Source organism: Balaenoptera borealis (assembly GCF_965194805.1).
Source record: "Balaenoptera borealis genome assembly, chromosome: 14".
Taxonomy (NCBI): Eukaryota; Metazoa; Chordata; class Mammalia; order Artiodactyla; family Balaenopteridae; genus Balaenoptera; species Balaenoptera borealis.
This window is the reverse complement of record NC_138875.1, coordinates 23,308,473-23,380,561: the sequence shown is the minus strand read 5'-3', so window position 1 is coordinate 23,380,561 and position 72,089 is coordinate 23,308,473. Positions and strand designations below refer to the sequence as shown.

The 72,089-nt window shown below is 40.3% G+C and overlaps 1 protein-coding gene and 1 pseudogene across 2 annotated transcripts; both read left to right on the top strand.

Moving 5' to 3' along the window:
• Window positions 1-32,640: 32,640 nt before the first annotated feature.
• On the top strand, window positions 32,641-47,430 carry SKA1 (spindle and kinetochore associated complex subunit 1). Its single transcript, XM_082355168.1, has 7 exons — window positions 32,641-32,870; window positions 33,507-33,605; window positions 36,290-36,414; window positions 38,575-38,672; window positions 42,434-42,571; window positions 46,091-46,260; window positions 47,108-47,430. Exons 2-7 carry the CDS (start codon window positions 33,518-33,520, stop codon window positions 47,254-47,256), a joined length of 768 nt encoding a protein of 255 aa, XP_082211294.1. The 5' UTR covers window positions 32,641-32,870; window positions 33,507-33,517; the 3' UTR covers window positions 47,257-47,430.
• Window positions 47,431-50,187: 2,757 nt separating this feature from the next.
• LOC309611275 (DNA repair protein RAD51 homolog 3 pseudogene) lies at window positions 50,188-51,295 on the top strand (annotated as a pseudogene). Its single transcript has one exon. The product of its transcript is annotated as a DNA repair protein RAD51 homolog 3 pseudogene (transcript).
• Window positions 51,296-72,089: the final 20,794 nt, after the last annotated feature.

Genomic DNA, 72,089 nt, shown 5'->3' with positions numbered 1-72,089 from the left:
AACAGTGACAAAACATAAATTACCCAAATCATGAATGAAAAAGAGCCATCAGTACAGATCCTACAGATATTGACTAGAGAATATTATTCACACATTTATACCAACTTAATGTAATATATTTGACTGCTTAGATAAAATGGACAAATTCCTTGTCTTTAGTAAGACAATTTACCAAAATAACACATGAGGAAATAGAAACTTTGAGTAGCCATATAGATATAAAATTATTTGAGTTTCTGGTTAAAAACCATCCCACAAAGAAAACTCCAAGTCCAGATTACTTCACTAGTAAATTCTGTCAAATATTTAAGGAGGAAAAAACATAGCAATCCTAAATAAAGTCTTTCAGAAAATAGAGGAGGAAGGAATACTCCCCAATTCCTTTTAGGAATCATTTCCCTAATACCAAACTAGACAAAGACATTACAAGAAAAGAAAATGATAGACCAATATACCCCATGAATATAGATGCTGCAAAATTTGAGGAACAGTCTCCAAGAGACCATCTTTACTTCTCATATCATGGCAGAGTTTAAGGGCCTCCAAGACCATGCTTACTTCTGACTCCAATTGCAAGTCTGGGGGTCCCCAACTAATTTGCTAGAAGGACTTACAGAACGCACTGAAAGTTGTTATATCCACAGTTACCACAGGAAGAAGATACAGATTAAAATCAGTCATAGGACAGAGTCCAGGAGGGTTCCAAATGCAGAACTTCCAGTTTTCCTCTCCCTGAGGAATCATGGACAGGGTTAGCTGCTCCCAGGGACGATGTATGACAATATGCATGGAGAACTGTCAACCAGGGAAGCTCACCTGAACCTTGGTGTCCAGAATCTTTATTGGGGTTCCATTACATAGGCACTGTTGACTGCCCATGTGCCTGATCTCAGTTTTTAGCCCCTCAGGAGGTCAAGCTGATACCATGTGACCCAAAGTCCTCACCCTAAATCACACTGTTAGACATATGGCCAGCCACAACCATAAATCACATTGACTGTCAAGTGACTAAAGATCCCCAGGCAAACAAAGACAGTCCTGTGAGGAATAACACTGACAGGCTTAGTTAGATATTACCACCTGAAACCAAGGAGGGCAAAGGGCAGACCGCTTTTTGGGCAAGGTTAAATTCTTTACTACATAGATGAAAAAGTCATTAACAAAATATAAGAAAATTGAATCCAGCAATTTATAAAAATGATAACACACCATGAGCAACTGTATTTATGCCATGAATGATCCCAGGAATGCAAGATTGGTTTAAGATTTGAAGTCTTTTGGGGGAATAGTTACACCACGGCACCCTGTTTACCTTATACATCTCCATACAGGCCAAGTAAGCAAAGCTTAATTGCAGTGTAAATGAGTCTTGGTAGAATGCCCTGCATTTTTCCCAAACCAAGGGAGACAAGCAGCCTTAACAGAAATAGCCAAAAGACCATTTGTCATCCACCTTCTCAGTTGCAGTTGACTTCAAGACTTCATTTCACCTCCTCTTTGGATATGGCTGCAGGTTATAGAAGCACTTGGCTGAAGTTTAGAGCTGACTCTTCAGTGAAAGAATGACCATCATTCTAATTACCCATTATATGGCTCCTCTGTTTTAGCGTTTTCCATGAGACTAGGGCTGCAGGAAATTGATATCATGATGATTGTGCTTTTGCTAACTGCAATGAACTGTCTGAATGTATTTGGGCTTGTTGTCTCCTAACCAACTGAATCTATGGAAGCATGGTAAGCAACTGAACAACTATAGTAGTGATTCATGTACCCTTATTAACCACCACACTACTGCTTAAGGAACGCGTGTCCACTTGACAGTTTGGGGCAGTGAACACTAAGACTCCCTGGGATCCAGTAACAAATGCTCTTGCCTAAGTGGTGGGTGATGGGGGATTAAGTCTCCCCCATTGTCCAACCTGTTAATGAATGTTTACAGACTGGGCAGCAAGAAGTAGAATTGAAAGAAGCCACCTGACTGGTGCTTTGGTGGTTGTTCACTCACCTCCAGTGCAAGAGAAGAAAGCAATGTCATCAGGATAGTGGGACAGCAGACCCTGCTGCCTAGGTCAAAAGGCAATGTAGGCTATGGGTAGTGAATTAGGGGATTGAAAAACTGAAGTTAATAATGTCAGCAATGAGGATATAGAGCTTTGGGTAGACTAAAAATGTTATGAGTTTGTATGCTTAGCATGAGTGGGCAGCTGCAAGAAGCTTCAAGTATATGCAAAGCCTTGCTTACTGGTGCTGAGCTACTCTCTCCCTCCCTGATCTCTGCTTTACCCTGACCTTAGCTGCTTTAAAAGAAAAAACGTCAAGTAAACTGGGGAATTCCGGGTAGAGGAAGGACTCAAATTTTTACTGAGTTGGATTTGTTGGATACAGGTGCCCAAGTCATCATCCTACCATGGTGGATGGGGGTGGGTGGTGGTTGAGGCACAGGGATAGCTGATTGTACCAGGGCCTGCAGGACTAAGCTGTCGCATGTGAGGAGGAAGAAAGAGCAAGCCTCGGAACCCAGGTGCTCTCCAGACACTGGGAGATACACAGGGGTGGAGGATGCATCCAGTGGGCAAGGGGCCAAAGGATAAAAAAGGCTCCCCAGTTGCTCCAGCCAACCTCTACCGCCTAGCCTCCACCATCCTCCAGCAATCCTCAGGCTCTCAGCCAGAATGTAACATGATCTCCTGATAGAACTTGGGCAAAACTTACAGTGGAAAAGAGAAAAAAATTAAAGTTACCATATAGGTGAGGGCTCTAGGCCAATTAATCTACTGTTGCTATAGCTTCCTCTGCCAAATATATAATAAAATTGATGTGTTATATGCTTGAACTATAAATGCTCATAAACTTCCAGGAAACATTCTCCCCTTTGGGGTAGAGCTACAGGTAGAGAAGTATTATGGGACAAATTCCCCTACCATTGGCACCAGTGCAAGGTCAGGATATAGCACAAGTGCTTCTATCCTGATTCAAAGCTTTCTCTTAATAGACGATAACCTGTTGTTTGGCAAATCAAAGTCTCAGTGTCAAGAAAGTCTCATTTTTGCATGAAAATGTGGCAACTATGCTACAGCTGCTGTTAAACCTGTCAGCTATGTAGAATCAAAAGCAGATGTCGTCACTGTGTTCCATGGGAAGAACTCAAAAGGCATTTTCATAGCTGCAACCAGTACTTCCCTTCAGGAACCCGTTTTGTTTTGCTTTGTTTACTGATTCTTGGGCTGTTTGGTCTGTCACTTAAGAGTACAGACTGGCAGAGTAAGACACTCTTCTCTGGGGCTATGAACAAACTGCAGCTGCTAATCAGACCATCTGGTACTCATGTAGATGCTCACAGTAAGGGATTATTCTCTGAGGAGACTGACTGTAATCAAGCTGCTGATCAAACTGCACTGCTCAGATCACCACCAGACATTGCAGTGCATGCACCATCTGGGATGGGCACAAAGAGAAAGACTTTGGCCTCATCTGCTCCTGATAGATTGAATACATAGAACTCTTGACCCACTTTTAGGGATACCAAGGATGACCCACCACTCCCGACACTTTTCAGCTTACAGTGAGATTCCAGTCTAATCAGCCAACTCTAGCCATACCATTTGGCCCAAGAATTAATTGGAACCCTCATACATTGGTGGGAGTGTAAAATGGTGCAGCTGCTTTGGAAAAGATTTTGGCAGTTCCTTCAAAAGTTCAGTGTAGAACTACCATTTGATTCAGCAATTCCACTCATAGATATACAGCCAAGATAATTAAAAACATATGTCCATATAAAAACTTGTAGATGAATGTTCATAGCAACAAATAACCAAAAAGTGGGAACAATCGAAATGTCCATCAACTGCTGAATAGATAAACAAAATGTATTATAGCTATACAATGTAGTATTATACCATTACATAAAAGAATGAAGTACTCATACACTATGCTATCAATACAACATGCAAGAACCTTGAAAACATTGCTAAATAAAAGAAGCAAACACAAATGGTCACATATTGTATGATTCCATTTATATGAAATGGCCAGAATAGGCAAATCTATAGAGACATAAAGTAAACATCTTTGTTTTGTTTCCAGTCTTGAGGGAAAGTATTCAGTCTTTTCCTATTAAGTATGATGTTAGCCGTGGGGTGTTTTGTAGATGCCTTTTATGAGGTTGAGGAAGTTCCCTACTATTCCTAATGTGTTGAGTGTTTTGTTTTTGAATCATGAAAGGCTGTTGAATTTTGTCAAATGCTTTTCTGTGTCTATTGAGAAGATTAATATTCTATAAATATTGATTTATAAAGATTGATTTTTTATGTTAAGCCATGCTTGCATTCCTGAGATACAACCCACTTGATCATTGTGTATGATCATTTTTATATGTTGCTGGATTTGACTTGCCAGTAATTTATTGAGGATATTGTGTTTTATATTCATAAGAAATCTTGATCTGTAGCTTTATTTTCTTGCGATATTTTTTTCTGGTTTTGGTACCAGAGTAATACTAGCCTCTTTTGATGAGTTGGAACTGTTACCTCCTCCTCTATTTTTTTTTTTGAAGAGTTTGTGAAGAATTGACATTACTTAATCCTTAAACATTTGGTAGAATTCACCAGTGGAGTCATGTGGGCTGGGCTACTCTTTTTGAGAAGTTTTAAAATTACTAAGTCTCTTTGCTTGTTATAGGTCTACTCAGATTTTCTATTTCTGTTATAGTCATTTTTGGTAGTTTGTGTCTTTCTAGGAATTTGTCCATTTCAACTAAGTTATCTAATTTATTGGCAATGATTTATACTATTTTTTAAAATAATCATTTACTTCTGTAAAGTTGCTATTTCGTTTCTGATTTTAGTAATTTGAATCACTTTTCTCCTTTTTTTTCTCTTGGTCATTCTAGTTAATTTGTCATTTAAAAAATCTTTCCATGGGAATTCCCTGGCAGTCCAGTGGTTAGGACTCTACGCTCTCACTGCCAAGGGCTTGGGTTCAATCCCTGGTTGGGGAACTAAGATCCCACAAGCCGTGTGGTGAAAAAACAAAACAAAACAAATCTTTTCAAAGACCTAGCTCTTTGTTTTTTGCATCTTTATTAACTTACACTTTAATCTTTATTATCCTTCCTTCTGATTGCTATGGGTTTAATTTGCTTTCCTTTTTCTATTTATTTTAACCTGAAAAGCTACATTGTTGATTTGAATGTAATGGACTCTAAAAAGAAAAACTAAATAAGTGGGCAATCAAAACTCAGTTTCCAGTAAAGCACACAATAAGATAGGCAGTAATGTGGAAATTCTAGGAAGCACGCCTCCAATTTGATAGAATGCTCAGCCTCATGGTTGGGTAGGGGAATAAAAGACCCAAGCTGGCTCTAAGAGACCCAAACTACATTATTAACCCTCCTCACTCTTCTTTTACTTTCCATGCTTACCTCTGGGAAACTGGGCTACTGGAATTTAACCGTGGCACATAAGAGCAAGGTGTGGGTGAGGACTCAGATCTGGTGCTTCCTTTACCAGTTGGCTATGCTGCCTGAATGTGAGCAGTTGTGGGTATTGTTGACAATGATCATGCATATGAAAGCTCTAATTTTATCATTGGCAACAAATGCCATCAACTGTTTTATTTGAAGTGATGGTCTCACTATTATAGATTGTTTATTGATTATTTGCCTCTGACAGTTTTGAAAGCAGGAAGTGTGACTCTGCCAACTTGTTATTCTTTTAAAATATTGTTTTGGCTATTCTGAGTTCCTTAAATTTCCATACAAATTTTATGATCGGCTTGTTTAATTTTTCAAAGAAGTGAGCTGGGGTTTTGATAGGGGTTGTGTTGAATCTGTAGATCAATTTGGGGCAGTACTATCATAGGAACAATATTAAGTTTTTCCATCCAGAAACATGGGATGTCATTCTTTCCTCTTAACACGAGCCCTGACTGCAGGTCCAGCTGGGCTAGTCTGGGCCCAGGAATTGGAGGCAGCTGGACAGCTTTCTAGGGTCTAGGGCCCAGGTCATTAACTCCCTTCTTTCCCCTTTCCCTTCCCATGTCCAGCTCCCTGCCCTCCAACTCCTCAATTGCCAGGGTCGCCAAGTAGGGAGTGTCAGGACTTTCACCTCCCTGTGCCCCAGAAAGCCAAAAAGTTGTCTTTACATTTTCAGAGCCCCTGGTACCGTCAGCCGCCGCCGCACTGGCAGGATGTCACGAATTGCAGCGACCAGTGAGGAGTGCGTCAAGGTTCGGCGTCCTGGTTGCCCCGGGCTACCAGCTCCAAGAGGAAGGTGTGTGGCGCTGTGTCTGCCTCTGGCCGGAAGTGGGCAGCGTGACCATGGGAACCTAGAACGCCGAGACCAGCTACTTCCTGTTGGCTCGAGGCTTCGAGATTCTCTCCTCCACCTCTCTGGATATTTTCGGGGTTCTGCCCGGAAGGCAAACCATGTTCTAGTACGTCTTTCCCCTTGGCAAAGTCGAAGGTCTAAATACAACTCCAATTTATACAACTAATTGTATCTTATAATAGGTATAAAGGTTTGGTTAGATCTCACCTGGTACCAGGAGTGCGCAGTTCGGGCTTTCTTAGCACGTCGGGAAGATTTGTGTTATTTTGTTGTTTATTGTACTGGCTTAACATGGGGGTGGGCGGGCAGGAGTGCCCCTCCCGGATCAGGCGGAGGAGAGCGAAGATCGTGGTAGCGGTCAAGGTATCCCTTCCCCGCCTCCCACAGCAGCCGCGGCTCCGTCCCCCGCCGGGTCCCCTCCGCTGCCTGCGGGTGCCTCGGCTTTGGCATCGGCGGGAGGGGCCCCAACCGGAGACCCCGGGCACTCCAATAGCCCCGCAACCCGCCAAGGAGCCCCGGAAGTCGAGTCCCGCGTGAGATCCGTCCGCCCTCTGCAGGTTTGTCCCACATCTGAAACCGCTCTTGGGAGGATGGGTCTTCACATTGGAAATCCTGCATCCCCCGGCGATCAGCGCGTACCTGGAGCTGGAGGGGCCTCGGCTCAGCGACAGGAGGCCGGGGCTGTGCCCGAGCCCGGCACTCTCCTGGGGAGACTCCTCCAGACACTACCCACCGGCAGGGTGGCTCTCAGCCGAGCCCCGGGGACGGGGTGGGGGCCCGGCGTCTTCCTGGCTGGGTCTGCAGCCGGCCGCCGGGCGCCCTTCACTCTTACGGAGAAACCCATGTCGACATACGGAGAGTTTAACTGAGCTACTACTCCTGGGTATTGCTGCCTCCTCATCCATTTTGTTTGGCCAAGTGGCTTGCAGGGACCTTAAACTGACACTAGCCCCCTCATGCAAGCGCACACCCCCCACGGCAGCCACAGAGTCACAGGCAAACAGAAGTTCCTGGTATGCCTTCCCCAACAGCTCTTTTGATCAACAGTCTCCCCAGCTTCCCAGCGCCTGTATGCCTCATGCACCCCTTAGATAGAACTCCTGCTGCTTACCAAAATTCTGCTTTGAATTGACCTACCGGGTCCTAGCCTGGGAAGCCCAAAGCACTCCACCCAGGGACCCTAGCAAGGGCATGTGGCCCCATGTCCTGCCCTCTTGCACTCTGCCTTGACCTGACAGCTGCTGTAGAGATGAAGTGTACTTTCTCCAGGACCTGTGAGTAATAAACTTCTCTATTTTAATTATTCTTGTGTTCCTGTTGTCACCAACCTGCACCCTATGCTTCACTTAACAAATGTTAATTTAACAAAGTCACAAGACAGTGGCATAAGACGGAAGCCCATGATCAAGCCACTCTCATCCCCCTCAAGGACTCACTCCTCTGCTGCTGCCTAGGGAGAGCCAGATCACAGAGCCCTGGCCCAACCAGTTCAGATCCGGGGACAGACGGCATGAAGAGCATGTGGCTTGGGAGCTGGGTTGACTTCAGTAAGCCAGGAAGTGCATCACGGGTCCCTGGGGACCGTGACACAAGGAGAAGCAGGAGTCAGAAAACCTGCATCACTGGCTGGCTGGAGTTTGCAGCCCATCAGGGATAGGTGTCACCTGGACAGGGGACTTGAGGCTGCTTCCTTGGGTATCTGACTGCATTTGTCAGCCTCCATCCTCCCTACCTTCTGTGGGCCATGAGTACTAGGATAGAAAGAGGAATCCCATCAGCAGTGGGAGAGCTGCTGGAGGCCGCTGTGTGATAATTGTTATTCTCTCCCAGGCACCACCTTTCACACCACAACTGAATTAAAAGTTACTATCACCACTTGCCAGATTGTCTTTTTTTTCTAGTATTGTGATATTACTTTGTGTCCCTCCTGTGTCCCCGACTGACCCTTTTCTTCTCTTGATGATTTAGGAAGATAAAACAAATGTTTGCAAGTTTCGGAATGTTTATGATAGGCTACCATGTTATGTCTCTGCTTTGCGCTGTTTTAAAAAGTGTGATTGTCCCAACATTCTTTTGATCTCAAGCATAACAGGGAATTGTGTGAAAACAAATCAAAGAGTCAAAAAAAAAATTCTTGTGTAATTTCTTTGAAATAGTTTGGAACAGTTTTTAGTGTTTTATCTTAATATGGATAGTGTTTTTGTTTGCATTTCAAAAAACAAATGTAGCTATAAAACATTGTATTGTTTGTTCTTAAAGGTACTATGTAATCTTTATGAATTTACAATATATGTACTTATATTTGCTCATTATATAAAGGATTTTTTGAAAAATCATTTATAATACTACAAAGAAGAATGGCAAATACAAAGGTTACTGTTTTCATTTCATAACTATTTTCCTTTGATCTGACAAAAACGGGAGAGGAGGGAAGTCACTGACTTTTTTTCTACCATTATAGTGTTTTACGATTAGTTACAACTCTTCCTTGATAAGGTAACTGTTTTTAATCTCAGCATTGTACAAGCAACTTCTTCAATCCATCAGGAAGAATCTTTGGGCCAGACCCTTCCTTTTAGGGCGTTTGGAACTCCTTTGTTGCAACATGTTAATAATTATACTATTTATAATTTCACCTTTACCAAAATGTCATATAAAAGAAAACTTTTTACATGGGCCTCTTTCACTTGGATTAATACTTTTGAAATCCATCCAAGTTGTTGCATGTATCAATATTTCCTTCTTTTTAATTGTGTTAGTATTCTTTGTATGAATGTACCATATTTTATCTATCTACTGAAAGGCATTTAGGTTGTTTTCAGGTTTTGGTGGTTATGAATAAACTTGCTATAAATATTTGCATACAATTTTTTACGTGAACATAAATTTTCATTTTTCTTGAGTAAATACCTACTTGGGATTGTAGGGTGATTTGGTAAGTTTTTTAAAACTGCCAACTTTTCCAGAGTGGCTGTACCAGTCTCATGAGCAATGTATTTTATTTATCTCATTGTTTTTTTGAAAACATCTTTATTGAGATATAATTCACATGTCATAAAATTTACCTGTTTACAGTGTACAATTCAATGTTTTTTCGTATATTCACAGTAGTACAACGATTACCAAAATCAATTTAGAACATTTTCATCACCTCAAAAAAGAAACTCTGTACCCATTAACAGACATTCCCCACTTCCCTTCAACCTCTCCATCCCTAAGCAATCACTAATTTACTTTTTGTTTCTATAGATTTGGTTAGACTGGACATTTCATATTAACGGAATCATACAATATGTAGACTTTTGTGACTGGTTTCTTACCAAAATTTCAAGGTTCATTCATGTGGTAGCATGTATTAGTACTTCATTCCTTTTTATAGCCAAATAATATTCCATTATTTGGATATACCACATTTTACCACTCATTCGTTGATGGACGTTTGGGTTGTTTCCACTTTTTTAGCAGTTATGAACTCTGCTGCTATGAACATTTGTGTACAAGTTTTTCATAGACATATGTTTTCATTACTCTGGGGTATATACCTGGGAATGGAATTGCTGGATCATATGGTATGATCTAATAAATCATCTTTATCTTTAATCATCTGATGAACTGAAAGGCTGTTTTTCAAAGTGGCTGCATCATTTTACATTCCCACCAGCAATGCATGGGATAATTGTGACCTCCTAGGTCTTCCATCATACTGTACACATTGCAGAATCAATGTGGGGCTAAATCAGTATGTCTGTAATTGCATAAATGCAAATGGAGGGGTTACTAGAGTGTTGTACTGGTTAGGCAGAAACAAAGGAATTTGGGTGCTTATACCAACAATTCTACAGTGCTATGCAGAAATTATCAATATTCTATGGCAAGCAGCATTCCCTTGGTCTCTTCCACAATCATAGTCCTTCCAGCCGCCCGTCCTTCCTCCAGTTTCCAGGTCTGCAGGGTCAGTTCTGCCAAGCATCTCTCAGGGTAGAACTGGTCACATAAAGCAGTCATAGAAGGCTGAGGGACATAGGCATGAAATCCACAGCTCCATCACATACCACAGACCACACTCCAAGAGATGCAGAACTAGCTCCATATCTCAAGCTGGTTAACAGCCAGCTCAGAGCCCAGATCTCCTGCCTCTCAGCCCTGTGTGTCTCTTGGGACATAACCTATCACAAGTGGACAGCATCCCCGACCCCCCTCCCCGATGTATCTTGGAGACTGAAGGACATTCAGGACCTCAAATGATGATTTTCCAGAGACATAATTTATATGTTGAATCTGACTAGTGGGGTATATTTCTTAGGAGTAGGGTACGTTGTGAACTCACCTGCCAAACCGCCCTAGTAAACCAGAGCACAGTCCCCTCTTAACTGGAGCCCTGACTGCGATCCAGTTGGGTGCGCTAGGTTGGGCCTAAGGATGGGGAAAGCCGGAGAAATCTAAGAGTCTCGCACACTCCCTCCAACTCCCGAGTTTTACCATGATAACCATCGGGAGTGGGGCCTTACACCTCCCGCTGCAGGACGCCTATGAGCGCCCTGCGCTCAGAGGGGATACTTTCCAAGTAAGAGACCGGAAGCGGGCTCTGTCTCCATGGGAACCAAAGACTCCAGGACTCGCGACTTCCTATGGGGGTTGAATGGCTGAGTCTGCGCAGTTCTCACCTCACCATTGGTCACGCCCATAGGCTCCGTTGCTCCCCTGCTCTCAGGTTCTGATGGAAAGGAGCAGACGCTAAGGAAATCGATTCTGGTAACTACCATAACAGTCCTTTCGCATGAGAAACTCACGATGTAGTTGGAGAGACGATATAAAATCAAACACTTTCATTAAATTGTTAAAAGCCCATCAATAATAAAGGAATGCAAATTTCAGAAAAATATGACCTAGTCTAAACGGATCAAGGAAGATTCCCTGCAGAGGTAATTATTGACCTAAATTTTGAAAGATGATTCGAATTATTCACAGAGGATAAAAAGATTTTGGGGGCCAAAGGATATTCTGGACAGGAGAACGTGATGAACAGAAACTCAGAGGTGTCAAAGAGCATGCTTGTACTGGTAGGGTGCGGTTGGAGGCACACAGAAGTGGCAACCTCCAGAAACAGCTGTTTGGGTGGGATTAACTGCTTCGCTAGAGAGGCTGGTTGCTGAGGTAGGCAGGAGCCAGGGCAACCGGTATGTCATGCCAAGGAACCTGGGCTTTCCTTTGAAGATGATTGACAGGGAGCCATGAAGGCACTTTTTTCAGGGGGGAAAAAAAAAAAGTGAGTCCTGCCACAATCACCGTACTCACCCATGACCATTGTGTATCAGACATTCCTGATCTGGTTCCCCTCCTGTCAGCTGAACTCCAATTCTGACCCTGTTTTTCTTTGTTTTTACTTTTTAAAAAAATTTATTTTATTTATTTTTGGCTGCGTTGGGTCTTCGTTGCTGCCTGAGGGCTTTCTCCAGTTGCGGCGAGCAGGGGCTACTCTTCCTTGCAGTGCGCAGGCTTCTCATTGCAGTGGCTTCTCTTGTTACGGAGCAGGGTCTCTAGGCGCACGGGCTTCAGTAGTTGTGGCTCGTGAGCGCAGGCTCAGTAGTTGTGGCGCAGGGGCTTAGTTGCTCCGCGGCATGTGAGATCTTCCTGGACAAGGGCTCGAACCCGTGTCCCCTGCATTGGCAGGCAGATTCTTAACCACTGCGCCACCAGAGAAGTCCCTGACCCTGTTTTTCTAATGAATAACAAATCTGAGTGTGATGAGGATATTGTTGTCAATTCCAAATTTGTCATGAACATCTATGCGTCAGGCCAGATGAAAGGGCAGGACCTCCAGGAGCTGGGCAAGGCCAGAACAGCACAATAGATCATGGGCCAGATAATCCAGACATTCTGTTTTGGATGATAAATAGCTTAGCAATAGCATGTACAGGGATAGTGGATCCTGTATTGCACTCCCCTGATCCCACTGAGGGACATATTCCCCCAGCTGCAGGTAGTGTTGTTAGAAAATTCACCAAGAGGCTTTATTGAGGGTCTAAAGCATGCACTGGGAAAAATGTTCATGGAAAACAATGCTAAAAGCAAAATGATTAAAGGCTGGGATATTTAGTTGTATAGAATGATTTATTGATTGGCTGATTAATTGATCTGAGCTGGGTTTTTGTTTGTTTGGTTTTTTGTTTTGCTTTGTTTTTGTTTGTTTTTCAAATTCAAGGGAGAGGAATAATGGACTTAGGTAAGTCTCCTTAGGTAAGTTTATTCCTAGGTATTTTATTCTTTTTGTTGCAGTGGTAAATGGGAGTGTTTCCTTAATTTCTCTTTAGGATTTTTCATCATTAATGTATAGGAAAGCAAAAGATTTCTGTGCATTAATTTTGTATCCTGCTACTTCACCAAATTCATTGATTAGCTCTAGTAGTTTTCTGGTAACATCTTTAGGATTCTCTATGTATAGTATCATGTCATCTGCAAACAGTGACAGCTTTACTTCTTCTTTCCGATTTGGAATCCTTTTATTTCTTTTTCTTCTCTGATTGCTGTGGCTAAAACTTCCAAAACTATGTTGAATAATAGTGGTGAGAGTGGACATCTTTGTCTTGTTCCTGATCTTAGAGGAAATGGTTTCAGTTTTTCACCATTGAGAACGATGTTGGCTGTGGGTTTGTCATATATGGCCTTTATTATGTTGAGGTAAGTTCCCTCTATGCCTACTTTCTGGAGGGTTTTTATCATAAATTGGTGTTGAATTTTCTCAATTTTTTTTTTTGCATCTATTGAGATGATCATATGGTTTTTCTCCTTCAATTTGTTAATATGGTGTATCACATTGATTGATTTGAGTATATTGAAGAATCTTTGCATTCCTGGGATAAATCCCACTTGATCATGGTGTATGATCCTTTTAATATGCTGTTGGATTCTGTTTGCTAGTATTTTGTTGAGGATTTTTGCATCTATGTTCATCAGTGATATTGGCCTGTAGTTTTCTTTCTTTGTGACATCTTTGTCTGATTTTGGTATCAGGGTGATGGTGGCCTCATACAATGAGTTTGGGAGTGTTCCTCCCTCTGCTATATTTTGGAAGAGTTTGAGAAGGATAGGTATTAGCTCTTCTCTAAATGTTTGATAGAATTCACCTGTGAAGCCATCTAGTCCTGGGCTTTTGTTTGTTGGAAGATTTTTAATCACAGTCTCGATTTCAGTGCTTGTGATTGGTTTGTTTATATTTTGTATTTCTTCCTTGTTCAGTCTTGGAAGGTTGTGCTTTTCTAAGAATTTGTCCATTTCTTCCAGGTTGTCCATTTTATTGGCATATAGTTGCTTGTAGTAATCCCTCATGATCCTTTGTATTTCTGCAGTGTCAGTTGTGACTTCTCCTTTTTCATTTCTAATTCTATTGATTTGAGTCTTCTCCCTTTTTTTTTTGAGTCTGGCTGATAGTTTATCAATTTTGTTTATCTTCTCAAAGAACCAGCTTTTAGTTTTATTGATCTTTGCTATTGTTTCCTTCATTTCTTTTTCATTTATTTCTGATCTGATCTTTATGATTTCTTTCCTTCTGCTAACTTTGGGGTTTTTTTGTTCTTCTTTCTCTAATAGCTTAAGGTGTAAAGTAAGGTTGTTTATTTGAGATGTTTCTTGTTTCTTGAGGTAAGATTGTATTGCTATAAACTTCCCTCTTAGAACTGCTTTTGCTGCATCCCATAGGTTTTGGGTAGTCGTGTTTTCATTGTCATTTGTTTCTAGGTATTTTTTTATTTCCTCTTTGATTTCTTCAGTGATCTCTTGGTTATTTAGTAGTGTATTGTTTAGCCTCCATGTGTTTGTATTTTTTACAGGTTTTTTTCCCTGTAATTGATGTCTATTCTTATAGCACTGTGGTCGGAAAAGATACTTGATACAATTTCAGTTTTCTTAAATTTACCAAGGCTTGATTTGTGACCCAAGATATGATCTATCCTGGAGAATGTTCCCTGAGCACTTGAGAAGAAAGTGTATTCTGTTGTTTTTGGATGGAATGTCCTGTAAATATCAAGTAAGTCCATCTTGTTTAATGTATCATTTAAAGCTTGTGTTTCCTTTTTTATTTTCATTTTGGATGATCCGTCCATTGGTGAAAGTGGGCTGTTAAAGTCCCCTACTATGATTGTGTTACTGTCAATTTCCCATTTTATGGCTGTTAACATTTGCCTTATGTATTGAGGTGCTCCTATGTTGGATCCATAAATATTTACAATTGTTATATCGTCTACTTGGATTGATACCTTGATCATTATGTAGTGTCCTTCTTTGTCTCTTGTAATAGTCTTTATTTTAAAGTCGATTTTGTCTGATAATGAGAATTGCTACTCCAGCTTTCTTTTGATTTCCTTTTGCATGGAATATCTTTAACCATCCCCTCACTTTCAGTCTGTATGTGTCCCTAGGTCTGAAGTGGGTCTTTTGTAGACGGCATATATACAGGTCTTGTTTTTGTATCCATTCAGCCCGTCTATGTCTTTTGGTTGGGGCATTTAATCCATTTACATTCAAGGTAATTATCGATATGTATGTTCCTATTACCATTTTCTTAATTGTTTTGGGTTTGTTATTGTAGGTCTTTTCCTTCTCTTGTGTTTTCTGCCTAGAAAAGTTCCTTTAGCATTTGTTGTAAAGCTGGTTCGGTGGTGCTGAATTCTCTTAGCTTTCGCTTGTCTGTAAATGTTTTAATTTCTCTGTCGAATCTGAATGAGATCCTGGCTGGATAGAATAATCTTGGTTGTAGGTTTTTCTCTTTCATCACTTTAAATATGTCCTGCCACTCCCTTCTGGCTTGCAGAGTGGAGATAAATGAAATATAGAATAGAAAAATAATAGAGAAAATCAACAAAAATAAAAGTTAGTTCTGAGGAAGGATGAACAAAATTAACAAAATTTAGGTAGAGTGTGTGTGTGTGAGAGAGAGAAAACACAAATAACTAAATTGGAAATGAAAGTGGGGACCTTACCTCTAATCTTGCAGAAATAAAAAGGGTTGTCAGAAAATACTATGAACAAATTTACACCAACAAATTAGATAATCTATATGAACTAGACAAATATCTACAGACACAAAAGTTACTAAAATATCTCAAGAAGAAATAGAAAATCTAAAAAGAACTATAATAATTAAAGAAATGGAATGAATAATTAAAAAATCTCCCAGGTAGTTGCCAGCAGCTGGGGAAGAGGGGAATGGTGAGTTTTTGCTTCATGGATGCAGAGTTTCAGTTTGGGAAGATGAAAAAGCTCTGGAGATGATGGTGGTAATTGTCACAGAATAATGTGAATGTACTTAATGCCACTGAACTATATATTTAAAAATGGTTAAAATGGTAAATTTTATGTTATGCATATTTTACCACACAAAGAAAATGTGAAAATTCTTTTTTTTTTAATTAATTAATTTATTTATTTATAGCTGTGTTGGGTCTTTGTTTCTGTGCGAGGGCTATCTCTAGTTGCGGCAAGCGTGGGCCACTCTTCATCGCGGTACACGGGCCTCTCACTATCGCGGCCTCTCTTGTTGAGGAGCACATGCTCCAGACGTGCAGGCTCAGTAACTGTGGCTCACGGGCCCAGCTGCTCTGCGACATGTGGGATCTTCCCAGACCAGGGTTCGAACCCGTGTCCCCTGCATTGGCAGGCAGACTCTCAACCACTGCGCCACCAGGGAAGCCAGAAAATTCTTTTTTAAAAGTCTCCCAACAAAGAAAAGTCCAGGACCACACGATTTCACTGGTGCATTTTACCAAACTTAAAAGAAGAATTAACACTAATTGTTCTCTAACTCTTCCAAAAAATAGAAGAGGGAACACTGTCTTAGTTATTTTTGCTGCTACAGCAGAATACCATAGACTAGGTGGCTTATAAACAACAGAAATTTATTTCTTACAGTTCTGGAGACTGAGAAGTCCAAGATCAAGGCACCAGGAGATTCTGTGTCTGGTGAAAGCCTGCTTCCTTGTTCATAGGTGACAGCCACCACGCCATGTCCTTACATGGTGGAAGGAGCAATGGCACTCTCTGGAGCCTAAGGGCACTAATCCCATTCGTGCGGGCACCACCTCTTGATCTAATCACCTCCCAAAGGCTTCATCTCCAAATATTGTTACATTGGGGATTAAGTTTCAGGATATGAGCATTAGGAGGGACACATTCAGTCTATAGCAACTTCATAACTCATTTTATGAGGCCAGCAGTCCTGATACCAAAGTATAACAGAAAAAGACATCACAAGAAAACTACATACCAATATCCCTTAAAAATATAGATGCAAAAAATCCTCAACAAAATACTAGCAAACTAAATTAAACAGCATATTAAAAGAATTATACACCATGATCTAGTGGGACTTACTCCAGGAATGCAAGGGTGGTTCAACAAAAGAAAACCAACAAATGTAATATGCCACATTAATAGAATGAAGGGAAAAAAATGGTCATCTCAATTGATGAAGAAAAACATTTGACAAAATCTAACACTTTTTCATGGTAAAAACACCCAGAAAACTAGGAATAGAAGGAAACTTCCTCAACATGATAAAGGGCATGGCTTTGAAAAAATCCACAGCTAGTATCATACTAAATGGTGAAAGACTGAAAGCTTTCCACCTAAGATCAAGAAGAAGACAAGAAATGGCGACTCTTACCATTGTTTTCAACATTCTACCGGAATTTCAGAGTTATTAGACAAGAAAAAAAAACATCTAGATTAGAAAGGAAGAAGTAAAACCATCTCTATTCTTTGATGACATAATGTTATATATATAAAATACCAAAGAATGCACAAAAATTAAACTATGAGATCTAATAAACAAATTAAGCAAAGTTGCAAGGTACAAGGTACAGGATCAACTTTTTAACCTGATAGAGTGCATCCATAAAAAAAAAAATCTATAGCTAACACCACACTTAAATAGTGAAAGACTGAATGCTTTTTCCTTAAGACTGGGAACAACGCAAGGATGTCTGCTGTTGGGAAACGCAGTCACGTGCAGCTTCTTGCCCCTTGCACAGTTGTATAAGAGAGGCCTTTGACCTGGAACATTTCCTAGCAAAGACATAAAGAGCCCTCACAGCCCAAGCTAGGCATATCTCTTTGCTTGGCAATATCTTTCCCTGTTCCAGGCTTAACGCGTACATCTTTGTTCTGCTTATGGGTGTGTGTCCTATAACACCTGGCCAACCCCATTGCTATATCTGTTCTTGGAGGGGAGGTAATGGGGTCCTTTACCTGTAGCACAAGAGGGGTGCATGCAGACTATTTCCTTGTGTCAGCTTCTGGGCAAGCCCTGCTGGCCATGAGGGACAGACACTTACTATTGAAGCTGATCTTGCTCTGTCTCTTCTCTACGTGAGGAAAGCATTGTTCCATCCGGCGCCTATGTGAGTCATGTCTTTCTCTGCTACCCTGACATTTGCAAACCATGAAGGGTTGACACCCTGGGATTGTTGCTGCTAGGCAACAGGTGTCACTTGCTCAACATCTGCTCTTACCATTCCTGTTACACATCATACTTACAGCCTAGTCAGTAAAATGAGAAAATAAAAAGAAGTAAAAGGCATACAGATTGGAAAGAAAGAAATAAAACTTCCCCTATTCTCAAACAACATGATTTTCTACATAGAAAATCCAAAAAAATCTTTTAAAAAAGGCTTCCATAACTTGTAAGTAGTTTAGTAACACTACAAGATAAAGGGTCAACAAACAAAATTAATTGTGTGACCATATGAACATCATACCAACTTGAAAGCAAAAAAATTTAAATAATACCATTTAAATAACTCCAAAATAATGAAACACGTAGTATAAATCTAACAAAATATGTGCTGTATCTGTATGCTGAAATCTACAAAGTGCTAATGAGAAAAATAAAAGAAGATGTAATTAAATGGAGAAACATGTCAGGTACGTGGGTTAGATAATTCAATAGATTTAATATGTCAGTCATTCCCAAGTTGAGCAACAGATTTAACACAATTCCAGTCAAGATATCAGCAGAATTTTTGGTGTATATATACACAAATTTATTTTAAAATTTTATGGAAACAAAGGAACTAGAATAGCCAAAACAATTTTTTTAAATTTATTTATTTTTGGTTGCATTGGGTCTTTGTTGCTGCGTGGTGTGCAGGCTTCCCACTGTGGTGGCCTCCCTCACTGCAGAGCATGGGCTCTAGGTGCTCGGGCTTAAGTAGTTGTGGCACGCTGGCTCAGCAGCTGTGGCGCTTGGGCCCAGCTGCTCCGCTGCATGTGGGATCCTCCTGGACTAGGGCTCGAACCAGTGTCCCCTGCATTGGCAGGCTGACTCTCAACCACTGCACCACCAGGGAAGCCCCAAAACAATTTTTAAAAGAAGAAATTTGGTGGGTTCACACGACTTCATTTTAAGACGTGACACTATAGTAATCAAGACAGGATGGTATTAGTGAAGGGATAGACATATACATCAATGCAACAGAATAGAAAGTCCAGAAATAGACTCACTCAAATACAGCCAATTGATTTTTTGCAAAGATACAAAGGCAATTCAATGGAGAAAAGATAGTATTTTTCAACAAATGATGTTGGAACAATTGGACATCCACCTGCAAAAAAAGAAGAACCTCAGCCCAAACCTCACATCTTATGCAAAAAGTTACTGTAAATGTACCATACAACTAAATGTAAAACATGAAACTAGAAAACATCTAGAAGGAAACATAGGAGAAAATCTTTATGACCTGGAGTTATGCAAAGAGTACTTAGACATGACATCAAATTAAGATCCATTAAATAAAAAAATAGATAAACTGAACTTCATCAAAACTCAAAACTTTTGCTCTGTGAATGACATTGTTCAGAGGATGAAAACATAAGAAGGGCTGGGAGAATATATTTTAAAAACACATATCCAACAAAAGACATCTAAAACGTATAGGGAACTTTCAAAACTCAAAAGTAAGAAAACCTAAACAACCCAATCTTAAAACACAGGCAATAGATTTGAACAAACATTTCACCAAAGTTGAATTTCTCTGTGACATCTCCTCAGGTGTCAGTGTTTCACCTGTATTTTAAAATGACTGTTTTAAAATTTAAAAAAATTTTTCGTTTGGTACCTACTGCTGCTGTTGTCACAAGATTTGGTATCCATGGTGAGTACTATGAATGGTGACTGTATCCTTTCACCCACAGTGCCAAAAAATTTCAAAAAATAACCATTATACATTTAAAAGGGAGATTATGGTTTAGGTAAGGTTGGATCAGAGTTGGGATTATGGTTAGGTTTGGGTAAAAGTCATAATAAGTGAGAGAAGAGGAAACCATGAGCAGAGGGTGTTTACAGAGTATGCAGGAAACGGTCCACATTTACGCATTTTATCCTAGGAGTAAGCACGTGGACCCTAAGTTTGTTTCTGACAGGTGGAATAATGAGAGTTTTCATTTTATTCTTTATACTCTTCTGTGTTGTTCAAATTTTCAATTAAAAACATGTGCTCCTTTTATAGTAGAAAAAGCGAGTGCTAAAAAGGAAGATAGTGAAGTTTAATTTCATAAACTTTTAGAGCAGGTTGACTGCCCATCTGTGGCCATGATTCCCTAAGTTTGCATTTTGTTTTGCTGGTGCCCTCAAAAGAATGGTGTGCCCTGCCATCTAGTGACCATGTGGCAAGAGAGCCTTCCAACCAGCATTCCGGTAAAGCCAAAGTCTGCTTTATCAAGTTTGAAGAAGACAACAAATATACTGTGTTCTAGGTAAAACTTTGATTTGGTTGAAGGCTTAGTGATACCAAACACAGATAAAGTGTTCTGTTTCGTGATAATATCTCATCTTTTTTGCATCATCTGGGAATACAGTTTTCCACTGAAAGCTTAACTCTACATTACTACATAAAAATTAAATGAACATTCTCACTCAATTCTTAAACTGAATATATTGGACACAACAACCTATTCTCTGGAGTTCATGGTCTTTTGAAATGATACATAGCTCCATCATCAGGAAGAACCCAGGCTTAGTTGTAGCTAATCAGTAAATCCAGGGCATGTTTGTAGCAGTTTCTTACAGTTACGCCCTGTGTTGGTTTGCTAGAACTGCCATAACAAAGTGCCAGGCTGGGTGGCTTAAACAACAGAGATCTGTTGTCTCACAGTTCTGGAGGCTGGAAGTCTAAAATCAAAGTGTTGGCAGGTTTGCTTCCTTCCGAGGTCTGTGAGGAAAGGATTCCTTCCATGCTTCTCTCCTTAGCTTGTGGCTGGCCATCTTCTTCCTGTGTCTCTTCACTTCATCTTCCCTTTAAAGGGATCTGTGTCCAGATCTCCCCCTTTTAATACAGAAATCAGTCATATTGGATTTGTGCCCACTTAATGACCTCAGTTAACTTGATTACCTCTGAAAGACCCTGTCTCCAAGTAGGTCACATTCTGAGGTAGTGGGGTTAGGACTTCAACATATGAATTTGAGGGGTGGGGTACACAATTCAACCCATAATACCTCCCAGTGTTACATTTCAGAAGGAGACCAGTTAGCCTCATGTTGGTACCTCAAATCCTCAGCTCCTTGGTTCTTCCCATCTTCCTTTTCTTCCCCCTCAATAGTGTTTAACCCTAATGCACATTAAAATTATCTGAGGAATTTTTTAAAAATTCTAATCATGAGCCCTACCGGTAGATCAATTGAATCAGAATTGCTGGAGGAAATTTGCAAGGAAACCTAACCCAAATGAAGGGATTCAGGAAGGCTTTGGATAGAAGCGGATTTATTTGCTGAATTTTGAAAAATGAATGGAAATGCTTGAGGTAGAAAATAAAGAGGGACATAGCCAAGAACATCGTGAGCAAAGACACAGAGGGGACGAATAACACGGATGGGCTGGCAGGGTCTGCGTGTGTCTTGGCAGGGCTCATGCACACAGGCACGGGTGTATTCCTACAAACAAGAGGTACTGGGAGATGAAGCTGAGGAGGCAGGCAGGGCCCAGGTCGAGGGTGGACTTGTGCATCAATTTCAGCATTTCAGAAAGGGAGCCTTGAGACCCACCATGATCACTGCGCTCACGCCTGACCATCCCGTCCTTGCCTCCCCGATTTGGCTGCCCTCCTGTCAGCTGAATCACAGTTCTGATTCTACTCTTGTAAACCATAACAAGTGTGAGTCAAAAGATAGGAAGAAGAATGCTGTTACCACATCCAAAGGTGCCATGGATGGCAGTGAGTCAGGGTAGAACGGAAGGGGCAGGACAACAGCTGGGCAAGACTCATGGAGCATAATGGATGGTGGGGAGATCTGGACCCAGACAAACAATGGGGTGGATTGTGCAGAAATGCATTGTGTGGGGGGGGGAGAAGGGAGGTGAACAGCTGGGTCCAGGCATTGAGGTTAAAGACTTGGTATAAGGACCCATGCTGGGTACAAGGGAAAAGGCAGAGGGGAAAGTCTGGGCTAGTGAAGGTCCTGGGAGCAGCTTCATTGGGATGTGGTGAAGGGGAGTAGAGCCACTCAACTGCTGAATGTGTACAACTGCCAAGCTCTGGAGGGCCGAGCTTTGCTGCTCCAGGCACTGGCATGGCGCAGGCACACGTGGGTTGGCGTGATTGTGCTGCTTGCTGTGAGTGCGGTCGGGAGCCCTCATCTGCAGTTCAGACTCCTGAGTGACCTTGTCTCTCAAACATCAATAGCAACTGGGAGGGTAAATGTGCTGTGCTTGGGTTTGTTGCCTCTCCTTCAATAGTATTACAACACATGGTGAGAGATTCCTGGTGTAATTTGACCATTTTCTAGATTATCCAGGAAGTTTATCTGGAGGTTTGGGGGATATAGTAAATCCTAAGAGTGCTCTGATGATTTCTGATAAATCTTTGAGGCAAAGATTCAAAATCTTGCAATTTATTATAAGCACCTTTGAAATGCATGAGTTATTATTAATTTAGATTTAAATAAGGCTCACACAAGATTTGTAAATGTACCTGTTATACAGAATGTACTTCAGTATGTTTGGTTGCATCCACCCAGACAGAAGTTTTCCAAAACATGGAAATTACCTCATCATACAGACTTGGACATCAAAATGACAGTTAATAAAATGAAATTCTAACTGAGTTTTCCTTTTCATTGCTAAGTTTTTCTTAAGGAGAAGAACTTTCAGAAGGTAAGCAAGAAAAACACCTTAGTTCCAGGAAATTAGAACATATTCAGCAAAATGAACACACTGATAAAAATGATAACCAAACAGTCTTTTCTGGCTTTCCTGTGCCCTGTTATTAGAGATCTGATCGGCAGCTATTTCCACAATTAATTGATTCTGGAAAATGTGGCAAGATTTACTCTTCTCTATCTCAAGAATTGGACAACTGCCCACTTTGTAAATATCAATATAATAATATCCTTTAAGTGCTTTGGGAAAAGTGTCTATCAAATAAAAGATACAGTTATGTAACTTATTATAGTACCCAATTTCAAATATTTATATATAAATATTGATGCCTGTTCTAAGAAATATTTTACCAAATTCACAAAGTATGTCAATATGTGAATGCCGTAATCTAACTGTATGTCCTGGCTGCCTTCCGCTTGCCCCTCAGTAACCACTCTCCATGGTCTTCCATCCAGCCCTGGACCCACGGGGCCTGACCTATACAGACTACTTCAAGAATTTCCTTTGCTTTCTGACTTCAGGATGGATGTAGCCAATGGGACTGGGAAGATGCACAGGTGGGAGGACAGTAGAGGCAGGTACTTACTCTCCCAGCTTCCTTCCTGCTACGTTCCTGACAGGTGTGCTCTGAACCTAACCAGAGGCCACAGCTCCTGCCTGGTGGCACCTCCATAGAACTGTCTCCCCAGGCTCACGTGACCATTAGTCTTCGTGCTTAGAGGTAATAACTGGTCCTTGAGTTTGTGAATGCCAGGGAAGCTTGCCATCACTTGTTACCTTCTGTAATCTCTGCCTACACATTGTGGGTAGCTTTTTAATTCAATTCTCCTCCAATTATCCCGTTTGAGTTTTCAGTCTGATTCTTGCCAAGGTATTGAACGATACAATGTGGTTATTCTCTTCCTCTGTGTGAACTAAGCATATGCCCAAGAAAGTGCTAAAACACAACCGCTAATTGTGAAAAACCAGAGAAATTGTGTACTACAAATGTGCTCTATTAATATTTCTCGCTTCTTCCTTTTAAGTATTGATAGAAACCAATGCTCTGATTTCCAGGCAGCTCTGAGTCTCTCTTGAGGTCAGGTCACCCACAGCCTGCCAGGATTCAAGGGATTATTCATACATTGCTAGTGTTTGCGTTGGACATTTTATACCCCTGTATGCAGCAACCATCCTCTAGAATATGTGAATGAGAAAGAGGATGGATTTTCTTATTATTGAAAAATTATTAAGTAATTTCTTTCATTTGTGTCCTTGTCCCTTCCGCTCAATAGGCAGCTGATCCTCTCATCTTATCCTATTATTACATATACACATTCTGTCACATTAAAATGCTAGAATCTAGGGATTTCCCTGGCGGTCCAGTGGTTAAGACTGCGCTTCCACTGCAGGGGGCGCGGGTTCGATCCCTGGTCTGGGAACCAAGATCCCGCATGCCGCAGGGAGTGGCCAAAAATAAGATAATAATAATAATTTTAAAAATGCTAGACTCTAGAAGCCAGAGGTGTAAAAGATTAGCCTCTCAGTCTCAGTTGGAGACTGCCAACCTTGTGTCCCCTGAAAATTCATATATTGAAGCCCTAACCCAACATTGTGACTATTTGGAGATATGACTTTTAGGAGTCAATTAAGGTTAAATGAAATCATAAGATTGGGGAGCTTAATTCGATAGGATTGGTGGCCTTTATAAGAAGAGGACAAGATGTCTCTCTCTCTCTTCCTCTCTTCCCATCCCCGCCCTACCCCAACCCAACCACTCCTGCCATGGGAGGACACAGAGAGAAGGTGGTTGTCTACAAGCCAGGAAGTGGGTTCTCATCAGGAAGCGAATCAGCTGGCACCTTGATCTTGGACTTCCCAGCCTCCAGAACTGTGAGAAGTAAATGTCTGTTGTTTAAGACACCGAGACTATGAATTTTGTTAAAGAAGCTCAAGCTAAGACCGTACGTGTTTTATTTATGTGTATTGAAAATGCAAGGACAAAAATCCTATCACAGCAGTAACAGTGGATATAACCACTGCTAGCCTGCTTGACATATTTGCTTCGAGTCCAAACCCCACCCTCACCCCGTTTAAAGAAAGCCCATGCTGGTTTACTTTTTCATTCAAATGACAGATGCTTACATATAAAGATTTAAAGAGTACATCAAAAGGCAAAAGTGAAAATTAAAATGTTACACAAAGGGCAAAATCTCTGAACCACTACTCTGGGTGCTGGGTGGGGTCTTCGCGGCTGGCCCCTCCCAGCATGGACCCTCTTCCCTGTGAATGAGCTGGAGCGAGGGCCATTGGGGCCCTAGTAGTCTCAGCCTGCCAAGCCTGGGGTGGAGCCTCTTCGTAGGGAGGGGCTGCGTAGAGGAAGGGGATCCCCCGACTTTTTGGTCGCTCTCACCAGAAATTCAGCCTTTTCAACTCAGAGTTGGAGGGAATGAGCAATACTGGTGGCTTGCCCTGCTGGTGAGATACTGTGTTCCCTGATAGAAACCCGAGGGGAGAGCGATCCCCACTGTCTTCGTGGCCACAACTGCCTGGAGTAGAGCTTCCATCAAGCTGAGCTGGAGTTGGAAAGACAGGAAGGAGGTGCTGGCTCAAGGCCCACAGACTTGCACTGGTCTTAACTAAGTTTTAGTAGCCTTTATGAATAAATATTCCTTAATTTTCTGTATGCCCTTCAGACAACTTCCAGACATTTTAAATGGCTTTTTTTCCCTTCATAGTCTACACTAGTTATGTTTGTTCTGTTGGGGAGCAGGTCCTAGGGGCTCCCCACATTGCCATCCCAGGAGTGAAACCCTCACATATTTTCTAATTTCACTTGAGACTCCTCTTTTCACCCATGTGTTGCTGAGAAGTTTTTTGTTTAATTTTGAAATATTTGAGGATTTTCCAGCTATCTTTTTATTATTGATTTCCAATTTAATTCCATTGTTGTCTGAAAACATACTATGTCTTATTTCTATTCTTTTAAATTAGATAAGGTATATTTTATGGCCATTTTATGGTGTATTTTATGGCCCAGAATGTGGTCTCTCTTGGTGAATGGTCCATTCAAGCTTGAAAAGGATGTGTATTCTGCTGTTGTTTGGAGTATTCTATAAATGCTAATTAGATCAAATTGATAGTGTTGTTCAGTTAAACTATATCCTTAATGTTTTCTGCCTGCTTGATCTATTGGTTATTTGACAGAGGGTTTTGAAGTCTCCAACTGTGAGAGTGGATTTGTCTATTTTGCCTTTCATTTCTATCAGTTTTTGCCTCATGTATTTTGATGCTCTTTTGTTAGGTGCATACATGTTTAGGAATGTATGTCTTTTTGGAAAATGACTCCTCTATTATTATGTAGTGTCTCTGTTTATCTCTGATAATTTTTCTTGTTCTGAAGTCTACTTTGTCCAAAATTAATATAGCTATTTCAGTTTTCTTTTGATTAGTGTTATCATGGTATATCTTTACCTCTCTCTACTTTTAATCTATTAGATTCTTTATATATTAAGTGGGTTTCTTATAGACAACATATAGTTGGGCCCTGTGTGTGTTTCTTTTTTTTCTGAATCCAGTCTGACAATCTCTATCTTTTAATTGGTGTAATTAGACCCATTCACATTTAAAGTGATTATTGGTATATTTGGATTAATATCAACAATGTTTGTAACTGTTTTCTATTTGTCACCAGAGGCTTATTTTCCTAACTTCTCTGCTTTTAGTTGAGCATTCTTTATTAGTAAACAATTATTCTTCTTTTAAAAAATTTTGGGGAATTCCCTGGTGGTCCAATGGTTAGGACTTGGCACTTTCGCTGCCATGGTGCAGATTCAATCCCTAGTTGGGGAACTAAGGTCCCGCAAGCTGAGCAGTCTGGCCAAATACAAGTGGTTTCCCTAGATTTTGCAATATACAATAATATTTCTGAAGTACATATATATCACAATATGGCAAAATATTAACATTTGAAGAAGTTAAGTGAAGGATATATGAGTGTTTGTTGCTCAACTGTTTTGATTTTTATGTATGTTTGTTTGAAATTTTTCAAAATAAAAAGTTAAGTGCAGTTATCTGAGGCACCCTGATATTTTCCCTTCTTGTAGCCAATTTGCTTTTTACCTTAATGCTTAAAGAACTCTTTATCTTTAAAGTTGAATAACTTAACTTGAATATTTCTAGTTGTAGAGTGTCTCTTAGTAAATTTTCCTGGAATGCAATCTAGAGGCTCAACGTTTTCCCTCCGCTAGGTAATCACCTTTATTACATCTTTTGGATTCTTCTGGCCCATTTTTGGTGTACTTTACATTGCGGACACCAGTTATCATCATGTTGGATCATTTCTATCTTCTGTTTCTGTGGGCTTCTCTCTATTTACTTTACTTTCTTTCTTTTCTTTTTCAACTGCATGTACTGTAATCATCTTAAACTTCTCTTCTAACTTGATTTTCAATGGTGTCTTTTCTATTTCTTGCTATTGGTACTTCAGTATACTAGTTCTGTAATGGTGTTGTTTGGACCCTCAATTTATATTTTTAAGTCTAATGCTCTCCTTACATCTTTTTATTTTTTATTTATTTACTTATTTATTTATGGCTGTGTTGGGTCTTAGTTTCTGTGTGAGGGCTTTCTCTAGTTGCAGCAAGCGGGGATCACTCTTCATCGCGGTGCGCGGGCCTCTCACTATCGCGGCCTCTCTTGTTGCGTAGCACAGGCTCCAGACGCGCAGGCTCAGTAATTGTGGCTCACGGGCCTAGTTGCTCCGTGGCATGTGGGATCTTCCCAGACCAGGGCTCGAACCTGTGTCCCCTGCATTGGCAGGCAGATTCTCAACCACTGCGCCACGAGGGAAGCCCACATCTTTTTCTTTTGTTTCTGTTTATTCTCTTTTCTATGAGGTCTTATTTTTAATTAATTAATATATATATAATTCATATGGATATAAAATTTCTTCCATTCCTTTAAATATGTATTCCTGTAGGTCATTTTCTTTATCAGTCTTTGCATGGTTTCTTCCTTCCTTGCCTTCCTCTCTCCCTTTTTTCTTTCATTGTTAGACACCCTAAACCAATGTTCTGCTTTTCACAATTTCAAGTAATAGTCCATTGCTTTGGGGAATAGCTCAAACTTTGGATCATTTTCCAATGGGAAATTAGACTCAGTTAGAGAGAGAGCCATGGCCGAGAAGAGGGAAAAAAGAAAGACTATCCCTCAGGTGCTAATCTTCAGATTTCCTTCAATTCTCAGATATGTAGGTTCTCCAATATGATTTCCGGGGTGGTGGTGTCGTTAGGAGCCAGGCCATGCTCTGCTTCTCCTCTCTGCCCAGAATCTTGTCTCCCTCCTTGACATCAGTTTTAAATGTTTATTACCTTACATTCTCTCTCTTTCTTTGTCGACAGTTATTAGTGGTTTTTTGGAAAGGGTGGTTTTTTTAAAAAAAAAAAACTTATTTGAGGTACATTTGTTAAGAAGTAAGGAAAGGAAAATCCATGGGACAATCTTAGTTCTCTTTTCTAACTTAAAAGTCTATTATCCTTACCTAGTCATATTTATATTTAAAAAGCAAGTTACAGGAAGAGAGAAACTTTTTTTGAAGAAAAAAATATCTGATGCTTTGAACTGGATGTGATCTCAGAAGTGGTTCATTTCTCAAGTTCACAGAGCCAGTTAATGACTGAGCTGGGACTATGAAAAGGTCTCCTGATGGTTTTGTTTTGCCTCTTCCACTGTCTTACTATTGGGTGGAATTTTTAGATGAGAGAGAGAGAGGGAAGTTTTCATGCTGGGGACTTTCCTTTCCTGCCTCTAATCATATTACATACCTCTGGGCCTTTGTTAAGAGCAGCCTGCTGGCACAGAAATTGTGGCTTGACTATAAAACTAAAAAATTATACATAAGATAAAGACTCAATAAAGTTAAGAAAGACCACTGGGGCAAAGTGTAAGCTTTTTTCTTTTTCCTCTCCTCTCTGGTTTAAAAAAACTCCCCTATAAATCATTTTAGGGTATGAAACATTGTAAAAGTGACAAGTTTTGATTTTCTGGGATGACCTCAGCTGCTGTGACAGCTAATGAGAATTGAGAAATAGTCCCTGTGGGATCTGTATTACAAGTGCATGCTTTGGATTTTAATTTTGTCATCTAGAAAATGGCTTTTAAAAACAAGCCAAAAGGGAATTCCCTGGTGGTCCAGAGGTTTGGACTTGGTGCTTTCATTGCCGTGGCCTGGGTTCAATCCTTGGTTGGGGAACTAGGATCCTGCAAGCCACGCAGGGCAGAAATAAATAAATAAATAAATAAATAAATAAATAAATTAATTAATTAATTAAACAAGCTAAAGGAGAGTATTTTAATAGGTAAATGTAAAAACATAATCTGTCTGGATGTTATAACTCCCTAAAAGGTCAGACTTATCCTGCGTGATCAGTGCGGCATCTCGGAAAGGAAGTCCCATCAGCACTAGAGAGCTATGAACCTGTCCCAAAACTTATTGGACCCACTGGTCACTAGCCATCGGTCAAAACCAGAGGAATAAATATTTCCCAAGTTGCCTAGAAATGCAGAGGCCTGTTGCTTAACGAGATCTTTGATCTTTAGTCTACAGTGACAGTTTAGGGACATACAGAGGTTAAGCTCGACATTTAGCTGCAAGAGGAAGACAAAGAGAAGTACAAAAAGTACGAATAAAGTCTGACAAAGTCAATTGGGTATCAAAAACTTCAAGTTTATAGGTAATCTAAAATTGCTCATATGGTGATATGTCATGAGGGAATTAAATGATGATGGAAGTTATAGGTTCAGAAACACAAAACATGGGAGCAAATGACCCCTTTCTCCTGGGAAGGCAGCAGAGCATCATGGTAAAGAGGACAGTTCTGAGGTCAGGGACCCACTTTGCCATTTATTGATTGGGCTTATAATTAAGTAATTAAGTTACTTAATTATAAACCTCAGTTTCCTCATCTGTTAAGTGCAGATCATAATTTAAGTATTCATAAATTACAAAGGTTAAACAGGATAATTTATGTAAAATGCCTGAATTAGAATAAGTACCCAATAAATGTTAACTGATGTTATTGTTATTACTATTTTTCTCTGAAGACTAGAGTTCACATTACTTTTGCTCATATTTCTTGCAAGAAACAGTCCAGCAATTTCTTACATCTTGCTCTTTTTGTTTTTTTTCCTCTTGTCATATGACTGTCCAGAGGTACTTCAACAGGAAAGGGAAGATAGGTGCAGGTCAGGACGTTGCTATCCTGGAAGAAATAAATTATTGAGATTCCAAACACAAATAACTTTCTCTCAACCAACCATCTCAGCTTGAAAAAGAATGAAAAAAAAATCTTCTTGACATAGTGAAAGAGATGGAGATGAGAATGGATGAATATATAAAGGATTCAGAACTTGACAATATCAGTATCATAAGTAAAATCCTTCTCAGAACACTATGGAAGTGAATAATGAATTGTAGCAATGGTTCTGGAATTTTTCCAAGGAATTATATCAGCAATACAATCATTCCAATGCAGAATAGCTCTCTTTCCTACTTGTAATTTGGGGATGACAATGGAACATAGCTTCTCTGTGGAAAGAGATGGGATACCAATAAATTTTAATTCCCTGTAACATAATTTCTGTGAGGCAAGTTGTCTCTTTCACCTTGAATGACTCATAACCCTGAAGAAGACAGGTTTTTGTTTTGTTTTTACTTCTCCCTGTCCCCATTGTCTCATAAAAGCAGCTAGATTTTCCTGAGAAACTACCTGTGTCCTACTCTCAGACTTTGTGTTTTGGGTAGGGCTGTCCTGGCTTCCAGCTCCAGGCTACCTAGCGAATCAGACCATTTCACCCCTCCAAATTAGACTGATTGATTCAGAGTGGGCAGATGACCCAAGTCAGGCTGATGAGATTCCATCCTGGGGTTTTTGCTAGATCTCTTAGGAAAGCAAGAACTGCTAACCCATTGAGGTATATATAAGTCTGGAGGTACCAGAGGTCACCATAGGGAAAAGGCCACCTGAGAATGGAACCAACAGGGAGGAACGCATAACTGAGAGATGGAGATGGCTTCCTAATAGTATGCTTGAGTACCTGGGTTCAGCTGTAACTGAACACACACACACACACACACACTTTACAGTTTTATAAGCCATATAAAGTCTTTTTCCTTGCTTAAGTCAGTTTGGATAGAGTTTCTGTCATTGCAACTGAAGGAGTCCTGCCAAGTAAACCAGTCCCAGAAAGAAATAAGAAGTAGGCAGTGTGATCCAACTGCTCATTTCTATATTTTTTTCCACATTTCCCCCCTCTCGTCTTGTATTCAGTGCCTTTATGCTCTCTTCTTGTTTATTTTCTCATGGGAAGTAATCTGATAATGTTTGTCCTTGATGCTGCAGGGTGAATTTCTGTTATTATGTTATTTTTCATAGAATGTTATTTTAAGCCTTACATTTAGTCCTACAATGAAAGGCTTTGTTCCTGCTAAAGGAATTTAGCTCTAAATAAGTAGGCCTGTTGCAATTAAAAGAGATTTAAGAAATGTATCAACCAAATAACAATGTGTAAATATTGTTTGGATTCTAATTCAAACAAATCAACAGTTTTTTGTTTGTTTGTTTAATTTATTTTATTTATTTTGGCTGCGTTGGATCTTCACTGCTGCCCACGGGTTTTCTATAGTTGTGGGAGCAGGGGCTACTCTTCATTGCAGTGTGTGGGCTTCTCATTGTGGTGGCTTCTCTTGTTGTGGAGCACGGGCTCGAGGCTCAAGGGCTCAGTAGTTGCGGCTCGCGGGCTCTGGAGCGCAGGTTCAGTAGTTGTGGCGCACGGGCTTAGTTGCTCCGCGGCATGTGGGATCTTCCCGGATCAGGGCTCGAACCCATGTTCCCTCAATTGGCAGGCGGATTCTTAACCACTGGGCCACCAGGGAAGCCCAAATCAAGAGTTTTTAAAATAAACATTTTTTTTAAAGTTTCTATCTTTAGGAGGTAAATATGGAAATGTTTTTGGATGAAAAGATACAATGTTTGAGATTTGCTTCAAAATATTCCAGGAGGCAAGGCGGGGAAAGAGAGGAGGTACGGATGAAACAACATTTGCAATAAATTAATGACGGTTGAAGCTGGATGATGGGTTGAGCATGGGGTTCATTGTACTCTTCTAATTTTATATGTTTGAAATTTTCCATAATAAAAGGTTTTTAAAAGTAATAAGTAGAAATGGCCAAGGCAGGTATTCACTGACCCAGAATCTCATTCTCCCTTACAAAAAGCAACCCTATATTGTTGAGGATGCAATGTAACTGTCCAGATCAAAAAAATTTTAATGATTTTTTTTTCTAGTCTCCTTTGCAGATGTGAGTGACCAGTGGAAAGCAAATAGAAGCCATTAGGGGTGATTTCCAGGAAACCTCTTTAATAAAAAGTGCTGTTTCAGCTAAGTCTTTCTCAAAGAAATGAGAAAGGAAATGGCAGTTGTCTTGCACCACAGGCAACCTTAACTCCAGAATGCATGATGCCATGGACGGTGGCACCAAAAAGATGGAACGAATGTGGATCCTTGATGACTGTGGAGCAACCACACCAGCCCTGGGATGCTTTCCCCCCTTTTCTTCAACAAGGGGAATTAAACTTTTTTCCCCCTTTTTTCTTTTTTGCGGTGCCAGGCGGCTTGGGGGAATCTCAGTTCCCCGACCAGGGATCAAACCCTGCCCACGGCAGTGAAAGCACAGAGTCATAACCACTGGACCAACAGGGAATTTTTTTTTTTTTTAATTTGCATTTGCCCTTACAGACACTAAATTCCACGAAGACAGGGTGTCTCAGTCTTACAGCTCACACACTTGGCTGCTTTTTGGAAGTGGCTGGTGTTTTTAAAAATATTAAGGTTTGGGATCCACTTACAGAGTGTCTGAATTCACTGATTTGGGGTACGGCTTAGACACTGGAATTTGTAAAAGCTGCCCTGGTGATTCTAATGTGCAGCCTATTTGGAGACCCAGTTTAAGCTCACGATTTGATCCCCCGAGCGCTTGGCCCTGGCTGCTGGACGGTCAGGATTGGGTGACCGACTGAAATCACCCGTTACGGCACGGAGTAGGAGGGGCACTTGTCCCGGCAGCCTTTCGCGCCCGAGCCAACCCAGCCCCGCCTTTTCCCCGGCCCGGCCCCACACCACTGCCCCGCCCCCGGCCCCGCTCCGCTGCGGCCCTGGGTAAACCTGGAAACGCAGGAGGCCGCTAAGCCGTGTTCCGGGAGCGCTGATGTGCGCTTGCGCGGTACCAAGACCCGGCGGGCAGTTTGAATTTCGCTCCCGGAGTTGGGTCTCGCCATCCTGAGCTTCCGGTGGAGACTGGAGGGGTCTTCCCGCCTCGCGACCGCACTGAGTGGGCCCTTTGCTCCCGGACCCGCACGAGGTTGGAGTCTGGTGTTGAGGATCCCGCCTTCGGAAGCGGGCGGAAGGCATTGCTTGGGCGGAGTGGGGGGCTCGGGGCGGTGCCGCGGGGGGCGGAAGAGAGGGCTTGACCTTGCTTCGCCGGGTTAGCCGGGGTGGATGCTTTAGACCTCATTAACCCTCGGAGTGAATAGTACCTGATTTCTTTCCTCCATTCCCTCCACCTTCTTACCGACCCCAAATAGTAAAGGCCCAAACCCAACAGCATGGGAGAAATGCTTACCTGGACCCGTTTCTTTGAACTTACTGTGTTTTTCCTTAAAATTCTTGGGTCTTTGAGTTTTCAAAGAAAATACCAATGTTGTCTTTATGTGTAAGTAAAGGCATTTGTCCCCTTAAATCTATAAGGAAATGACACAGGCTTATCCCCTGTACCCTGGTTTGGGATGCATTCACTACAGAAAGCTCTAAGACAAGTCAGTACTGGACTTTGGACAGAAACTGAATTTTGTAGAATTGAAAGATATTGCTCTTGAGTTTTTGTAGTTTCTTTTCAGGGAGATGTGACTTACTGGGTATTTACCATTCTTGGATATTGAAAGTGAATATAAATTTGTCTGGCTTCTCTTTTTTTATAAATGTATATCTTTTTCTTCAGAGGCTTAAAGGATGGCCTCCTCAGATCTGGAACAATTATGCTCTCATATTAATGAAAAGATTGGCAATATTAAAAAAACTCTGTCATTAAGAAATTGTGGTAAGTAAAACAGATTCCACTGACTTTGTACATACAAAGTGCGTTATGATTATTGTCCCACTTTGATATCTTATGCCTGGTTAAGTGAATGTATCTTAGAAAGGTAATTTTAAGTTTCGAATGGTGATTCTTAAAACAGTCTGCCCTCAGTATTTTGAATATTGCAGAGGATACTAAAATGTAAGTTACATTGAACAATGAACTAGCTATTAATTATATTTATTTACTTATGTTTTTCTGAGACACACAAGGCAGAATAGTAAGATTTGAAGGTGATTTAGTGTTCCTAGTTCTAGAGCTAAGTAGAGATACTAAAAGACAAGGAAAAAACCAGAAGTGGAAAAGATCCACAGAGATAGAAGTAGCCCATAACGCATCTTACAGACTGCTTTGGAGGAAGCTGATCAATATATATCACTAGGAAACAATTAATTGAAAATGAAGTCAATTTTTTAAACATCCAGAAACTGGTAAATTGTAACCATCTTCCAAGATATTTTGAAGTGCTGAAAGTGGATGATGCAATGGAAGTGCAGAGAAGTAGGAGATCCTTGTGAAGTCTGGAAAAATATTGTTTACAAAAGTGATGTACTTCCCAGCCATATCTAGGAAAGCTAAAAATTTATTGATAGGTGGAATTCCATCTTCTGGGAAGATCCTGTTGAACTTTTATTGTAGTTTGTATTATGAATTGATAATTTAAAAAAATTCAAATATGAAATTATACTGTTGGAATGTCCTTTCAAATTATCCATGTCCTTCTGAGACTTTGATATTCTATGTCTCTTGTTGGGAACCACTAATAAAGAGCCTCTCCATTTTACAGTTGGTGGCTGACATATTCTGTAGAAAGTTAAAGCTGAAGGGACTGTGGGTTCATCTTCTCAAGCCACCTGGTCTCTCACATGAGGAAACTGAAGCTCAGAAGTCAGGTTACTTGCCCCGGTCCCCCAGCTCATGGGTAGTCAGTTGGAACTACAGGTTTTGTGTCTCGATTCCCAGTGTAGTACTTGTCTTCTTCTATGCCACTTTTATTGAATAATCTGAAAAAAGGACATTTAGGTTTTTAATAAGTAGTCTTCTTTAGATTCTCTTTCTGAGGGCATGATTACTATTGGAAAAATATAATTTAGAGATCTGTTAAACGATCAAACCTTGAATTCAAATGACCCCATCAAAGCATGAAGCCTGGATGAAGCAGTCTGACCTGTTAGATAACTACACACTGGGTAACCATCATTTGTACGTGGGGAGAACAATTTGTCTGTTTGGTTCCATGGCCTATTTAGGAAAACCTAGTAATTTGTTTGCCACTTTGGCTGCTGTAATTTACTAGATCACTACTATCAAAAGTAGTGAATTTGCTTAGTGAATTTATTTTGCTACAAATCAGCAAACAAGGCCCTAAAATTTAGGTGACTAAGTTATTTGTAATACCAGTATATCCAACTAGTTGTTTTACCGCCTGTAATTAATCTCAGCAAAGACATCAATACTCTGACTTACTTGTTAATTTCTTTCAGTTGTTATGAACCTACTGTCAAATGCAATTTGCATTGCTTTATTAGATTATGTCGATTAATAGTAGTTTGCCTTTACTGAGTGCTTTACTAGGTTCCAAGCACAGTGCTTGCCCATCTTATATGTACTTTCCTACTTCTCAGTAACCCTCTGAGGGCAGGTACTGGTGTCTCTGACTTCAGGCCTGGAGGCTTTAGCCATTTCACTCTACTGCATCTGTAATCTATAGATGTGGTCACATGATGTTTTCAGTTATGTGTGTTTCATGATTTGGTTGCTAGAAGTGAAGATGGAAAGGTTTGATTGTGAGGATAGTTTTCCTTTTTGTGCTTTTGATCTGCCCTTAAAAATTCTTTTTTTTACTACATCTCTTATTTCTAGGGAGGAGGGGACTCTGGTTTTCCCATCCTCGTATCTAGGAAGCTAGAGAGAGGGACTAGGAGGTGGGGCTGGGAATCTGAGAGCAGGCTACTCTCCACTGCCTCCCACCCATACTTGCAGGCCAGTCCAAAACATAAGCTTATCTTCCTGGCCAGTGATTAGAATTTTTCAGGTTTACGCATTCACTGAAGATACAGCCCATGAAGAGGGATCCTGGCCTCGTTTGGGATTCTCACTTTCAGCATCCTGTGCTTTGAAGTCCCAAAGCCTTGGCTCCTATCCCCATTAAAACCAAATATATTAGGTTGCTGAGAGTGACGGCCTCCTCTCTCCAGCATTCCTCTGTACCTCGTCCCCCACCCCACCACCATTAGGGCTGCTGCAGCATTGGCTGACACGTACTGCCTGGTCTGTGGTTCACTCTTCATGTGGAAGCCCTTGGTGATTTACCTTTTTCTCATAAGAGCTCAACTATGCATGTAAAGGGGTGTGTATTTTATCTAGCATTTCTAGGTGTTTTATTAGTGGAACAGTTCTCCAGAAGCAAAAGATTCAGGGGATACAGTGTAATTATCTCTCCCTTCCTTTTTTTTCATATTACTTAGAAATGAGTTCTTAAGATTATCCATAGAGACAGTTCTTAGGGGCTGAAACAATAGTTCTTTCTCAACCCTCAGTGTCGCTTTAAGGTAGAGCTCTGTCCCAAGAGTTCAGTTGGATACGTGTATGTTTTTTGCTTTTCTATACATTTTATTTTCCATTTTATCTTTGTTTATTAATAGGGCAAGAACCTACCCTGAAGACTATATTAAATAAAATAGGAGATGAGATCATTGTAGTAAATGAACTTCTAAATAAATTGGAATTGGAAATTCAGTATCAAGAACAAACCAACAGTTCACTCAAGGTAATGGTTTTCTAGTGAAAAAAACAAAAATAAAAAGGCAATAGATACAGACTCCCTAATCACCAGGGAATTCTTAAGGATTCTTTAAGTTTATAATGTTCTTAGCTTTGTAAGTTATTATTAACAGTAAAAAGTGCCATTTGCATTTTATTTTCCCAGTATAAAGGACTCCAGAGTTCCAGATGTGTTTCTTCCTGCATGGTGGTAGCCGATCTATTTACTAAAAAGGAATATTTCCTAAATAATTCTTTTTTTTTTTTTGGCTGTGTTCAGTCTTTGTTGTGGTACGTGGGCGTTGTCTAGTCATGGCAAGCGGGGGCTACTCTTCGTTGCAGTGCACGGGCTTCTCATTGCGGTGGCTTCTCTTGTTGCAGAGCACGGGCTCTAGGCGTGCGGGCTTCAGTAGTTGCAGCACAAGGGCTCAGTAGTTGCGGCACGCAGGTCCTAGAGCATGCGGACTTTAGTAGTTGCGATGCGTGGACTCAGTAGTTGTGGTGCATGGGCTTAGTTGGTCCGTGGCATGTGGCATCTTCCCAGACCAGAAATTGAACCCATGTCCCCTGCATTGGCAGGCAGATTCTCAACCACTGCGCCACCAGGGAAGTCTCTCCTAAATAATTCTTGGTAGGTTTAATTTAAATAAATGATCTCCTGGGAGGGCGGTGTAGGAGGAATGCCTGCCCTGGGGTTTGGAGATGTGGATTCTCACGCTGGCTCCCCGAAGCACCTTCTGCCACCCTGAGAAGGTCATTTTTCCTCTTGGGGTCTCAGCGTCCTCATTTGAAAAGTAATGGGTCATACTGAACTATTTCTTGGGTCCCTTCTATTCTGCATTTCTCTATTTCTATAGAATATAGTATAAGGATTCTCAAGCAAAGAAAAACTTGAGCCTCATTCACACACACATTTTATTCTAAATAAGCCTTCACCTAATCAAAGTGCTAGTGTACTTTCTGATGGGATGGGAAAATACTCAATCTGTACCATAATTACCTCATGCTCTTAGAGCCATTGATATGGTCAAGGTGGCCTCTATGGTCCTTTTTAAGCCTTATAATCCTCAATGTCTGTAAAGATTTTTCAGCTCTGGGACTGGGCATGATTGTGCCTATGCTACTATCAGTTGAAATGAAATTAGTATCTCTGAACATCATTCATCTGTTTAAAAGAAAGATGTTATACAAATTCAAAACAGAAACCAATAATGGTTTCACTTCTACCCTGCCCAAGAATGCCCAGGGTTAGGTGTGGGTTTCGAGAATGTTCAACTCAGGATTAAAGACTCTTTGGAATTTTTGTTTACATTATGATTGAAAATCAGATGGCGGGAATCTGAAGGTACAGAGTATTTTTCTTATTAAATTTGCGTGAGTTCATAACCTCAAGTTCTAGGGAAAGTTAAATAAAGACAACACAAAATGAAAGTGGTTGTGATCAAGTAGGAATTTTCATTAAGCTGGAATATATGAAAGCCGTTCCAAGCAGTATCTCATCGTTGCATTCCGGGAATGCATTATCACTCTGGTGCTGGGGAATGTTTGCTAAGTCAACAAAAGCACTTTACCAGAATGAGAAACATAAATCTTTCATATACTTTTCAGTTGCTTCCCAAGGTTAAAGTATTTTAGAAAGACATGAATGTCAACCCTGCCTGTTGTAATGTTATTCTAACAATTGTCCTCTGAAAAAATCCAGTGGAGAAAAATAATATATTGCCGTCCAAAATCAGCTCGAGAAACCAAAGGGCTCTTTTTAAATATTGCTGTATTCAATGCTTTTTCACCGCTCTGCTCTTTGAATACTCAGAATCATTGTGATTGTGGTACATAGTCTTTCATGCTCTTTTTTAAAAAATTCATTCATTCATTCATTAATGAATGAATGAATGAATGAATGAATTAGGCTGCGCTGGGTCTTAGTTGCAGCATGCAGGATCTTCGTTGCCGCATGCAGGATCTTTGTTGCGGCATGCGAGTTCTTAGTTGCAGCGTGCGGGATCTAGTTCTCTGACCAGGGATCGAATCTGGGCCCCCTGCATTGGGAGCGCAGAGTCTTTACCACTGGACCACCAGGGAAGCCCCTTTCATGTTCTATCTAACATGTTAAAACACACACAGGCAGGACAGATGCTTATTTGTGAGCTTTTTTTTTTTATTTTAGGAACTCTTTGAATGTCTTGAAGAAGATTATAAAGATGTGGAACATCTCAAAGAAAACATTCCTCCCCATTTGCCTCAAGTAACAGTAACCCAGAACTTGTAAGTGTGTTTATAATTATTTTTACTATCTGGTTTTATAAAACTATTAAAACAAACACTTCAAATCCTTTTGCTTTTCTATATACTTGCAATTTTGTTAGTGATTATCCAGGGTTTTGTTTGTTTGTTTTGTTACTTATACAAGAAATAGTCTTTCCCCCATCTTTACCAGTTTTCTTATCCCACAGTCTCTGGGAAAAATGTCCCCCCTCTTTCCCAAGGGTAAGTCTCCTCTAGACTGTCTTTTTCTACTTTTTCTCATTTCTTTTCCTTAGAGCAGAGTTTGTCAGCCTTGGCTCTATTGGCATTTTAGGTCAGATAATTATTTTTTGTGAAAATAGCATGTTTAGTAGCATCCCTGCCCTCTTCCAACTAAATATCAGTAGCCCCCTGTATCCCCTCCCACCTCCACCCCTCCACCCAGTTGTGACAATGAAAAATGTCGCCAGACATTGCCATATGTCTTCTGGGGGGCAGAATTTCCCCTGACCCTTGAGAACCACTGCCTTAGGGTAAAACTAAACTTAATGAGCTTCCCATCTTAAAAACAGCTCAAGGAACAAAAACTTAGCTCTGTTTTTACCCTCAAAGTACTGTCCTACCTCTGTCTGTTCACTGCCAGTGTATGTTCGTGCCTGCCCTTTTCCTGAAGCCCCTAAAACCTAGCCTTTGGCTGTTAATTACTACCATACTTATGAAAATGATTGCTTGAAGGTCACAAAGAGGTAAAAAATACCTCTTCAGCCCTGATTCTTTTCAGATTTTATTTTGCTGCCCATCTTTTTGAAATTCTGTTATTTGCACTGCCACCGTGCTTTCTTAGTTGTCATCCTACATCTTCGACTAGGCTGCCTCCTTTTTCTCTGCCCTCTTTTAAATTACAAGTATGTCCTAAAGCTCTGTTTTACTCACGCTTACTTAACACCATTATTAATGCTCTCAAATGTCCAACTCTGGCCTTGACTTGGCATCTAGTTGTGTTTTAATCGCTTGCTGGGAATCTCATGAATGAGCTGTTCTCTCCTCCAGCTTCGCGTGTCTAAGACTAAACTGTCTCCTTGTTACCCACCCGTCACCTAGACAGGAACTCGGCATCTTCAACCTGTCTCTCTGTCTCATAGCCCCAGCCGTCCATTCGGCCTCTGTGGGGTTTTGTCTGTCCCTGCACTCCCTCTCATTGTCTGGCTCCATGAGGTCTTCTGTCATCTTTTGTCATCATGATTGGGGAGCTCCTGTGTTTTGTCTTTCCAGTATTTCTCCACTCCCATCTCTCCAGTCCTCTGCCCATAATTGTATTTCTTTTTTCCTTTAACTTTATTGAAGTATAGTTGATTTACAAAATTGTATTTCTAAAAGGGGGCTCCAAGTACATAAAAACATTCCATGGCTAACTTAACTTTTTAACTTTTGAATGTATCATATATACAGAAAAGTAATTAAAGTATTATTAGTGTAAATTAGAGAAGCATGATAAACATCAGCATATCCACCAGTCAGATTAAGAAATAGGGGGCTTCCCTGGTGGCACAGTGGTTGAGAATCTGCCTGCCAATGCAGGGGACACGGGTTCAAACCCTGGTCTGGGAAGATCCCACATGCCACGGAATAACTAAGCCCGTGAGCCACAGTTACTGAGCCTGTGCGTCTGGAGCCTGTGCTCCACAACAAGAGAGGCCACGATAGTGAGAGGCCTGTGCACCGCGATGAAGAGTGGCCCCCACTTGCCGCAGCTAGAGAAAGCCTCGCACAGAAACTAAGACCCAACACAGCCATAAATAAATAAATAAAATTTTAAAAAACAAGAAAAGAAATAGGACGCTACCAGTACCTACAGCACATTTTCTATTGCAGACCCTCCCTCTATCAAAGAGGTAATCATCCTGGAGTTTATGATAATCACAGTTTTGCATATGTGTTTCCACAAACAACATACTGCTTAAGTTTGAAAACTGAAAGGAAGGCATGAACCTTGCTGTGTAGGAAAAGAGCCATGTTGCTGCTGATAGTTGAAGGTCTCCAGGAAAAGATAAGCTCAACAGAGTCCCTTGCATGTCAGGGTACCTTGGAATTTCACTCCAAGAAGAGAAAATTAGTGGGCAGAAGGTCATGAATAAATGCTAGGAACAGAGATCATCATAGGATATCTGCCAGGGTTGTTGGGCTGGACATTGGCTACCCAGCAGGAATATGGCCCGAGGAATAGGAGGAATTTTCTTCTAAACTCACTATGGCCTAGCGTCAGCTTTTAGGGCCAGGCCACAGCAGAACCTTTCTATAGGTAGAAATGGTTATTTTCAGTTGATACACACAGCAGGGCCTAAAGATAAGCAAGTGCAGGTAAGAATCAGCCAGGCTTACCGTGGAGTCTCAGGTTAGGATTCATGTAAGGATCATGCTACCATGACATCGGGCATCTTCATCTTGACAACCCACCACGTGGCCGTATCCTCATCACACCGCCTCAGTCAGGCCTGGTTGCCCTCTGTGTCTGGTACTCAGCTGTCGTCTTGGGATCTCACTTCCCTGTCTTTCCTGGGATTCCCTTCCCTTGCTCCTGGGTTGGATCTTCTCTTTCCTGTATCCCGTCTCCATTTATCGCTTGACTTGCTGCTGGCAACAGGGGTCCATTCCTTCCTTGGCAGTTAAACAACCTAGAAGATACAGCCTATTTGTAGACTCTATTTGCTTGTGGGTAGGAGCTATATTAGGCTTCTCACTGACTCCAGAAATCGGGCAGGACTGAGCCAAGGGTAACCCATGCTCATTGCTGGCAACTAAAATGAGTCTGTAGCAGGCAGGATTGATATAGTAAGTCCTTACTTACGAACCTTCAAGTTGCAAACTTTCAAAGATGTGAACATGCGTTCACATGTCCAGTCATATAAGTTAGTTCACGTGTCTGGCGTACATTGCCACATGCGTGCATCGTCACATGTGTGCATCCTCTACAAGTGGTTGTGCTTTTGTGTACTTTGCTGTACAGTACAGTATTGTATAGAGTACAGCAGTACAGTATCTTTATTTCAAGCCCAGGATATCTAGAAACGAGAGTAAAAGCAGCGGTGATATAGCTGGTACTGCTAAGAAGCGCCAGCTGTTGTACTGTACTACCGTACTTTTCAAGGTACTGTACTGTAAGATTAAAAATGTTTTCTTTATTTTTTGTGTGTGTTTTTAGGTATTATTTGTGTAAAAAGTATATAAACCTATTACAGCACAGTACTATGTAGCTGATTGTGTTAGTTGGGTACCTAGGCTAACTTGTTGGACTTAGGAACAAATTGGATTTACGAATGCACTCTTGAAACGGAACTCATCTGTATGTAGGGTACTTACTGTACTAGCAACCAATGGGATAAATTAGAAAGAGAGAAATATAAGATGATTGATGTTTCCATGTCCAGAAATAGGGAAGTCAGGAAGAAAAGCCACGTAGAAGTTAAATTCAACTTTACGCATATTGACTTTGAGGAGCCAGTGGGATAACTGATGAAGATGTTTGGCACATGTTCTGCTTACACCATGTTTTGAGTGTGTAAAGAACAATTATATTACTGAAGATTTAGGGACTTGATTTTTTAGCATTCTCACTATTCAGATCTTCATGAGCATTAATGGTAGGGATAGAAAAAAAGGTTGGCTATAAACTTATAACAAGATGAATCATGTGTTTGATACTGATCATTTTCAGTTGCAAAGCTTTCTGGTATGCTGCAGAATTCTGACGATTACCTGTACATCTGTGCATCTCTATTCTGTAGTGTTAATGGATCAGATCTTGACCCTGAAGAACCAGTCAAAGTTGAGGAACCTGCACCCACAAAGAAGCCCTCCAAAGAACAAAAAAATGTTAAAGAAATGCCATTTATAACTTCTGATGAGTTTAATGGCATTCCTGCGTAAGTATTTAAGATAAACTTTAAGATAAATTCAGCTCTTTAATAATCAACATACATGTTGATAAGTATAAGCCTAGATTATATTAATTGTAACATGCTGTGTTCCAACATCGATCTTTTCTAAAATAGTTTTCCGTTGTACTGTGAAAATGCAGGAAATCTTTTGTTGAAGATGTTTAAAACTATGTTTTTTGTTTAGTTGTAAAACCTTTTCAGAGAGATCTAGAGATGGATCAGTTTGTTGCTGAGTCCTCTCAGGGTCATTTTATGATACAGATTTATCCAGTTACATTTCAGAAGTAGCTTCAGTTTTGCTATAATTTTAAGGAAAGTGAGGTTTGACAGAACAGAGAGTGCTGTGTTTGTTTGGTTTCCATTTGTCCATTAACTTACGCCACACACTTGTTTGAGTCTGTGCTCTATTCTGGGGTCTGGGTCACTGAGGAAAAGAATACAGGGTGAATAAGACAGGATGCCTCCCCTGAGAGAGGGCACCTTTGCTCTTCACAGATGACATTGATGGGGAACCAATTATGGAAATCCATGTTTTTAAACTCTCATAATTCCAGGGCTTTACTTATTAACTTCTAGGCTTTATATTATTACATTTCTTGTTACTTTCTTATACAAATAATGCACGTTGCTAGAAAATGTTTGTTGTTAGAAGATAACTCATCTGTAATTCCACCACTCAGACAAGAGAGAGTATTTCCTTCTATATTTTAATTTCACCTACATAACAAGTTGTTTCTGATTGTCATTACAACAATGTAGTTATTCTGTGAATATAGTTCACATACTTTTTTTTATCATGAGCATTTTTCCATCATTAACTATCATGGAAAACTTGGATTTTAATAGTTGTATAATATTTTATTGTGTGGCTACTCTATAAGTTATTTAAGCATGACCATATTAAATATTTGGGTTGATTGCATTGTTATGAAGAATGGTACAATGAAATTTCTTTTGGACAAGTCTATTTTATAATTCCTTATTCCCTTGAGATAGTGTCCTAGGAGGAGAATCCCTGGGGCAAAGGGCATGATTATTTTACTTGTCTGAGAGTTGTCCATCTGGATTTTGTTGTTTGTTTTTTAATTAATATACTTTATTTGTTAGAACAGTTTTAGGTTTATAGAAAAATTGAGCAGATAGTACATTGTCCTCATACCTGAAAACAGTTTCCCCTATTACTAACATCTTGCATTAGTGTGGTACATTTGTTATCATTGATAAACCAGTCTAGATACTATTAACTAGATATTAACTAAAGTCTGTAGTTTATATTGGGGTTCACTCTTTGTGTTGTACAGTCTATGGATTTTGACAAATGCGTAATGTCATGTGTCCACCATGATAAGAATAGTTTCACTGCCCTAAAAATACCCTGTATGCCACCCTTTCATCTCTGCCCCCTGAGCCCCTGACAGCCACTGATCTTTTTACTTTCCCTTTTCCTGGGTGTCATATAGTTGGAGTCATACACTGTAGCCTTAGTAGTATGCATTTAAGGTTCCCCTCATGTCTTTTCATGGCTTGATAGCGCATTTCTTTTTATCACTGACTAATATTCCATCGTGTAGATGTAGCACAGTTTGTTTATCCATTCATCTGTTGAACAACATTTTGGTTACTTCCAGTTTGGGGCAATTATGACTGAAGCTGCTGTGAACATTCACGTGCAGGTTTTTGTGTGGACATGTTTTCAGCTCACTTGGGTCAACACCTAGGTGTGTGATGGCTGGATCCTATGGTAAAACTGTTTAGCTTTGTAAGAAGCTGTCAAACTGTCTCCCATAGTGGCTGTACCATTTTGCATTCCCAGCAGAATGAGAGTTCCTGTTGTTCCCCATACTCACCTGCATTTAGTTTTGTCAGTTTTTTTCTATTAGCTATTCTAGTAAGTATAATGTACCTCATTGTTTTACTTTTCAGTTTCCTGATGACATAGGATGATGACCATCTTTTCATATGCATAGAAGCCACTTGAAAAATATCTGGCAGTTTCACTGTTCTGAGACTAGGAATGAGGCTGACAGTTCTCTTTAGTTTTTTTGTTTGTTTGTTTGATTTGGTCACTTGGTCCTTTCCTTTATTGACAGCTTTATTGTCACTAAAATTCTGTTTGATGCTATTCAGTTTTTTAGATTGTTGTTGTTATTGTTGTTGCCCATCGGCTGAGCTAAAGGGAAGAACAAATGGCTGTGAGAACATTGGAATAGAAGGGTCTTCAGAAAATGCTTCCTTGCAGGGAGGATATTAGAATAGTCATGGTAGAGTATTCATTTTTAAACTAAGGAGTTATTTAACGAATGAGAGAAATTAGAAGATTAGGATAAGGAAGAATGTGTTCCAAGCATGGGACTTTATTTATCTTTAAAAAGTTAATACTGAGGTGGAATTAAAGTGGAAAACATTGGCACTTGTTTTGAGGAAATTAGGAAATAGTTCACATGATTTAAAGGAATTGCATTGTGTTGAGCTGTGGCATCAACTGTGGAAATTGTGGTTAGAAAAATGAGTGGTGAAAATGAATCTAGAAAGGAAGGGAATAATGAAAATGAATGGGTTTTGGTCAATAAGAACATTTTCCTTTAAACATATTTATATATTATTTTATCTTAAGGAAGTTTCGATTAGAAAACTGCCCCTTTGAATAGAGGCAAAGGACAGAGTTTAACATAATGAATCCATGATTTGTTGAAGGGAAAAATTGAAGCAGATGATGAAAATTTTGTTTTTGGTCTGTACAGACCACTCAGAATCAAGGGTCTCCTATTCTTATAGTCTAAGACTCTGGTGACTGGGAGGACGGGCAGGAGGGAGATTGGATTGGAAGAGTGGGCTTTAGCGTGAAAGAGACAATGCTTAAGGGCATTTGAGTTCAGAATGAATAGTGAGCCGTCCGTCGAGGCTGCCTGTAGTTCTCCTCTGCCGGCCAGCTGTGCAGCTTAACTTCCGGGCCCCTTTGTCCCTTTGCAGCCCCTGCACCATCAGTTCTTCTTCATCTCAATCAGCATTGTCATCTTTGTTGTCACATTTGTCATCCTTCATCTTCTCTTCCCCCTCTTCCTCCTCCCTTTTTCTCTCTGAACAGATCCATTTTTGCAGGAAACTAGAGTGGTATGAGTTATATAATTTATTACTATTTAAATTTTTCTTTCCCTTGCTCACAAACATTTAAAAATATTTAAATAAACTTCTATTTGCAATTAATCAGTCTATTTGAATCAGAGTCTGAAAGCCTATTTTAAATTGTAATGTTAATTCTGTAGGTGGAGAATAGGAACTTATGTATCCAGACATAACTAGGGAAGATAAGCACTAATATATTGTGGTCTCTAATTTTTCAACGGTTGAGATGTGTCTGGTTTATTTGGAAGTTGGTGTAAAATTTTTTATATAGAATACTAATAGCTTTGCTACTGTATAAAGTCATCATATGTAAATGTTTTGCAAAGAAAACAGTTGTGTATGATGATTCTTTAGAAAAATTAATCATTTTCTTTTTTACAGGTACATGAAATCACGCTTAACCTATTGTCAAATTAATGATGTTATTAAAGAAATCAACAAGGCAGTAGTTAGTAAATATAAGATCTTACATCAACCAAAAAAGTCTATGAGTTCTGTGGCCAGAAATCTCTATCACAGATTTATTGATGAAGAAACGAAGGAAACCAAAGGTAAAATGAGAGTATATATATGTGTACATGTCAACTGTTTGGAATGTAACTAAACATGAGAAACAAGATTAATTCCAGAAACTTCTAACTCTAGAGAGGTAGTTCTCAATCAGGGGCAGTTTTCCCACCAGGGAACATTTGGCCATCTCTGGAGACATTTTTGGTTGTTATAGCTGGGATTGGAAGTGCTACTGGCATCTAGTGAGTAGAAACCAGAGATGCTGCTAAAGTACCCTATAATGCAGAAGACAGCCCTGACAAAAAAAGAATTATCTAGCCTAAAATGTCTGTAGTGCCGAGGCTGAGAAATACAGCATTAGAGTCTATTATGGAATGATATCCAATATTTTCAGAATTAGAATAGTAATGATAACAGTTGTTCATGCTTATACTATAGCACTTACTATGTGCCAGATAGTGTACTAAGGGCTTTAGCCCTCACAGCATCCTTATGAGTTGTGTACTATTATTATTCCTGTTTTTCAGAGTAGGCAAAGAAGGCTTAAGTTACTTGTCCAAGGTCATTCAGTTAAGTGATAAAGCAGCTGTGGGTTTCATTCTGTTAACCACTACCATATCGCGTCTTGAAAAGTGAATTGTTCAAAAGATACCAGCAGATAGCCAGTGATATAATAAGCAGGGCTACATTTCTGAAATGCTACGGTAAACATTATGCAACTTCAGTTGAAAGAATAATTATTATTTTAGCAAGAATACCAGTTGTCACTGTGGTTGGATAATGATAGGAAAAAGTGATTAATGCTATTCATAGTCATAATGTAATACATTAAAGACTCATCTTGAAAGTTGTCCTAATAAAAATTAGCATTAATATCTTTATTTTCAGGCCATTATTTTGTAGTGGAAGCTGACATAAAGGAGTTCACAGCTTTGAAAGTTGACAAGAGATTTCACGTGATACTGAATATTTTACGACACTGCCGGAGGCTATCAGAGGTCCGAGGGGGAGGACTTACCCGATATGTTATAACATAAGGCCCTTGTGAGCTTTTGAACCAGCCAACAGTAGGGTATAGGGGCTATTCCCCATAGTTTCCTTATATGTAATTTCTTTATATATAATTTCTTTAGCCGTTTCATTTTCTTTTTCTTTGTTTCTTGTAAAAATAAAACTTAAAAATAAATAAAGCATTTATATTTTAACATCTACTTCCTTACAGTAAATATTTAATCACCTACCATGTGAGCCTCTGCTCTAGGCATAAAAATGTTCATATTTAGTTTTTGTGTTTAGTGACAGCGCTGCTGACCCCAGTAAGAAGGTTGCAAATGTGACAATAAAAGTCAAAGTTCAAGAAGGTAAGATCAAGGATATCCAGGCTGTTTGGAATTAAAGGTCATTAGTGTCTAAATTCCACTAATGATATTTCAGTCTATAGGCAAAAGTTGGATCTGGAGGCAGCCCATCCACGTGGTTATTCTGCTTTCCCAGATGTGGTTAAGGAACAGCTTACCTGAAATGCATTCAGTGTAAGTCAGTCTGTAAACACTGACCTGTAATGAAATTATAATAAAAGTATTTTGAGATGAAAAAGATGATAAAATAAGACGTGTAAGGTCATGGAAAATGAGTGGTTGGATTGTAAGAATTTAATGGCGTTTCTCTTGTGCACTTGGGGAGGTTATTTGTCTATCTATGTCTTAGTGAGCGTTCTCCAGAGAAACAGAACCAAAAGGCTATCTATCTATATCTATCTACCTATCTATCTATCATCTATCTATTGACTATCTCTTCTATCTCTATCTATCTATCTATATCTAATTCTCTCTCTCCTATCTCTTCTATCTCCCCAGTCTATCTATCTATCCATTCTATCTATCTCTCTGTCTGTCTATCTATCTATCTACCTATCTATCTATCTATCTATCTATCTGTGGAGATTCATTATGAGGGATTGGCTCATGTGATCATGGAGGCTGAGAGGCCCCCAGGTCTGCTGTCCGCAAGCTTATGGATTATGGAGGCCCAGGAAAGCTGGTGGTGTGATTCAGTCTGAGTGTGAAGGCCTGAGAACTAGGGGAGCCAGGCCAGAGCAGAGGAGACGAGATGTTGCAGCTCAGCAGTGAGGCAGGAAAAAAGAGCAAATTCCTCCTTCCTTCTTCCACCTTTTGTTCTGTTCACGTCGTGGACGGATGGGAGGATGCCCACCCACACAGGGGAGAGTAGTCTGTTTCACTGAGTCCACTGATTCCAATGCTCATGATTTGGTTTAGCTGTATCATCTGGTTTGTAGGAAACACAAGGAAGAGAGAAACAAGTTAAATGTTATCATGAAGAAGCAATCAGACAAATCCAGATATAACATAAGTAAGCTGGTCTCTTAAACACAAGTCAATAACAGAAAAAAATAAAGGGCTCCTGTTCTAGATTAAAAGACTAAGAGCTTAGTCAAATATAAACCATGAACCTTGATTCCGTTTGAAAACAAGATTGAGGGACAATTTTAGAAATTTTAATATAGGTTGTGTATTAGATGCTGTGAGAGAACTAGTATCCGTTTTCTTAGTTATGATAATAGTCATGGTTATGAAGGAGAATATCCTTATTTTCTGCAGATGCATCTGAGGTATTTATTTAGGGATAAAATAATATGCTTTAAAATGGCTAAGCAATATAATTGGATACATACATACATACTTACACACATAGAGCGGATATGGTAAAGTGTTAATTGTTCGATCTAGCCAATGGTTAGAACAGCATTCGTTGTATTATTCTAATTTTATGTGTTAACATTTTTTTCCTAATAAATTTTAGAATACTTGTGAAACAAATGTACTGATTAGATAGTTACATTTCATGAAAACACAGATCAGAACTTGCGGGCTGGTGACGTGAAGCTGGGAAGGAAGGGTTGTTACCCATCAGCCATGAGCTCATATGCCCCTTCAGGCACTTGTGAACTTCAGGTTCCTGCATCCGTGCTTCCCAGCACTGCTCACTGAGCCTAGGCTGGGTGTTTGAACTTGATGCGTTAGATGAAATTTCTTGAATTATGCTGGATGTAAATATTATGATTGCACACAAAGCAATGTATTGGGCATCTAACTTCTGCACTGAGAAATGATGCACAGTGTACAAAGCTTGATATCGGGGAAATGTGTCACTTTTAGTGAACCATGTTTTCAAATAAGCTTAGGCAGGACATACGCTCTGCAGGTGATGAATATGGACAGATGTTCATTTCTAATGCAGGTTTAACTTGATGAGCCTACTTGCCTGTCTTTTTAACAACTGTAGTGCAATTTCAGACTCATATTTTCTTTTAATTTATTTATTTATTTATTTATTTTTGGCTGTGTTGGGTCTTCATTTCTGTGCGAGGGCTTTCTCCAGTTGCCGCAAGCGGGGGCCACTCTTCATCACGGTGCGCGGGCCTTTCACTATCGCGGCCTCTCTTGTTGCGGAGCACAGGCTCCAGATGCGCAGGCTCAGTAGTTGTGGCGCACGGGCTTAGTTGCTCCACGTCATATGGGATCTTCCCAGACCAGGGCTCGAACCCGTGTCCCCTGCATTGGCAGGCGGATTCTCAACCACTGCGCCACCAGGGAAGCCCCCTCAGACTCATATTTTAAATCGAGGATCAATGCAGCAACTCACAAAGCTCAAGTAATTAAAATTCCCTTCCTTCTGATGGGTCAACATGACAAATGTGGGCACTTCTAATGACAAAAGTTTTCTTGGCAGAGTGATTGTGAGCTGTGCCTCAGCTGCATACGAAAAATTACAACTCTAATCCTTAATTGTGACTCAGAAATCAAATTATTTCTTGGGGATACTCTCTTCAACTTTACAAAATAATTCAGCAACATGGTGCATCAAAAAGAAAACTTAAGCCTCAGAAACCTGGTTCTAGCCCTACCTCTGCCATTTGCTCTCTCTTGGTTCTACCTTCAAAAATTTGACCCCTGGTGTTCGGCTTCGAAACGCAGGGGGATTTAGTGAGTTTGCCCCTATCCCCATCGGTGCGGGTGAAGCTGGTGTCTGCAGGTTTCCAGACTGCTGAGGAACTCCTAGAGGTGAAACCCTCCGAGCTCAGCAAAGAAGTTGGGATATCTAAAGAGGAAGCCTTAGAAACTCTGCAAATTATAAGAAGAGAATGCCTTACAAATAAAACAAGTTATTCTGGTACAGCTGAGTCAGGCCAAGAAGTGCACAGCACTGGAACTTCTTGAGCAGGAGCATACCCAGAGTTTCATAATTACCTTCTGTTCAGCACTAGATAATATTCTTGGGGGTGGCGTACCCTTAACCAAAACAAGAGAAATTTGTGGTGCACCAGGTGTTGGAAAAACACAATTATGTTCTTTCTCTTGACAGTATGCAGTTGGCAGTAGATGTGCAGATACCAGAATGTTTTGGAGGAGTGGAAGAGCACCCAAAAGCTTTGCAGGATTTCACTCTTGAAAATATTCTTTCCCATATTTATTATTTTCGTTGTCGTGACTACACAGAGCTACTGGCACCAGTTTATCTGCTTCCAGACTTCCTTTCAGAACACTCAAAGGTTCAATTAGTGATAGTGGACGGTATTGCTTTTCCTTTTCGTCATGACCTAGATGACCTATCCCTTTGTACCCGATTACTAAATGGCTTAGCGCAGCAAATGATCAGCCTTGCAAATAACCACAGATGAGCTGTAATTTTAACCAATCAGATGACAACAAAGATTGATAAAAATCAGGCCTTGCTGTTTCCTGCACTGGGGGAAAGTTGGGGGCATGCTGCTACAATACGGCTAATCTTTCATTGGGACCAGAAGCAAAGGTTGGCAACATTGTACAAATCACCAAGCCAGAAGGATGCTACAGTACTATTTCAAATCACACCTCAGGGATTTAGAGATGCTCTTGTTGCTACTGCACGTTCATTGCAAACAGAAGGTTCATTGAATATCCGGAAGCGGTCACGGGACTCAGAGGAAGAAAAGGAATCCAAAGACTAGTCTCAGAGTATACATATGTATTGATGCTGTGAGAGATGCAGTGCTTACAAGTAGTAGACTCGTTACTTTAGAATTTAAACAAACACTATGGCGTGAATGAATCAAGTCTATATTAAGTGAATGGTGAATGAATGGATCAGGTCTATATTAAGTGAAAATACTTAACAAATAGGATTCTCTGAAAGAGTTTTTCTAAACTAAGCAGTGTTCTACAGTTGTATTTAACCCTGTTTTCATTTTCAGTAACATTCAGTAGAGATGATACAGGTATTGTATTTTGCAAATGTGGAAAGCTGATCGCTTGTGGCCAATCTGAATTTAATATTCAGACTGTTTTTTCCTCCTTTCTTTGCCAATTGCCTAGACATTTCTAGGAAGAAAAGATTTTTTTCACATTCCTATTGTGCTCTCCTCTTTAAATGTAGCTTTGATAATTCTCAAAAATGACATGTTTCTATTATGAAGAAAAGCCAGCACCATGAGTCAGCATATCATTACATTCAGTTTATGAGTAGGATACAAATTTTGGATGACCAGTCTGATTTTAGTGACCCCAATCCTAAAATCTAAGTCATTTGTTCATTTTTTAATGTTACTTTGTAACATTAAAGGAAGGACTTTGGAGTTGTTATCCCATCTAGAACATTGACTGGAACATATATCTATGTTGTCAAGTTGATAAGCTCACAGTCATTTATTTCTATATTTTTGAAACATGGTGTGATCCAGTTCTAGGTATATTGACATTTTCCTTTGAATAATCTTAGTCCTGCTTGAATAAATTAAAAATTTGGATTCTTGAGTGGTTTCAAAATGAAAAAAAAAAAAAAATTTGACCCCTTCTCAGGGACTTTCCTGGTGGTGCAGTGGTTAAGAATCTGCCTGCCAATGCAGGGGACACAGGTTTGATCCCTGGTCCGGGAAGATCCCATGTGCTGCGGAGCAGCTAAGCCCGTGTGCCACAACTACTGAGCCTGTGCTCTAGAGCCTGCGAGCCACAACTACTGAGGCTGAGTGATGCAACTACTGAAGCCCACGTGCCTAGAGCCCGTGCTCTGCAACAAGAGAAGCCACTGCAATGAGAAGCCTGCACGCAGCAACGAAGACCCAATGCAGCCAAAAATAAATAAATAAATAAATAAATAAATAAATAAATAAATGATATAACCATTCTTCAAAAAAAAAAATTTTGACCCCGTCTCACAAGCTACCACCCTGGTTCCAAATATCTCCCCTGGATTAATTCAAAGCTTCCTAACTGGTCTCTGTGTTAATTCTTGCCCTACTACTGTCTATTCTCCACATGAACCAAAGTTAGATTAGGTCACTCTGCTACTCAGAAACCTTAAATAGCTCCCCATTTCTTACAGAGCGAAGGCTGAATCCTCACAAAGGCCCGCGAGGCCCTTCATGGGTCCCTCCTCAGCACAGTGGTACCGTCTCCTACTCCTCTATTTCCCAACTCTGTTCCAGCCACTCTGGCCGCCATGCTCTTTCTGGAACAGGCCCAGCATGAGTCTCCCCAGACCTTTGCACTGGCTGTTGCTCTGCCAGAAAGTTCCTCATCCTTCACCCATGTGACCCTCCCCCTTACATCTTTTATATCTGCTCAAAAGTCATTTGATCCCTTAGGGCTTCTTGGACTACCTTACATTTATATTTACATCTCCCTCTGCAACACTTTCTCTCCTTCCCTGCTTTATTTTCCTTCCTAGCACGAACGTCTATCTCACGGTTTATATATTTTACCAATTTATTTGTCTTTCTCTTCCCACTAGAATATAAACTACCGACACTAGGAGTTTTTGTCCCTTTTATTCACTGTGGTGTCCTCAGCCACTTTCACAGGGCTTTCCAGTAGAGGGCGCTAAATAAACATTTCCTGAATACACAGTAACTGGCACAGTTTGTGGCCATGGGCAAGAGATTTCATCTTTCCAGACTCCAGTTTTCTTCTGTATATATTGAGATGGTTGAACAAAAATTTCTCTCAGGACCTTCTAGTTTTAATATTCTATGGTTCTAATATTCCCAGTTACTTCTGGGAAATATACTTATGATGAAATCCTTCTCTCTGACAGGATTATAAAAAATGGTAAAAAAAAAAAAAAAACTGCTGATAATTACATGGAACGCTCATCTTTTACCCAAAGAATCTGTAAAGTATTAAGCTTCAAGAAATACTGAAATTTTAAGTTACTAGTTAAATAATAAAAAGAAGCTTCCATTGACTAAGGAAATATATTAAAATTTTTTCAGCCAACATCTTTAGTTTTCTAATTAGTTTTGCTTATTAGAAATAGTTTTAAGATTTCACAATTTATAAATGTTACGCCTGATCATAAAGGAAACTTCTGTGGTATGTTGAATAGACCTATATGTTATAGAACACAGTTTTGCTTCATAATATTAAAATTTTTTTTAAAGTTTTCTCCCTTTCTAATTTTTTTTTTTTTGGCCGCACCACGTGGCTTGTGGGATATTATTTCCCCGACCAGGGATGGAACCCAGGCCAAGTGCAGTGGAAGTGCAGAGTCCTAACCACTGGACCACCAGGGAATTCCCAAATGATTTCTTTTATGAAACATTCCATCTCCTAATAAATGATTGCCATTGTTCCATACATATATCTATTAATACAAGTGGCATAAAAGAAGGGTTACTCAAGATATTGAGGACTCTTCCTGGATATATTTCCAACAGTATTACTCAAACTGGTTCCAAGACTATATGCATGATTAGAAAGTAGAAATAATTTAATATAATATCAATTGGAGTTTGTTCAAGTTAGGTTAACTCTCTAAGGAACACACACGAGAAATATTTATCAGAAATTATGGCATGGGCTTCCCTGGTGGTGGTGCAGTGGTTGGGGATCCACCTGCCAATGCAGGGGTCACGGGTTCGAGCCCTGATCCGGGAAGATCCCACATGCCACGGAGCAACTAAGCCCGTGCGCCACAACTACTGAGCCTGCGCTCTATAGTCTGCAAGACACAACTACTGAAGCCTGCGTGCCGTGCCTAGAGTCCGTGCTCCGCAACAAGAGAAGCCCGAGTACAGCAATGAAGAGTGGCCCTTGCTCGCCACAACTAAAGAAAGCCTGCACGCAGCAACGAAGACCCAATGCAACCAAAAATAAAATAAATTTATTTAAAAAAAAAAGGAAATTATGGTATTTAGCAAGTTGTACCTCAAATTCTTTATTGTGAGCACTCTTTTGCTCTGCTGTATTAAAAAGTAGTAAATTAGGTGGTTAGGAGGCTACATCATTTCTTTAAAATTGAGATTAAATTTCCCTACAGTAAAATGCACAGATCTTAAGGATACAGATCAATATTGACCAGTGCATATACCCATGTAAACTACACCTGTATCATTTTTTTGTTTTTTTCTTAAACTTTTTATTTTGAGATAATTATAGGATCACATGCAGTTGTAATAAATAATACAGAGAGAGTCCTGTACCCTATACTTTTTACCTCAATAGTAACATCTTGCACAATTTTTGTACAATATCAGAACCAGGATATTGACATTGATACAGTGGAGACACAGAACATTTTCATCAGCACAAGGAATCCTCACTGCTGCCCCTTCATAGCCACACCCACTCCCCTCCCACCATCACCTCCTCCTTAGCACCTGACAACCACTCATCTGTTCTCCATTTCCATAATTTTGTCATTTCAAGAATGTTATATAAATGAAACGATACAGTATGAAACTGTTTGAGACTGGCTGTTTTCACTCAGTATAATTCTCTGGAGATTCATCCAGGTGGTTGCACATATCAACAGTTTCCCTGGTTAAGAACCTACCTGCCAATGCAGGGGACACAGGTTCGATCCCTGGTCTGGGAAGATCCCACATGCCACGGAGCAACTAAGCCCGTGAGCCACAACTACTGAGCCTGTGCTCTAGAGCCCGTGAGCCACAACTACTGAGCCCGTCTGCTGCAACTACTGAAGCCCACGTGCCTAGAGCCTGTGCTCTGCAACAAGAGAAGCCACCACAATGAGAAGCCCGCGCACCACAATGAAGAGTAGATCCCACTCGCTGCAACTAGAGAAAGCCCGTACGCAGCAACGAAGACCCAACACAACCAAAAATAAAATATAAAAGTTAAAAAAAAGAAAAACAGTTTGTTCCTTGTTATTGCTGAGTACTGCTCCCCAGTGTGGAGGTACCATAGTTAGCTTAATCGTTCCACCTGTTGAAGTACAGCTGCCTTGTTTCCAGTTTGTAGTTCTCATGAATTCAGCTGCTACAAACATTCACGTACAGGTTATTGTGGGAACGTAAATCTTCATTTATCTGGGACTGCAACTCCCAGGAGTTCAGTTGCTGGATCCCGTGGTAGCTGCATGCTTAGTTTCTTAGTTTAGTTTTTTTTTAACTGACAAATTGTTTCCGAACGTGGCTGTATTGTTTTAAATTTCCCTCTGAGCACTGCTTTCACTGCATCCCACAAATGTTGGTAAGTTGTATTTTTATTTTTCTTCCTTCAGAATCTTTCAAAATTCATCAAAATTTCTCTTGAGACTCCTTTTTTACTCAGGTGTTATTTAGAAGTGTGTTGTTTAATTTCCAAATATTTTGTGATTTTCCAGCTATCTTTCTGTTATTGATTTTTAGTTTAATTCCATGTTAGTCTGAGGACATACTTTGTATGATTTCTACTTTACAAATTTGTTAAGGTGTTATTTATGGCCAGGGATGTGGTCTATCCTGGTGACTATTCCATGTGAGCTTGAGAAGAATGTGTAGTCTGCTGTTGTTGGATGAAGTATTTTATAAATGTCAATTAAATCCAGTTGATTGATGGTGCTGTTCAACTCAACTATGTCCTTACTGATTTTCTGCCTGCTGCATCTGTTGATTACTGAGAGAGGGATGTTGAAGTCTCCAACTATAATACTGGCTTTGTCTATTTCTCCTTGCAGTTCTGTCTTTTTGCCTCATGTATTTTGCTGCTCTGTTGTTGGGTGTATACACATTAAGGATTGTTATATCTTCTTGGAGAACTGACCCCTTAATGATTAATGCCCATCTTTATCTCTAGTAATTTTCCTTATTTTGAGGTTGGCTTTGTCTGAAATTAATATAGCTACTCCACCTTTGCTTTGATTATTATTAGCAAGGCATCTCTCTTTCTACTCCTTTACTTTTATCTGTCTTTATAATAAAGTGGGTTTTCTGTAGACAACATATAGTTGAGTCTTGATTTTTTATCTACTCTGTCAGTCTCTATCTTTTAATTGGTATATTTAGACAATTCACATTTAAAGTGATTATTGATATATTTGGATTAACATCTGCCATACTTGTTACTGTTTTCTATTTGCTACATTTGTCTTTCATTTTTTAAAAAAAATCTTCTCTTTTTTCCTGCCTTATCTGGTTTTGAGTGTTTTATATGATTCAATTTTCTCTTCTCTCTTAGCTTGTAAATTATACTTCTTAAAATTTTTTTTTTTAGTGATTGCCCTAGAATTTGTTAACATACATTTGCAACTAATTGAAGTCCACTTTCAAATAACATTATAACAGGTAGTGCACGTAGCTTATAATATTTCCAATTGCTCCCTCCCATCCCTTATAACATTGGTGTCATTCGTTTCACTTATCCATAAGCTATAATCACCCAATACATTGTTGTTATTTTTTTTAACATCTTTATTGGAGTATAATTGCTTTACAATGGTGTGTTAGTTTCTGCTGTATAACAATGTGAATCAGCTATACATATACATATATCCCCATATCTCCTCCCTCTTACCTCTCCCTTCCACCCTCCCTATCCCACCCCTCTAGGTGGACACAAAGCACCGAGCTGATCTCCCTGTGCTATGCAACTGCTTCCCACTAGCTATCTATTTTACATTTGGTAGTGTATATATGTCCATGTCACTCTCTCACTTCACCCCAGCTTACCCTTCCCCCTCCCTGTGTCCTCAAGTCCATTCTCTACATCTGCGTCTTTATTCCTGTCCTGCCTCTAGGTTCTGAAGAACCTTTTTTTTTTTTTTTAGATTCCACATGCATGCATTAGCATATGGTATTTGTTTTTCTCTCTCTGACTTACTTCACTCTGTATGACAGACACTAGGTCCATCCAACTCACTACAAATAACTCAATTTCATTCCTTTATATGGCTGAGTAATATTCCATTGTATATATGTACCACATCTTCTTTATCCATTCATCTGTCGATGGACACTTAGGTTGTTTCCATGTCCTGGCTATTGTAAATAGTACTGCAATGAACATTGTGGTACATGACTCTTTTTGAATTATGGTTTTCTCAGGGTATATGCCCAGTAGTGGGATTGCTGGGTCATATGGTAGCTCTATTTTTAGTTTTTTAATATTGCTATTTTTATTTGAACCAACAGTTATCTCTCAGATCAGTTAAAAATAAGAAACATGAAAGATTTTATCTTCATTTATTTCTTCTCTAAAGGTTCTTCCTTTCTTTATGCAGACCTGAGTTTCTGACTTGTATAATTCTCCTTCTCCCTGAAGAAACTCTTTTAACATTTCTTGCGAGTCTGGTCTTCTGGCAACAAATTCCCTCAGCTTTTGTTTGTCTGAAAGAGTCTTTATTTTTCTTTCACTCTTGAAGGATAATTTTTATTTTTTTCTTTAAGCCATCCCCTTAAATATGTCACTCCCCTCTCTTCATGTTTGCTTGGTTTCTGATGAGAAGTTCAATGTAATTCTTATCCTTGTCCCTCTCTAAATGAGGTATTTTTTCCTCTGACTCCTTTCAAGATTTTCTCTTTTTCTTTGGTTTTCTGCCACTTGAATGTAGTGTGCCTGGGTATAGATTTTGGGTATTTATCCTGCTTGATGGTCTCTGAGATTCTTGGATCGGTGGTTTGGTATCTGTCATTAATTTTGGAAAATTCTCACGCATCATTACTTCAAATATTTCTTCTCTCTTTCTTCCCCTTCTGGTATTCCCACGATGTGTATGTTCCCCATCTGTTCACTCATTAGTCCTGGGACATAGGTTGTTTATTCTTAAGGCCCTTCTGCCGTTTCAATGGAAAGCTAGCAATGTTTAGTAAAGCCCTCTAACCCAGGAAGATTCAATATCCAGCTCTGTCTCCCCTTTATGAGCAGCAGCTGATAGCTTTACTCGACCTTTTTCATCCTTTCAGCTGTTGCTGCCCACATGCTCCTCGCAGACCCCCTCCTTTCCTCAGTGCACAGCAAGTGCTTGAGTGGGATGTATGAGTAGATCTGGGGGCTTCTCCCTCTGTGGCTCCTTCGTTTCTGGGATTTCACCCTTTTATTTCCAGCCCCTCTGGCACTCCCAAAGTCCTTCCTGTGATACCTTGAATCAAGATAAGGTTGCAGCTTTCTATTTGAATTTTAGTTTACCTGCACACAGCTGGGGAATACCTTCGGGGAAAAACCTCTCTAAATATGGAAGTTACCCAGTGCAATTCCCTTTTTCCAAGGGGCACAGTCCTTCCACTTCTGCCTGCTTTTGGTCATTTTCCAGAGCCTTCAAACAGTTGTTTTTCTTTAAATAACTTGAATAGAGTTGACTATTGTTATCTGTGGGAGAGTTAGTTCATTGTATTCCTCCATTACTGGAACTAGAACCTAGGAAGCTGTCTCTTGACCTTTTTGATGAGAACAGCAAGGTAAGCTTCTAGGATATAGACATATTACATGTATTATTTCCCTGGATCACTAGTAATAAAAAATGTCATGTGCCTGCTGTGTGCTCTGAAGGATCCATTAATATTTTCCTGCTGAGAGTAAAGAGTAATGAGAGCCACAATTTTCTGTTTTAGACGTGTATTTTGGATTTAGGAATTTCTTCCAGCAGGACACATATATACCTAGACTTAATCCTGGCCTGTTTCTACAGCTTGGAAGAATATTGACAGAAGTGTGCTTCTGTTTATACTTTTATTATCAACTCCAATAATTGAGGAATGTACATTTGCCAGCTCTCTCTTCTTCTCTGGTCCTTTGTGTTATCAGAAGCAGTTCTTGGTATTAATAAGCTAGAAATAATGATTCATTTCTGGTAATCCTTTCCAAGTTGGAGACCATGATAGATCACACAATCATTTGTTTCCCTAAATTGGAACACCCAAGCCTTTCTGTTATGTGTGGGCAGGGTATGGAAGTGGGCGGTTCTCTTCTATTCTGAGGTTCTCCTCGGAGGTGGGGTTGGATTCAGAGATGCTTATTCACAAACACCATTGCCATTTCTGAGTGTGAGCTGACTTCTGTCTTGGGGGAGGAGTGAGAAGGGCATTTACTCTTTCTGCCTCTTTGACCTTCTCTGAGTCAGAAGAGACTCCATGCCACGTGAACTGCCATGTTTCCCAGATTCTGAAGCCCAGAGCACCAGTTCTGAGATGAGTAAACAGCAGTGTCCTGACCCTACAAGTTGGGAATTCATGAGTCAGATGTGATTTTCTGCTTGTGTGTACCACCAGAGCAAAGACACAATGATAAAAATAATCTTCGTGTTTTTAAAATATTTGTTCACAACATTAAGAGATTGGACCCCAAGAAACTTGGTGGGGTATAATGTTTAATTTTATAAAAGGTTAAATCTCATGTTATGTGGACCTCCTCTATGTGACTATAATCTTAGATGGTGAAATATGTCCCCTGCCATAATGGATCATGTGGATTATTTATGAGGATGGAAAGTGATTGCCCAGTTTTCTTAGCTACTAATTTCTCTTTGTTATCTGATTGGATCTCCTAGTTTGACCATCTCTGAATCATCTTTTGTATCTACCCTTTGGCTCACCCTGCATCTATTCCTAAACCCAACCTTATTTCCAGCCTATTCTGGCTGCATGTGGTCTGAACCCTTAGCCTCCTGAGGTACGCTCCCTTGTGCCCCTTTCAGCCAGTATGGCTTCTATGGAAGATCCTGCGAGAAGCTTTAGCACAGAGGTCCTCCATCTTTTTTTTCCAGTCTGATAGACAAGATAGATCCGTTCCTCCAGTTGACAAATATTTATTGAACATCTACTTTGACTCAGATGTGTTAGAGCCTGGGAATCAGTGATACAAAAAAAAGATATGAGTTTTTGCTTCCATGAAGCTTATATTCTAGGAGGGATTACAGCTAAGTAAGTAAAAAATATTAGTGCAATGAATGCTTTGATGTGCATGTACAGGATATTGTAGGGACACACAGAAACACCAAACATAAATGTATAGGGATCAAGGAAGTGTTCTGGGAGGAGTGATTTCTAGGCCAAGGCCCAAGGGCGATTAGGAGGAGACGAATCCAAGCAGAAGGACCATGCATATCCTCATGCAGGACACATGCCCAGGAAGGATCCAGGGGTAATGCCTCATCTCCAACTACCTCCTCTACCCACCCTTTTCTCTCCTGCTTAAGAGAGTATATAGACTGCAAGGGGAGCAGTAAAGTCATTGTGGGGATAAATCAGAATCTGCTCTTTTTAAAAAGATAAATCATAAATTATTTACAAACTGCCTGCTCACTAGGAGTCCAGGTATGATCCATAGTTGAGAAATGTACTTCAGAAATGGTTTAATGTACCAGATGTGATGCCTTACACATAGCAATTAGTAAAGAAAACAAGAAAAGTCATTAGAAAATGCCCCCCCCTCCCAAAGATAAACACTGTTAAGAGTGGAGATACATCCTTCCAGTTTTTTTTTCTTTCCAGCTATATGTTAAGTGTATAAGAGTCTTGTGCAATATACGTATAATTGGTCCTTTTTATTGACTAGATCATAAGCATTTTCCAATGTTGTTAAATACTATCCTACAACATCATTTAAGTTAGGTACTCTTTCATATGATGTATTTATTTAATTAGTTCCTTATTGTTTGGCATTTGGGGTGCTTCCAAATTTTTCTAAACAACATTATAGTATCTCAGAAAAGTCTGTAAGCTATGTTGCTAAATCTTTCTAGCTTTGGAACTTCTATAAAGTGATTCTTCCATTTCTTAAGTTAAATGTGAGATTCACTCATCATACAATGGGGTAAGTGATACAGCAAAAGAGGTTTTTTTTGTAATTTGAGAAAAATTGGTTGTGAAAGCTGCAAGAGTAAAAAGAAGCATTATGATTTTCTTTTTCATAAATCTAGATAAGGTTCTCAATCTATGTCTGCATGACAACTTTATCATTTGTTGATGATATTATTTACCAAGTTTCTATAGAACTTTGAGGAATAAAATGAAAAGCCATGGATAATAGTTTTAAACATACAATTAAAATCATAATGTTTTCTTAAAATGTTTACCATCAAAAACGTAAGGGGATAATTAAATTGCTTTCGTAACTTGTAATCAAATTTGGTAGAAGACTAATACTTCATGTAAATTCAGGGGGAGAGGGGCTTGAACTCCTTCTAAGATCAGATTAGTTATTTTTTTAAAAAATAAATTTATTTATTTGGCTGCGTTGGGTCTTTGTTGCTGCGCATGGGCTCTCTCTAGCTGCGGCAAGCGGGGTCTACTCTTCATTGCGATGCGCTGGCTTCTCATTGTGGTGGCTTCTCTTGTGCAGAGCATGGGCTCTAGGTGCGCGGGCTTCAGTAGTTCTGGCTTGTGGGCTCAGTAGTTGTGGCTTGCGGGCTCTAGAGCACAGGCTCAGTAGTTGCGGTGCACGGGCTTAGTTGCTCCGCGGCATGTGGGATCTTTCCAGACCAGGGCTTGAACCCGTGTTCCCTACACTGGCAGGCGGATTCTAAACCACTGCGCCACCAGGGAAGTCCCAGATTAGTTATTTAAGGCATTTTAAGCTACTTAAACTTATTCCTGCTTTCCTTATTATAATACTATCAATGATAATGTGAGTTTACAGTCATTGGCGAATTCTCAGTTGAGTCATAGGGATTTATGAATCCTTTAAAAAAGCTGAAATATTATTATTTTGTTAATGTCCATCTGATTTTGAATTTCTCTTAAATCTCTATTTCCTCCAAGAACCAATATGGTTTATACCACCTTGAGATCATTAGTAGTTAGATCAAAGAAAATTTCTTGCAACATAGATATTAGATCATCTAGAAGCACCCACCAAGAAGCCATATAAACATACTTAATTTTGAAGGAAGTGCTAAACCTTTCATAATTGTATCTGGGTCCACAGTTTTTCCTGCTGGAGTTAATAGGACTGTTTGGCAGTCATAGCCGGCTTATTACAGGTTGCTTCCAGGCTGGCCCCTGCTTTCCTCTCTGTCCTATTTTCCAGACTCCTCTCTCTCTCTCTCTCTCTCTCTCTCTCCACCCCACTCTCTCCCCCTCCCTCCTTCCCCCTCTCTCCTCTGTGGGCTGTTCAGACTCAGCGCGGAGGCCTCCCCATCCCCTGAAGGCTGGGCTGGTGATCAGATTTGTGTTCCCACAGGCCACCTTCTCACTGGCCTCACTGTTGTCACTGCCCCGGGGGCCCGGAGCCATGGAGCAGGTGGCAGAGTGTCCATCCTGGGTGACAGTGGAAGGCACGACCATGTGGGCTGAGGCTCCAAGTCCCTGGCATGTGCTCCCCTGTCCCATCAGACTTCACTTACAAACCACAAGAAAATCAAAGATAAAATCGTTAAGAATTCCAAGATGGCGATGGGGGTGGGTGAGTGGGCATTAAACCCCAAGAACAAGGCCTTTCTGAGGAGAGGGAAGGGGGTCTGTGAGACTGTACTGGTCACAAACCGGTGACGCTGGCCCTGCATGTGTAGATTCATTTCATCCTCCTTTTACGGACATGGAAAACAGTGCCCTGAAAGGCTGAGTTACCAGCCAGATATCACGGAACTGAGATTTGAACTTGGGTGATTTATCCTTGTAGTTTCTGCTCTTAACCCTTACACTGGCCTGTGATATGTGAGTCAAGGCCAGGATTCACGCTCTGGGAGGTTGGAAGAACATATGCTGCTTAGGTGGGTGAGTCTCAGTTACCTGGGTCTCTGGTCCCTGCTGAGGATGGATGGCGTCTCACCTATTCTTTATATTGGATGATGTTAACAATAAAAGCAGTGTGTCATCTATCAACATTGTTCTTGTTTTAAAAAAGTTATTCTCATTACATGTGTAAAATGTTTTTTTTTAAAATATTAACTTTGCTGTTTTTGAAAAAATTGCATCTGTATTGCCCTCCAGTGACCGTGAAAATGTAAAAAGGGAATGGAATAGCAAGTGGAATAACAGCTGTGTATTAAGTGCCATCATAAAAGCATGAATCATGCCGCTACCATTTACTGCTTGTGTGCAGACACACAGGTCCACAACGACCAGATGGGCGATGTCACAGGGACGTGGGCTGGGACAACACGAAACTGGACGGCACTTGTCTAAAAGGGGAAGCTTCCAGTGAGTTCCAGCCTCTGGTTGCCTGGGAGAAGGCAGGCCCAGTTGTTAAAGAAAAGCCCCAGATCCATCTATTTAGGTAAAAGTTCCCAATTTTTCAATGCAGGCAATTAACTAAAAAAAAAAAAAAAAAAAAAAAATCTCTGTGTGGGCCGTAACATTTCCGTGAGCTGGATTTAGGCTGCGATAACCGCTCACTTGTGACCTTTGGTTTATTGGTGCTTACGGCCAGCTGGGCCCTGTGCTAAGGCTTTCATACAAGTTCCCGCTTCAGTTTACAATATGGCCCCAGGATGGCTAGCCCCCATTGCATAGATGAGTAACAGGCACAGAGAAGTGACATAAATTGCCCAAGGTCCCACGGCTGGGATTTGAAACCAGCTCTTTCGAACTCAAAGTGCGTGATTACTGCCCACCAGGTGGTATGTAAGATTCATTCCATTAAGAAGAAATATATATTAAATCACTAACATAGGCCAGAGACTATTCTAGGTGACAAAGATACAGCAGTGAATACTGCCCTCGTTGGAGTGTGTGCTTGTGTGAATCTAATGAAGTAGAGAATGAAGGGGGCAAGGATTTGTTTTGAGCGACAAGATTCCCTGGTTTCCACCCCTTTAGGGCCCAGTTCCATGTCGGCCAGTTTATTCCACCAGTTCTATATACTCTGCCCCCTGTCCAGCCGGCATCCGTATTCTCTGTGCTTCTGTCCAGCCTGGCCCACTGCTTTGCTTCCCACTGTTCAGCTCAGAAGTTACTCCCTCATCTCTGCCCTGCACATACGGCCTGACAACAAAGCAATGCGGCCTTCGACTTGGCCTTGGGGACATGCCCCTTAATCCCAGACCCCACCCCTTCTCAGACATGACCCTGTCAGGGGTGTCACAGAAAATGTCCTGCTTATTAAACTTAGGGACACTTGTGCCGTAAAAGAAAGGGCGATATCACCCGAGCCAGCTATTATTCTGTCCAGAAAGTCACACATATTCTTACATGCTAAGGTTTGGAGTTTTATCTCACTTTTAGTTGCACTTTTTTTTTTTTTTATTGTAAGTCAGGTTTATTGAGGTGAAAATTAAATATGGTAAAAATTTCCCCTTTTAAGATGTGTACTTCTTTGAATTTTGACAAACACATACAGTCATGTAACTTCCACCATAGTCAAGACATAAAACATTTCTATCACCACCCCTGAAGTTTCCTCCTGGCCCTTTGCTGTCAGTCTCCTTCCCTCATCCCCAGTCCTGAGACACCACTCATCTGTTTTCTGTCCCTGTGGTTTTGTCTTGTCCATAATGTCATATCAATGGAATCATACAGTTTGTAGCCTTTTAATTGCTGAACAGTATTCTTTTTTTTTTTAATTTTTAAAAAATTTATTTGTTTACTTATTTATGGCTGTGTTGGGTCTTTGTTTCTGTGCCAGGGCTTTCTCTAGTTGCTGCAAGTGGGGGCCACTCTTCATCGCGGTGCGCGGGCCTCTCACTATTGCGGCCTCTCTTGTTGCGGAGCACAGGCTCCAGACGTGCAGGCTCAGTAGTTGTGGCTCACGGGCTTAGTTGCTCCGCGGCATGTGGGATCTTCCCAGACCAGGGCTCGAACCCGTGTCCCCTGCATTGGCAGGCAGATTCTCAACCACTGCGCCACCAGGGAAGCCCCCTGAACAGTATTCTTAATTGTTCTTGAAGACAAGTGTTTCCTCTGTGGCAACATTAATTTTGAAATTCTAATGAAGACCAATGAGAAATAATGGAAACATTGTCTTACAAACCACTTTCAAGAGCAGGCCGATGTTATTACATGAAGCAGACCTGAATTCGATAGCCGCTATTGGTCTATGCATATAATTCATGGACATACGAGATCAGGCCTCGCCAAACTAATACCTTTCTTGGGGATTGTGGTGGTGTTGGGGTGGGTAGAGACGAGGGAACTAAGGAATTACTGTGGGAATTTTTGCTAAACTTCTGTCATTCTCACCCCACGTAGAGAATTGCAGATATTAATGTTTCAATGTGATGCATACTGCTAGTGTTTAATCAGTGCTGCTGCTGAAGTAGCAAGACCAAGGACCGTTGGGTCTGCATAGAACATTAGTGGTTCTGGGGCACCTCTGTGCATAGGTTGATTGGAATTAGCTTACCTGAGTGACTCAGAGGCAAGTTTGGTGAAGAGCGGAGAGAAATCATTTCAGGCAGGGAGAACAGCACGTGCAAAAGCCCTGTGGCATTGTGCTACGTCCCGGTTAGCATCAACTCAGGGCTGACATTCAGCTGTTTGCACTGGTCAGACCGTCAAGATGGTCAGTATTCATTCTGACTGGTGAGAGCAAGGGCCTTACCACTTATTAAATATTTAAAAATCATCTCCACTGAATGCCCTTTGGCCAGTTAGCCTCAGGCAGTTAGGCTGTTGCACACTTGAACCCAACTAGAAACACAAGCCAGAGGAAAGACAATTGAACCCAGAGACTCTTGTCCATATTGCATATTTGGGCTGAGAGCCGCTCCATACTAAGACTTCCTAGAGAGGCCAGGCCTGTGTAGCTTAACACTAATAAGTGCCATGGGCAAAATTAGGGTCCCCGGAGTCCTTTTCCTGGGGCCATCAAGAAAACAAGCTGAAAAAAAAAAAAAGAAAACAAGCTGAACTAAAATCACTTATGAAAGTGCCCAGCATAAAGCAGGTCATCACTAAATATTTGCTGATCTGTTGGCAAAGGACATTCAGGCATCTCTGTTATTTACGTTTTTTTCTGAAATTGTCTCTCTGATTAATACCTGTTTTACTACAATAGGTTAGGTTTATTAGGTTTGGTTTAACAGAATTCCATTCTGATTTCTGATATTTAGAGAATATTTAATCCAACTCCAATTTTGCAAATGAGAAAGAAAGTAATTTGGCTACAGAACCCAGCTAGACAGTGGATGCCACTGGGATAGAACTCAAGTTGACAAATTCAAAGTCAATTTACTCTCCTGTTTTAATAAAAATAAATCCTCCTCCACACCCCTCACCCGACCTTTCCCCTAAAAAAAAAAGAAAAGTGTGTTGTGCTCCTGGAAGCAAGGCAGATTCAATTGTTGTTTGTTTGTTTGTTTTTTCTCAATTGCTGCTTTCAGTCTCAGTTCAGTAAGGTCCTGGTTTGGCCTACAGCAGCAAGTAAATATCACAGATGAAGTGGATATAAAAAGAAAAAACCCACACACCTCATAAAACTTCAGGACAGCATCTCCGAGGGGCTGATATCCAACAGTTTTATGACGCCATGGTTGGGGCAGGCCCTGTATCCATTGCCTGGAGCTCCCTGATCTGTAAGGGGTGGGGTGAGGTCCTGATGCTGCGCACTGATTTTCCAGGATAAAGAAACTGAATTAGGATTAATCTAGGTGAGTGTTATCTCAGTGCTGCTAGAATGTTCTTTACTGCCTAAACGACTTCCTTTTATTATATTTTCCTCCTACACTGGTAGGAAGAATAATTTCCAGAGTGTTACATGTCTGGTTTTTGTGACGGAAAAATGGGTGACTGCTCTAATTTCAGTAGTAGAAGGAGAGAAGGAGAGCATCAGTACAGCAAACAGCTGGATTCCTTGCTGAGCGCTTTTGCAGTCTAATTAGGGTGAGTTACATAAAATGTAATTTGAACTGAGCTGCCTTCTTTGCAAAGGTAATTTAGACTTTCTGCCTAATCTTAGCCTTCAAAATGAAACTGAATGGAGAACTAGAAATTACTGGATTTAAAAACAATAGCTTTTTGCCCTTTTTGAATTTACAGAAGATTAAGTGAATGCATAAAACTCAGCCATTAAAACCTTCTGAATGGAAAGCATCTCCCCCTGAAGCCGTCGATGAGCCCGTCCTAGGGTGCTGGTGCCTTTGTGTTCCGTTTGGGCAAAAGTGAATAGCAAAGTAGTAAGGGCCTTGTTTTGGGGTCTGACATTTAAACACACCTTACAGGTGCCGGAGAATCCCTAGAAGAACAATAGCATGCAGACAGGGAGTCTTTCTCATTGTCAGAGAAATGCCATGGCAACGTGTCTGTGAAGCCGCGTGTGGGCGGATGGGCCTGTGTCAAGTGCAAGTTCACCCTGTGTGTGTGCTTGTGAGTTTCACGCGGATAACCCTCCCTGGTAAAGCCTCATGTAACCATATGTGATCCGTCACATATGCTTATATCAGCTATCCCAAAGCAGCTTCGAATCGGTACTTGCAGCTAAGAACAAGGAGAGAAACCGAATAAATTTATCAGTGAGGGGGACAGAAAGTCTGCAGACAAGCCTACGCTGTATGAATGAACCTAAGAACAAAAAGGCACTTCTTAGCTTAGAGCCTGGTCTTTGAGAGTGATTTGATTCTTTCTGCAGGTAGAACAAAATTGAAAAGTCTTTTTCAACTTAGCAATTTAGTTTTGATTACAGAAGCTTTGGAGTAACTAAAGTTTTCACAATTTAGTTGCTGCAGTAGTTGCCGCCAACTGTGTTTCGAGGATTTATAAAATATCCTTTAGCTGTTTAGATGATATAGCTGAAGACCAAGAAAGGATTGGACATGAGCTGGGAAAATAGAGGAAAAAAAGCTACAAGGAAATGAATAAACATGTACTGATCTACTTCTTTACGCCAGAAACTCTGATGTCTGCTTTACATATGTGCTCCTTTTATTCCTCATGGTGATCCTTTGAGTAGCTGGAGAAACATCTTCAATTTCTTTCATTTATTCATTTGACAAATATTTATTATGTGCTTATTACACTCAAGGCATAGGACTAGTCCCTGAAATACAGTGTTGACCCAAACAGATATGGTCCTTGCTCTGAGGGAGCTTATATGCTAGAGGGGACATGCATATTAATCAAATAGCCATGAAAAGATGATAAATAATGGGAAGGAGAGGTAAATGATACTATGAGAATATTTAATAGTGAATCGGATAAGGCTTCTTTAAGAAATATACTTTAGCTGAGATCCTCAAAATGAAGAGGAAATAATTCATTCATGAAGTGAGAAGAAAGCATGTTCCAGGCAGTTGGAAGAAAACGTGCAAAGGTCCTGTGGCAGAAAGAAGTATAGTGATATGAGGGAATAAACTATAGCAAATCTATTGCTCAGGGTTCTTTTTTTTTTTTAACATTTCTTTTTAAAATATTTATTTATTTATTTATTTATTTGGGTATAATTGCTTTACAATATTATGTAAGCTTCAGGTGTACAACAGTGATTCACAATTTTTAAAGGTTACACTCCATTTATAGTTATTATAAAATATTGGCTATATTCCCTGTGCTGTACAATATTTCCTTGTAGCTTATTTATTTTATACTAGTTTATACCTCTTAATCCCCTACCCCTACCCCTACCCCTATCTTGCCCCTCCCCCCCTTCCCTCTCCCTACTGGTTTGTTCTCTGTGTCTGTGAGTTTGCTTTGTTTTTTGTTATATTCACTAGTTTGTTTTATTTTTTAGATTCCACATATAAGTGATATCATACAGTCTTTATCTTTCTCTGTCTGACTTATTTTGCACGGTATAATACCCTCCAAGTCCATCCATATTGTTGCAAATAGTAAAATTTCATTCTTTTTTTATGGCTGAGTAGTATTCCATTGTATGTATATACCACATCTTCTTTAGCCATTCATCTGTTGCATGGACACTTAGATTGCTTCCATAAATTGGCAATTGAAAATAATGCTGCTATGAACATTGGGGTGCACATATTTTTTCAAATTAATGTCTTTGTTTTCTTTTGACATATACCCAGGAGTGGAATTGCTGGATCATATGGTAGTTCTATTTTTAGTTTTTTGAGGAACCTCCATACTGTTTTCCACAGTGGCTGCACCAATTTACATTCCCACCAGCAGTGTACAATTGTTCCCTTTTCTCCACATCCTCACCAATGTTTGTTATTTGTGTTCTTTTTGATGACAACCATTCTGATAAGTGTGAGGTGATATCTCATTGTAGTTTTGATTTGCATTTCTTTGATTAGAGATGTTGAGCATCTTTTCATGTGCCTGTATGTCTTCTTTGGAAAAATGTCTATCTGTGTCTTCTACCCATTTTTTAATCAGGTTGTTTGTGGTTTTCTTTTTATATTGAGTTGTATGAGATGTTTATATATTTTGGATATTAACCCCTTATTGATCATATCATTTGCAAATATTTTCTCTCACTCAGTAAGTGGTCTTTTCATTTTGTCTATGGTTTCCTTTGCTGTGCAAAAGCTTTTAAGTTTAATTAGGTCCCATACTCAAGGTTCTTAATTGAAAATAATAGAGATCAATCCTAGAGTGCTGTAGAAGCAAGTCCAGTAACAATGTCCAAAATAATTCCATGGAGCTTGTGCCAAGAAGATACCACTTACACTGGCGTCACAGGTACCATCAATACTGGGCCCTGGACAATGTTGTAACCACTGGAAACTGGACATAGCCTTTCCTATTGCCACCACCTTCACAAGAATAGATTCCTGCTTTTTTTGCATTAGTTGTTGAGTAATATCCACTCTGGTATGTCTAATTGGCGGAGCCTGGTTTTACATGTCCATACTCTGGGCACAAGGCAGGCTTAGAAAGCAACGCAAACAATGAGATGCACAGCTTCAAGTTCTGCCTGTTATGAGGAATTCCCTTCTGTATTGACCTTAAAGCCCATTATGTCATTCCACTGGTGCCTACATAACATACAGAGTGTTCCGAAAATTCAAACTCTCTAGCAAACTCCCCATTTGTTGAGGGAGGGGTGTCACTGTGATGGATGTAAGCCCTTGGGAATGTGAGCTTCCTCATGACACTTACGTGTGACTTTAAGAGCTTTTCAAATACACTATGCTGTGTATCAGTTATCTATTGTTGCATAACAAACTACACCAAGACATAGCAACTTAAAACAGCAAACATTTATTATCACACGTAGTTTTTGAGGATCAGGAATCTGGGAGCATCTTAGCCGGGTGGTCCTGGCTCAGGGTTTCTCACAAAGCTGTGATCAGGGTGTCATTTGGGGCTGCAGTCATCTGAAGGCTGGACTGGGGCTGGAGGACCCACTTCCATGGTGGCTCCCTCCCACGGCAGAGGGCAGGGGGTCTCAGTTGTTACCTAGCTGTTGGCAGGAGGCTTCAGTCGCATGCCACGTGGGCTTCTCCATAGGCTACTTGAGTGTCTTCATGACGTGGCAGCTTAGTTGTCCCAGAGCAAGTGATCCAGGAAGGAAAACAAGGCATCAACCACAATGTCTTTTATAATCTAGCTTCATAGGTTACATACCATCATTTCTGCTGTATTCCATTGGTCATACAGACCAACCCTGACACCATGTGGGAGAGGACTACATAAGGCATGAATACCAGAGGTGGAATCATTGGGGTGAGACTGACTACCACATATTGCTTCTTCTTGCTAATGGAGTGCTACTGGGCACATCTGAATTTATTGCTTAGTATATCAGAAAACCCCCAGTTAATGAGGAGAAACTCACACTCTATGTCACATGGTGACCAGGTACTCAATCACTACCAGTGTCTAGTAGAAATCCAGGAACTGTTTCTCAAAAGTAGAATTCACTTTCTAAAGAGGGAGTGGTTTTACTTCAAAACCTTTCAGAGCTGTGGCTGAAATTGTCCACTGGGGGCTTGCTATAGGTTCCTTATGGCATGCCGATCGGCCATAGTCACTCAGATCTCCTTGGTCAAAAGTACCACATGGCAGAGCTGTTGATACAGCAGACTGAAGCAGCTGAAGAGACTTCTCTCGGTGTGGATTCCACTCAGAGCTGGAGCATATAAATGGGTCAGAGCAACACAGCTACAAGAAAACCATAGGACAAATCTGGAAAGTGCAACATTCTACAAAACTGTGAAGGTGTACTGCAGCCACTGACAGGAGAAAGAATTTTCTTCAGGCATTTTCTGGTTTTTTTAGGATAGATTTTTATATAACACCCAGTAGATCAACAGCTGCATACAAGTTTCTGGAGACTGTGTTAATATGTTTTGATAGAAACAGCATTTGGAACAGCAGTCACAGATGCTGTATCACTTGACTAAGCTAGTATCATTTTTCTAAGACTTAGCTGTCTTTTATACTAACCCAACATATGATTAAGAAGGTGATGCAATAGGAGTTTTTACCCCTGCACCTTTCAAAAGATCTTCAGTTCTTCTAGGGATGCAGTATTGGTTTTGGTTTATTATTTTAGGAGGACAGGGAGATCTAGGCACTTCCTCTGGTTTCTTCCTACCATAATGGCCCTTCTTCCTCAGATCAGGGAGTCAATGTGGAATTTCTGCCCATTGTAGAGTATATTTTTTCTAACTCTACCCTCGAGAATGGGGCAAAAACCTTGAATCAGTGTTGGAGTCCCACTAGAACCACCATGAGATGAACTTGGGCCAAATTTCACTCATCAACTGACCATCACAAGTTCCGTCTGTAATCGATGACCCACTGTAGTATTCTGGGACCTTAGGAACTACTGTTAGCTCAGAACCTGTGTTTGATAATCCCCAAGAAGTCTGGATA

Bases quoted from the DNA above. Each gene is read 5' to 3' on its own strand.
- SKA1 (XM_082355168.1), top strand. From the start codon at position 33,518: ATGGCCTCCTCAGATCTGGAACAATTATGCTCTCATATTAATGAAAAG. The intron at 33,606-36,289 runs GTAAGTAAAACA...GTTTATTAATAG, and splicing joins TCTGTCATTAAGAAATTGTG to GGCAAGAACCTACCCTGAAG. The intron at 42,572-46,090 runs GTAAGTATTTAA...TCTTTTTTACAG, and splicing joins GAGTTTAATGGCATTCCTGC to GTACATGAAATCACGCTTAA.